Raw genomic sequence first — 72,089 nt, 5'->3', positions numbered from 1 at the left:
TGCAGACCCACTAGTAGCATTTAATTTATAGGCCCTGGCACACACAATGCACTTTAAAAGGGACGTATAAGTAAACTAAAAATGCCAGTTGTGGATAGGCCAATGTTACCACATTTAATGGATAGAGCACAGGCATTTTACCACTGGTTAGCAGTTTTAAAACAAACAAAAACACATATAGCAAAAAGGGGAGGCAGAAGGGAAAAGGTTTTGATGTGAATCTGCAGAAAGGGCTATTTCCAACACAACCCCCATCAAGCCTAAATCCAGGGTAGACCAATCAAAACCTTGATGGACTTCCCTGCTTAGGTGATAGAATGGGGGCAATGGCCCTCTACTGCAGGGGCACTTGTCAGATTTCATAACCTCTCTGAACTCAGTTGGATTCCTCTTTCTATACCCTCCTGTGTCACTGACCTGACTTATTGGGGAACCCTTTTCCTTATCCATGGACCCTATCTTTGCATCACCTCTCCTTGCCTTGCTCACAGATGCATCCCATTAGGCACACAGTACAAGTATGGACAACAAAGTAATGTGGCCCATTCCACCCCTTGGGTCTGACTCCTGTTACCAAACCAGGGAAAACTCCATCCACAAGGTCAATAACCAACAGAGGCCACTGGCAGCTGTTGGTGTCAATAACCAGGAGACAGGACATCCAGGGGCCTCTGTACACTGTGGTTCCTCAGAGTGAAGGGCAGTAGCCCCAGGTGTCTTGCACCCTTTTTCCAGACTATCTCCCACCAGTTTAGAGGTGGTATCTTGAAATGGGTCCTACAACCCAGGATCTCTACCCTGAGGCTGGACATGTGCCTGGCAAGCCAGGAATTACACAGGAGTACCACTGCCCCTTCAAACTTGGCACACAAGAGTTTGCCTGGTGCAGGTCCCCAGCCCTCTGTCCCTTTGACAGTGCATGCCCCTCCTGGCCAAAAGGGGCCTCACTAGGGTCAGTCTTTGGGTTCTCTGTTCTCAGAACTGGCAACCTCTGACCCACTGGTCCTCCCACTATGGACTGTTTCCACCTCTTGCTCCTCCATATGAACCTATGTGCCCTCTGCTGTGGAGTGGTAACCCCAAAAAGCAGAACTGGTAGGGCGCCTGTGTTGGCAACCCCACCCAGCATGCCTGATCTGGTGGAGGTCCCACCACTGGTTGTTCTCTTCCTACAGACCAGGTCCCTCTGTATTTGCCCACTTTGAGAGCAGCCCAAGCTCTGGGACTGGAAAAAGGGCCTCCAGGCCTCCGGCCACCCCAACCTTTCCACCTACTCATAAAAGCGGCATGAAAACCCTTTCCCCCTCACATTACTGGGACCTGTCTGGGTCACTGCGTACCTCCCCCTCACTCAGTTGAGGGGAACCTGAGCCATCCTGCGTAGGGTCACTTCCCATTGCCTTCTTAGACACCCACGTACTCACCCAGATGTCTTACTCATTTGCAAGCTCTCTGGAGTCAGCACCTCACAAAATCCTCCCAGGACTGATGGCACTGCACAAACATAAGTCCTATCCTCAACGCTGCTCACCAGCTTTAGAAATTAGGTTGTTGGTTGACTGGGGTGAGAACCTTAGTCAAGCAGAAACCACAAACCTAGTCAGGGTAAGTCACAAGCACACAGTAAATTAACTTGTGCTCACCCTCTGGCAGCTTGGGACAGAGCAGTCAGGCTTAGCTTTAGAAACAATGTATGGCGTATATGTGCAACACTTCAAACAGTTACACTGTGAAAACACCACAAAAAATACTCCAAACGAGGCTTGAAAAATAGAGTTTAAATTTATGAAGAAATCCAGATCAACACGACAAATATTTGAATAGTAGAACTTGGGTTGGACACATTGTTTAATTAAGGTGTTTGGCTGTTTCCTGTGCTACTGCATAGCTGCGAAGATCCTTTTCTCTTTTTTTAAAGTTTTTATATTACTCTTGGCAATTTACCTTAATTCTTCAGTCCAGGGACAGCTTGGCGTTTTCTTCCCCACGACCTGCAGTGCCTGTATGTAAGAGCAGGCCCGCCCATTGCAAGGTCAATGTGCTAGTTGTTCAAGCATGAGGAGGATAAAACCAGCATGCTGACGCAACGCGCAGCTTGGAAACATAGTTTAATTAAGGTGTTTGGCTGTTTGCTATGCTACTGCATAACTGCGAAGTGCATTTTCTCAAATTTTTAAGTTTTTTTATTGCACTTGCCACTTTACCTTCAAACTTCAGTCCACTGACTGCGTGGCATTTTCTTCCTCACGACCTGCGGTGCTCGTATGTAATCGCATGCAGCAGACACGCCAAAGGCAAGCCCATCTGCATCTGTCAGTGCCCGGAATGCGCCATGCGTCAGGAGCCCTGCCAGTTTTTCCCTCAAGATATACTCCACAACACAGTTACTGGCATATAACAAGGGTAGGTGCTGAAACTCAGCTAAGTGGGTTGGGGATAAGGGTACTCTTTCTTATCAGTGCACTTCTTGTCACTTCTCATTCATGGGCACAAACTCTCCCTGTACCATTTCAGTTCCCAGCCCTCTGATGAGGAATAACAACTCACCAGACCTAGCTAGTGAAGTATGCTTCATCTTTGCCTCTTCTACACAATCCCATGAAAAAGTTAAAATAATTATCTTGAATCGGTGTGAGCTCGTTAAATGCTATACTGCTAAAGACAATATCAGTGATTAGGCATAAATATTAATTTTGAATACCTTTTACAGACCTCAAACCCAGATATGGCTTTCCTGATGGAAACCTGGGCAAATGACACCTCTGAACCTGACTGGGTTATAGCCCTACCGGCTGGCTATGCACTTGCTAGTGTAGATAGGACAGGGCAAAAGGTGGGTGGTGTAGCAATCTTTATTCAGTCTATCTTCAAAGGCAGCTTTGAGACAATACATTTGCCAGGTTCTGAAGCTATGACCTTTAATATAAACATTTCTAATACCTCGTCCTTCCCTGGTATACTCCTATATCGGCCGCCAGGCCCAAAAACGTAGTTCATTCAAGGTCTACAGTCTTTCATGGAATCATGCCTGGACTCCCTGACTTTCCCAATATTGGGGGATTTCAATTTTCATCTAAACTCAGACAAGAATGCTGACACCTCCATTCTATTAGATAATTTAGAAGGCTTTGGTCTTACAAAACTAGTTTTGGAATCCACACACAAGACCTATCATATTCTTGATGATATCTTCACCAACAATCCAAATATCATAGTGGACAAAGTACTACCCCTAACCATAAAGCCATTCTCTGTAAACTCTCTCATCTGGAGAGTCATAGGTCTCTGCTGAAGAACTTGCCCCCTGCTAAATCCAGACCTTGGCACAAACTAAAGAGAGACGATCTAGTAGAATTGCTTGATAAAAGCCTTCCCCTGCTAGTGCCAGATCACTATGATCAGATCAGCTATGGATCAATTGGCCCCTGAAAGATTAAACAAACAACGGAGAAAGAATGCTTCAGCCCCCTGGTACAATCTAGATCTCAAATCTATAAAATCTAAGTGTAGACGCTTAGAGAGGGTCTGGATTTTAGTGAGCAAGGTAAACTTACCTACAAACTTGCTCCATTGGAGTATAAGGAAGCTATAAAAACTCTAAAATATAGTACTTTACAAGCAAAGTCGTGGGGACAGAAACTCCTCAAGAGAGCTTTTTAATACCGTTACTGCTTTGTTCAAATTGAACAAGGAAAATCAATTTGTACCAGACCAAGCTCTCTGTGATAAGGTGGCCAAACTCTTACAGACCAAAGTGTAATTGGATTATGATGAGCTTGCAGGGAAGGCCCCTACATCTATTAGCATCATATCACCCTTGTCGGGTGATTAAAACTTGGATATTACTGCTAGCCAACTTACCAGTTTCACCCCTAATCAGCAGACATAGTAAACGATCTGCTATTATCCGCAAAATGAGGGTCCCAGACAGACCATTGCTCCCCGCTATAAAACATCTGGCTTCAAATAAGATTAGTAATCATCTTGCCCCACTTTTGGTTAACATCATTAGATCAGGAATCTTCCCCACCTCCTGGAAGAAAGCTTGTATTAGGCTGATTCTAAAGAAACCATCCTTGGATCCCTCTGAGGTGGAAAATTATCAGCCTATATCCTGCTTAACGCTGACAGCTAAAACCTTAGGAAAATCGATTAACCAAGACCTAACTGGGTATCTCGAGACCAATAACCTCCTAGACCATGCCCAACATTGCTTCAGACCACAGCACTCTACCGAATCAGCTCTAATCATGGCCACAGAGCAAATACTTAGACAGCTGGATGGGGGAGGAAAAGCCATTTTGATCCTACTTGACCTATCAGTTGCGTTTGATGCCGTTAACCAAAGTGCATTTATACAGAGGCTCAAGGCGGTAGGAATCAAGGAATAGACTCTAATCCTTCTCACCTCATTCCACACTGCGAGGTAACAGAGGGTTTGTTGGAATAATTTCAAAACAGAGAGGATTTCCTCCCCTGTGGAGTTCCCCAAGGTTTATCACTGTTGCCAACGTTATTTAACATCTATGTTAAACCTCTGGTTGAGCTGACAAGGGATCATGGTTTCTCGCTTGTATCATACACCAATGACACTCAGATTGACATTTCCATATCTTTCAGTGGGAAAACCATGGCTGGGAGATTTCATGGATGTCTGAAGCATATTATGAGATGGATGCATCAGAACTACCTTAAACTAAACACAGGTAAAACTGAGGTCATGGAGTTTGGGAATGGTACTCTGCTTTGGAATCAATCCTGGTGGCCGGCAGTAACAGGTCAATGTCCACTACCCGCGCTAAAGGTTAGGAATCTGGGATTCTTGTTTGATAACCAACTAAATTATGGAGGTCAAGTCAACAAGCTAACGTCTTCATGCTTTTTCCTACTAAAAATCTTTTGCAAATTCTTGCCTTTTATTCCCCTGTACCTCAGAAAGTCTGTTGTAGTCACATTAATCCTTTTGCGGATTGGCTACTGTAACACCCTTTTCTTAGGCATAAACAAATGCCAATTGTCAAAACTTCAATCCTTCTAAAATGCTGCAGCTAGAATCCTGCTCAACATTCCAAAATACCACCACATTTCCAGCAGCCTTCGAAAACTCCATTGGTTTCCAGTTCAGCATCGCATTGTATTCAGAGCAGTATGCATGCCTGGTGCATAAAGCTCTGTATGTTGGTGGAGCAGCAGACCTACAACAACTCTTTCGCTGGTATTCCTCACTGTGTAATATTAGATCTGCCAATAAAGGTCAAGTTCAGGTACCCACAATACAAAAGGAGAGATGGGGAGGGAGACGCTTTATCTATTGAGCATCCAAGCTCTGGAATGAATTACCAGATGTCATCAGACTTCAACCTACCAGACCCCTGTTAAAATGCTTCAGACCTGGCTATTACCCTTACAGGAATGAGGCACCCACCCTTCTCTGACTCGTTTCCGGCTACAGCGCCAAAATGTCTTGGTATTCATGCACTTATAAGCTCATTACTTACTTAAAGAATTAACCGAAATATGGTGCCTCAAAGAATAAAGCAGCAACCTGGGATATCTAGTCACGCTAGACCGGGTCAAATCCAAAAGTTCAGGCCAACAGCGATGGAGCACGAGTCGGATACAGTTTGAGGGAAGTCCCGTCAAAGTTTCACTTTTTCAAGGATTGTACCAATTGTCCTGTTCACAGGGAGACATCCGCTGGGAGCAAGGATAGCATCACTGGGGATGGTTAGCGAGGTGCAAAGAGCTGGACGTGCATTGTGGGCAGACAGGCTAGAGCCTTGCTGTAGCACTCCATGTTGGAGTATGATGCTTGCTGTGCGAAGAGACAAAGTTGCGCTCACTCAAGCTGATCCTTTGTGTGAGCAACATGGTCCAGGAGGGAATGGCCCCATTTGCATTCATGAAAAATCCCAAAAGCTCACTCTCAAGAGCTGCAGAACCACCAAAGGGCCCAAGGATGTGAGGGGCTTCTCTTGGGGGTCGGGAACTCGCAAAATATGGGCCTAGAACCTGTGAGGAGCCTATCCCTGAGGCTCAGATGATGAGGTCAGCAGACTAACCCCTTGAGTCCCACTGGGGTCCTAGGTTCAAGATGAATTTCAGGTCCAGTTCTTCCCCTGCATGCAAGAGGACAGCAGGACAGTACTGCAAGGCATCAGCTTATTCAGAGTAGCAGTCCAACAGAGTGACAGTCCTTACACAGCAGCACGGAAGTCCTTCCTACTGGCAGAGTATCTTCAATTACAGAGGTGTACTAAAGTGGTGGTATCAGAGGTCCAGAACTTATATCCAGCAGTGCCTTTGGAGGGGTAAGACTTAAAAACATGCCTTTGAAGTGCACAGAGTCCCTGCCCTTCCAGCCCTGGCTCCAGGCACACTAAAGAGGGTATGCAGCCCTTTGTTGTGGACAGGACACAGCCTATTCAGGCTTAGGAGTGAGCCTGTGGCCAGCTCTTCCCTCCCATCGCCAAGGATGACCCTTCAAGCCACACCTAAGCTTCCTTTATGTGTGGATGCCAAGAAGGAATACACAAAGCCCAGCTTTCAGCCAGTCCAGACTCAACAGAAAAAGGCAGTTGGCACCAATGGATAAAGTAAGTAAATGCCAACTTTCTAAAAGTGCCATTTTCCTAATTGCAATTTAAAATCCAACTTCACCAAAAGTTAGGATTTTAAATTGGGATTCCATGGACACCAGACTTGGAGGTCTTATATTTTTCCAATTGGAAATTGCACTTATACAATGTAATAAGGTAATCCCAATGTTATCCTCTTGGAGAGATAGGTCTTGCAGTAGGGAAAAAAATAAGATTTTTACTATCAGGACATGTAAAACATTCATAGTACATGTCCACATTTTTAAACACACTGCACCCTACCTTTGGGCTCTCCAGGGCCTACCTTAGGGGTGTATTATATGTCTTAAACAGCACTTGAAAGGCAAGTACGGACCCAGTGGAAGAAGCCCTGGCCCAACAACTATCCAACTGAACAGCACAACTGCAGCTGTAGCTGCCACTGAAGCCAACGAACACTGTCACTACTCATCTTCCATCCTCTGTGACCTCAACAACACTCACCGGCAAACAAGCTGCTGCAGCGCATCCCCAGCACCACAGTAGGACCTTTCTCCTGCACCCATTGCAATTTAAACTGTGACTCCTCAGATGCTTACACCACCACCCCCAAACAACTGATACACGACACCACCACCCCACATCAACTGTCTGCCATGCTCCTCAATGTCTGATCCCTCTTGAATAATTCAACTGGAATCTGGAAGTTACTCAACAGCAACACACCCGACCTTCTCTTCCTGACTGAAACATGGCCCAATCCATCCTCCAACCTGGACATCGTCACAACCATCCTGCCCGCCTACAAATTCTTTTACCAGGACTGAACCCACAAACCAGGCAGAGGACTCACGATCATCTTCAAAAACAGGATTGACTGCACCACCTCCACAGACTCAGATTCCACCCTCATGGAATACCTCCACTTCAAAATATGAATGGACTACCATGCCATCTTTAAGGGAATCTCCCGAGCAGAATTCTGCAACCACCTCTCAGACTTCATCACTCCTTTCTCCATGAGCTCAAACAACTACATCCTCCTCGGTCACCTCAATTTCCACATGGAAGGCACTACAGGCCCCCACTCAAAGGACCTCCTCGACAGGCTCAGCAAACTCTGACTCGCCCAGCTCATCGAAGGACCAACCCACACAGCGGGCTACAACCTTGACCCTATTTTCTCCTCCAAAAACAGGATCACCAGCACTCAAAAAAAACACTGACATGGTTTGACTTCTACATCATACATTTCAAGATACACCCCCATCAACCTACCCCACCAGAAAAATCCCCCAAACCATCAACACACTGAGGCAAAATATCCAAAGCAAACTGGAGGAAGACCCTACCGGAATGCCCACTCAACCACACCGTGAACCTCGATGTCAACACCAATCTCATCAATACATGGCTCACCATCTGCACCAAACACACCATTCTCACCCGAAAGAAGACCTGCAAAAAGAAACAAATGAACCAGCTGGTACACAAATGATCTCAGAGATTCCAAGTGCCACTGCAAACAACTTGAGAGAAAATGGAGACTCGAAAAAAACATCACCACGAGATCCACATAAAAGCTGCCCTAACTCTCAGATTTGAAGCCAGCTCCAACAATGACACAAAACTCGTCAACATTGTCAAGGAGTTTTTCAATGCCGCTGATGCCAACAACAACATCATCCTATCCCGGGCACTCTGCAACAACCTCTAAAACTTCTTCCCACAAAAGATTGCCAAGATCTACATCTCAGTCGACCACATTATACCAATATGAAACTCCCTCGACCAGTCATACACCTCCTTCATTGCCAAACATCAGCTAAGCAACTAGAAGCCTCACTCAAACAAAGACACCACTACTTTGATGAACACCATCCACTCAGGAGCCCCTCAGGCCCATTTTTCCACTTCACATACAACCTTGGAAAAACCATCTTCTCCCCCACGCTCACAGCTATCATCAACACCTCCATAACCGCTGCCACCTTTCTTGAAAAAAATGCAGAAGTCAGCGTACTATTGAAGAAAACAACAACGGACCTCAATACCCTCAGTAGGTACAGACCAATTTTGCTCCTTCCGTTTCCAGCTTAAGTCATGGAGAAAGCCAACAATACCCAACTTAAAGACCACCTAGAACTCCATCAAGTCCTAGACAGCGTTCAATTAAACTTTTGCAAGAATCACAGCACAGAAACAGTCCTCATTGTGGCAACTGATGACATCAGAAGAATCCTCGACTGAAAGGAAATGGCCACACTCATCCCCCTCGACCTCTCTGCAGCTTTTGATACAGTCTCCCACAAGTCACTCTTCAGAAAGCTTCAGTACTTGGGTGTCTGCATACTGGCCCTCAAGTTGATATCCTCCTTCCTTATGGACAGAGCTCAAGGATAGCCATTCAGCCCAGAACTCTTCAACTTTTACATGAAACCCCTTACAGACATTGTCAGTGCCCACAATTTCAACATAGTATCCTATGCCAATGACACACAGCTCACCCTCACCCTTACCAACTCAATGAGCATCGCCAAAGCAAACCACCAACTTCATGACCAACATCGATGCTTGGATGAAAAACAACTGCCTCCAGCTCAACACAGACAAAACTGATTTCCTGATCTTCTGTACCATTCACTACTTAGTGCCCTCTAATATTGCCCCCACCCACCCCTGCATACCATGACAAGAGCCTTGGCATGATCCTGGAAAAACAAACTCTCCATGAGCACACTGATGAACGCTGCCTCCTCATCATGCTTCCACATCCTGCAAATGCTACGCAAGATTTTCAAGTAGATCCCATTGAACACCAGATGAATGGTCACCCAGGCTCTTATCACAAGTAGACTTGATAATGGAAATGCCCTCTACATCCCTTGCCCTACGGTGACTCTAAACCACCACAAAAGCTGCTGCCAGTCTCATCCTTAAAATCGCACAAAATAACAACATTTCTCCACACCTTAACAATGTTCACTGGCTCCCAGTCCAGGAAAGGTTTAAGCTACTCACCCATGTCTACAAATCTCTCCGCAACACGGGTCCCGCTTACCTCAACCACTGCCTCAACTATTACCAACCCACCAGACATCTTCAATCAGCATCCCAAACAAGAGCACTCCTACCTCACATGAAGAAGAACAGAAGAGGAGGACACTCCTTTTCCTAACTAGCAGCCGAGACCTAGAGTAACCTCCTGCAACACCTCAGAACCTCCCCCTCACTTATGGACTTCAGAAGGAACGTTAAGACATGGATCTTCCAGATGAAACAAACATGATCTCCCCCTCCACCTCAGAACAGCCCTACTCAGCATCTAATTACCTTCAGGGTGATTAGACATGCTCTACAAGTTCACATAATATAACATAACCACAATCTTTTCACATTAAATCTTTATGATCATTCTGCACATCTGCAGGGATCTCACAGTGATCAAATAACTTTAGAAAACTTGCATCATAATACATAAACATATTAAGAAGTAATTTAGCGTCTGGGGGAGTAGGAGCCACTGTTGTAACTTAGTGAGGCTCCTGCTGTAAATTAAATGTAAATTATCAGGGCTCCCAATGTAAATCAGTGAGGCTCCCGCTTTGCATGAACGTAATTTCACCATAAAGCCAGCAAAAGAGGAAGTGACATCACACTTCATTTAACCTATACTTTCACTCACACATGCATGAATACACATCCACACATGCACTTACTCAATCACAAATAAATGTATACCCACCCACAATGAAATACACAACATAAATTTAAAAGATTGTTTTTATTCACCTCAACTGCCAGAGAGGGTCACATTTTAGCTCATTGTAATCCATTCTGTATTATAAAAAAATTGATTAATAACACATTTTTCACTAGTGGCGTTATACAAAATTGGCAAAAAACAAGAAAAATGGAGCCCCCAACCGAGGCCGTAAAGACGAGCTGCGCTTCTGTTCCTGGCACTGATTTTGTCGCCTCTGAGGCCAGGGTATGCAAAGACACTGGCAGTAGTCGTAAGATGCAAGCTAGGGCTTACAGCTGCGACTCCTGGTGACTTCTACATGACTTCACAGCCACTTTGCCATCTCAGAGTTTCCCACTCCATCAGAGTCAGGGAGTACTCAGGCTCCTGACTAGGGAGCCTCAGCTGACTCTGCTGTCAAAGCATTTGTGTGGAGATCTATCCAACATAGGGCTACTGGTCTATGTGGAACTTGAGTCCTAATCTACTCATAGCAGGCAAGCCTTCTGACATGCAGTTTTCCTGAAAAAGAGGTCCATTTGAAGCATGGCAGTTTCAGCCACAAGAATGATTCAGACCCTATCACCCCTTGGAGTGACAGCGCTACCTGTATGGCAGGACCTTTCTTCATTGTGAGATGGAACATAATCCATAGGGTATTGAATGATATGTTGGCCAGCCCAACAGTGCATTTCTGAAAAAAAGTTCTCATTTTGTAGCGGAAGCAAGCTTATCGGAATCACCCTACTGATGCAACAGGAAGTTAATAACATGTTGGATTGTCTGCCTTGCTGAAAGGCAGAGCCTGGGCCTCTGCTGTAATGGCAGGATGGTACATCACTAACCATATTGTAAATGACCCCACTGTCCTAGTATAATAAAATGTTCTCATCATTTCTGTAGTTCTTATGTGGATAGTAGTTGGTAGGCAGGGATGATGATTTTCATCCTTTTTTATTTCCTTTTATATTTTAGTCGAGTTCCAAAGAGTGATCACCATGTAAAAGCTATCAATTAATGTATTTTGAATTATTTTAAATTCACGGATATTTCAGACAAGTGATTGAATCTATTGATCTACTCCGTAGATGAGAAGTTTGGACTATCACTAATGATTGTCTCTCCCCAGTCACCCATTGCTGGTTGAGAATGTAATTTTCCATCATAGATTCATCTTGCAAAAATTAAACAGTGTATTGTTGCTTAAAGGAAATGGTAGACTTTGCGGTCAAAGGAGCTATTAGGAGACCCTCTCCTAAGAAAACAGAACATGCAGAAAGCAGGAAAAGCAATTATATCACACTGGTGAACTGAGAAACCGTTATTATCAGGAAACACCATAAAGAACTCTAGATGGAGATTAAACATGCTTAGTAACAGTATGGCTACTTGGAAGAGATTTCATTTTGCTGGGTGTAAAGGAGATTCTCATCACCTACATTTGGCATGCAATGTACTTTGTCATAAAAGTGACTATTCTGCTAAACTCAAAGTTCCTTCTACTCTATTTAGAGTTGGGAGGCACCATCCTATTTATGATGTTAAAGTAGTTCTGTCTCTGGTGACAGAAACCGTTGACCAGTGACTTCAATGACAATGATCCTATTTAGGGAAAGCATTCTTCTGACATATTTTTTCCTGTTTGGGACCAGCAGGCAAAATCAAATAAATTATAACAATTTGTGAGGGATAACTCTCAGTATGTCAGGGCCTTTGTTTAGTTTTTCACAAATAAACTCCTAATTTAACATTTTATTTTTGAAAGAGCTAAAAGCTTTGCTGTGTGAATCCAAAAACGATGGATTTAGGCCCAGATCTCTGTACTGGGGTGAATGTAGGACATTGTTCTGCCTTCTGTCCATCAACTGTTGTTTTTGCATTTGTCACCCCGAGTGAGACGGGTATGCTCAGACGTGAGTCCCGTGCTCTCCATGCCACTGGAATCAAGCTATTATGGCTGAAGAGGGGTGAAACCCCAAAACCGGTCCTAGGATGCTTGTTTCCAGTCCAGGGAGGACCTGGCTTGGCAGTTCGGGCTGGACTTTTCCCATGAGGCACAGGGTCAAGACTGATTTGCATATGGCTGGGTTCAAACTGGAATGGCATGGTGAGCAAAAAAACAATGGATTTAGGCCCAAATCTCTGTACTGGGGTGAATGTATGACATTGTTCTGCATTCTGTCCATCAACTGTTGTTTTTGCATTTGTCACCCCGAGTGGGAAGGGTATGCTCAGACGTGAGTCCCGTGCTCTCCATGCCACTGGAATCAAGCTATCCTGGCTGAAAAGGGGTGAAACCCCGAAACCGGTCCTATGATGCTGGTTTCCAGTCCAGGGAGGACCTGGCGTGGCAGTTCGCGCTGGACTGTTACCATGAGGCACAGGGTCAAGACTGATTTGCATATGGCTGGGCTCGAACTGGAATGGCATGGTGAGCAAAAAAACGATGGATTTAGACCCAGATCTCTGTACTGGGGTGAATGTATGACACTGTTCTGCATTCTGTGCATCAACTGTTGTTTTTGCATTTGTCACCCCGAGTGGGACGGGTATGCTCAGATGTGAGTCCCGTGCTCTCCATGCCACTGGAATCAAGTTATCCTGGCTGAAGAGAGGTGAAACCCCGAAACCGATCCTAGGATGCTTGTTTCCAGTCCAGGGAGGACCTGGCTTGGCAGTTCGGGCTGCACTGTTCCCATGAGGCACAGGGTCAAGACTGATTTGCATATGGCTGGGTTCAAACTTGAATGGCATGGTGAGCAAAAAAACGATGGATTTAGGCCCAGATCTCTGTACTGGTGTGAATGTATGACATTGTTCTGCATTCTGTCCATCAACTGTTGTTTTTGCATTTGTCACCCCGAGTGGGACGGGTATGCTCAGATGTGAGTCCCGTGCTCTCCATGCCACTGGAATCAAGTTATCCTGGCTGAAGAGGGGTGAAACCCCGAAACCGGTCCTAGGATGCTTGTTTCCAGTCCAGGGAGTACCTGGCTTGGCAGTTTGGGCTGGACTGTTCCCATGAGGCACAGGGTCAAGATTGATTTGCATATGGCTGGGTTCAAACTGGAATGGCATGGTGAGCAAAAAAACGATGGATTTAGGCCCAGATCTCTGTACTTGGGTGAATGTATGACATTGTTCTGCATTCTGTCCATCAACTGTTGTTTTTGCGTGTGAAAGCATTGAACATGGTGCCCACACAAAATAAGCTGCAATACCTTCATCAGCGCTGCTGTGGTGACAGCTCTCCTGAATGTATACACTTGTCCTCCTGCCTGGTGGGCTGTACTCTACCAGGTTCCCCAGTGTCCATTGTGAACTTCTATTAAGATTTATTGTAGGCACATAGCTGTGCCTGCAATACATCTTACAAATAAAAGGACACTGAGTGTAGTGATTTTCGTTTGATTAAGATATATGTCTGATGTTACAACTCGTGCTCTAAGGTATCTATAACACACAACCCTACCATGCACAGTTTTCTTATCAATGATTTTATTGCAAGTGTTGCAGTGATATTATCAATGATGTCATAGAACATGTCATTAATGATTCAGCACTAAATGCCCCCAGAAGCGAATGATTCCCCAAACAAAGAGCTAGTAATCCTGATGATGCCACATTAAGGTTTTTATCCTGGAATAGTGATTGGGCAAACTGGGAAATGCAGGGTAATGCCCTCCCAACAAACTGGGACAAGTGAGATCATTGGGCTCCAAGAGACCTGGCTAATCAACCCGAAGCAAGTGGCGGGCTATACTCTTCACCATGTAAAGGCCACGACAACACATCGATATGGGAGGCCAAAAGGTGGTCTTGCAGTATAGGTATCTATGGCATTGAACATCATGTCAGAATAGCTGCCCAGGTCCACAACAGAACTACAAATAATCAAACTGGATGAGTGGCTCAGCGATCCAAAAACAACAGTAATACTGATACATGTTTATATGCATCAGAACACACAAAAATTAATTCACTTTCCATGGTAACAGAAATAAGGCATAAGAAGACAACATGGGAAATAATTGGAACAGCAGTCTTTAACTCCAACTTAATTCATACCCCAAGGAAAACGAGTATCTAGCAGCACAAAGCGACTTGGTCAGTATTATCACAATCACATTCAGTTTCAAAGTGAACTGGTTTTAATGGACAAAAGTTGGTCATGGCCTTAGAACACCTAGGCCTGAGTGTTATAAATTGTAGATCCTAGGATGATAGGCCACCGAGATACACTTGCCATATTGCAAACTCTCAGTCAACAATAGGCTGCACAATTATTGCATTATCTGTAATGGAGCACCTGAAGCAATGCATTATTAATTAAACCACCAGGAGTGTTCACTCATATCAACACTTGGAATTGAGCATAATCTCCCGAAGGCATGCATCCACTCCCGCTGAAATGGGGCAGTTAACAACAACTGATCTAAAACATATACGAAGGTCGGCTAACACTGAATAAGCAACGTTGGCCAAAAAGATCATTGAGAACAGTATCACTACAACTGCTAGTCACGCAGAGAGCTGGATGACTTTTACAATGAATCTGTTCTTACTTACTCTTAAAATCAATTTCGCCTAGAAATCTACATACAAGCAGCCTTTTGCCCTCACAAACAAGGCCTTTATTTTAAGAAAGGAACTAAGAAAGGAAATCAGAAACATTAGGTGCACCAATGTTTTAAATCATACATGGGATAAAATAAAAAATTTAAGGCAGCAACTTAAGACGCACATTTGGGAGAATCGGATAGTGCAAACAGATGCATTTTGGACAAAGCTCCTATTCAATGCAAAGCAAACGAGCACTAGAACTTTTTGGGAAACAATAAATGTGATTACAAGACCTCTATTAGTGATAAACAACTCAAGTGTAACTGAAGCAGGCTGGGCTATCCACTTAAGCAATACATTTACTAAAAGCTCACCCACAATTAATATAGTGTTGAGCAATAGCAATAAAGAACTAGATTATAAAACAGCAGCTGATTCAAGTCTTAGAACAACAGACACAAGTAATCTGTACATAACCCTGGATTGACCAGTAGGGCAGGTCACTCAATGCTATTCGGTGGAGAAGGTTTCAAAAGTAATAATGTCAGGACGAAAGGATGAGGCCCCCGGGCCGAATGACATTCCTCAGGCCATCTTTAAATGTGATCCAGACTACTGGACAAGCCTATTGTTGGTGATATACATTGAGGTGGGAAGATTGGGCACACTCTCCAGGAGCTGGAAAGGTTCAATAATAAACCCGGTATATAAGGGTGGTGAGCGGTTGGACCTGGCTAACTACAGGATAATTGACCCTGTATTCAAATATTATACATCACTAATCCTGGATGAATTGTTTGAATGGTCAAATAACAACAAGCTGATTCCTCTCAATCAGACAGGATTTCACAGAGGGTTCAGCACAACTACAACATTTTAGCCCTTATTCTTATAGCATATAAGTGTAAGCGCAGTTGGAAAAATCTACAACAATGCCTTATTGACTTTAAAGCAGCTTTTGACCATGTTGACTGGGGCTTGCTGTGGAGTAAGCTATGGATGTGGGTCCTTCTAGAGAGATTCCATCGTACCTTAATGCAGTTGTAGATGGACACGTGGATCAGAGACAAAATGTCTGATTGCACCAGACAGTACAGAGATAGGCCTTAAACAAGACTGTTTCTTAGCACATCACATATTTAACCTGTTTATGGGCAATCTTTCCCCAAGATTAGATCCGGTAAACTCCCATCCTTCCACGCGTGGATGCCGAATGCATAACGCATCTCTCTTATGCAGATGACATAGTCCTACTTAGGCTAAAGAGAGTCGGCATTCAAATGGCACTTAATAAGTAAGCAGTTTCTGTTAAGGCTAATGCACCTGAAATTAACACTACAAAAAATAAACAATGACATCACAGCTCCCACCAAGTCAGAGCAAACACTCTGTTGCTGCAAGCGGAAACTGTGTTGTTGATATCTTAGGTGTCCTATGTTTCCCTACACACAGACATGCAGCTCCCTGTGTGTCAAAGCAATGCCACCTCTCGCAGGAGGCAGGAAGCTGAGAAGGACCGCTGGGGCATTCAGGCTCCCCCCGCAGTTCCAACCGAAGGTGCCGGGCCTCATGAGATGGGGTCCCCTTGGCCAAAATCTGCTGCACTCCCCCCTCCTCTTTGAGAATTATTTTAAAAAGGCTGGGCCCCAGGTGATGGGGTCCCCAGGCTGAAATCGGCCCTGAGAGGGGGGCCCACTCTCCCTAATAAAACCAATAAATAAGAAAAAAGGAGACAGCCCAGCAAGTTGCCAAAAGCTCTGCTCCTTTTCACCACCACTCTGCAAATGCACCTTTAGGTGTACTACTGGTTTGGCTATGAAATCCCCTTGCCTCCTGAGGGTCCTTGGGGGCCAACTACCCCACCAGTAAGTCTCACACTATGGGATTGCTGAGAGGTCATTGAAGTCCCACCCTATTTCCCCACCACTCTGCAAATTCATCTCCTGGTGCACTAATGTTTAGGGGATGAAGTCCCCTTATATGCGGAGGGCCCATGGAGGGCAACAAGCCCTCCTGTTATCTCCAGTAAGTCCAAAACAGCGGGATTGCTGAGAGGTGGTTGGAGGCCACACACCCTTTCTCAACCACTCTATTAACGCGCCTCCTCATGCACTACTAGTTGGAGGATGAAGTCACCTTAGCTGCTGAGTGCCCTAGGGGGTCAACAAGTCTTCTTGTTACCTTCAGTAAGTCCCAAACAGAGGAATTGCTGAGAGGTGGTTGAAAGCCATGCCCCCTTTCTCCACCACTGTGCAAAAGTGCCTCCTGGCACACTGCTGGTTGGGGGAGGAAGGCCCTTTGGCTGCTGAGGGCTCTTGGGGGCCAACAAGTACTCCTGTTACCTCCAGTAAGTCCCAAACAGCAGGACTGCTGAGAGGTGGTTGGAGGCCATGCCCCCTTTCTCCACCACTCTGCAAACGAGCTTCCTGGTGCACGACTGGTTGGAGGATGAAGTCCTCTTGGATGCTGAGGGTCATTGGGGTCAAGATACCCCCCGTCACCTCCTGTAAGTTCCACACAGGGTGATTGCTGAGTGCTGGTCCGAGGCCCCGCCCACTTTCACCACCACTCTGCAAATGCACCTCCTGGTGCACTTCCGGTTAGGGGATGAAGTACCCATGGATGCTAAGGGTTCTTTGGGTCCAGGAAGCCCCCCTGTTACCTCCAGTGAGGCCAACACAGCAGGAGTCCTGAGACCTAGTCGGAGGGCCCACTTCTTTTCCTCATCACTCTGCAAATACGACTCCTAGTTAAAAATCCACAGAAATTAATTGAAAAAAACAAAGGTTACAGGGAAATTATAGTCAGGAAATATAATTTAAAAAACCTTGTAAATTCACTTAAGAAAACAAAGGTTACAGGGACGTTATGGTTAGGAAACTGAATTTTTATTTTTAACTTTGAAATTCACTGAAAAAGCAAAGGTTACAGGACAGTTATAGTTAGGCTCAGATTTCACTTGTAAAAAACCATAGCAATCCAGCAGTTAAAGTTACTTGAGCTAACTATATCTTACACCCCTGTGGTGCACTGCTTATGACCTCACATATTACATCACTCATGACATGGTCAGTGACATCACTCATGACATCTCAAATGACATCACTGATGACATCATCCACAGAACCACTCACACAACCACTCACACCCATACAACTTATTGTATGCTTACTCACATACCCACACAAACACTAACATATCCATTCACAGATCCATACCAGTAATCACACACAACTCACTCTTCCATAGAGGCACTCACACACACTCACTCACTTGTACAACCACTCACACAACTCTTCACTCACCCTTGCAACCACTCATACTGCTGTGTAGTTCCTATATCACCTATACAGAAACTGTGCGTTTGGATAACATAAACTGTGGGACTGGTGGCAGACTGATTCCGTGCACCCTCACTGGATACGTTAGCCTATCTATATCAGCTAGCTCACAGTGCCACTCTAATCTCCTCCCACCAAGGAGAGAATAGATTTTGGCAACCTCAGAACATGACAACCCTGATCCCTCAGAATTGTGGAAACAATATACTACCTTTCGCTCAGTCACTCGTGCTAACTTATTTTGTCTCAGAGAGATACACAGAATAAACAGGCTGGCGTTTTCAATAAGAATTTATTGAACAGTTGTTATTCTAGTGTATAATAGATGAGCTGCAACACCCATTAGACAGTAGCAGAGATATATGATTAGAAGCACTAAGAAAGTTAATGGATGGTATAGCTCTACCATCTTACAATAATCATGAATACATAAGAGTATATAAAACACATGATCAAAAGTGCATACTCCTACAATGCCTCCGTAACTAAATGTACATAAATGTGCCTAGCATCTGTGTAGGTGTTATGCCAAGAATCTTTCTAGGATCTAGTCACCCCCATTACCTGAGAATGAGAGAATATGGGACCCCGTCGTGGTCTCGAGTTGGACAACCTGTGATGGATGTTAGACCACTGTGAGCTGGAGTGTCTGCATGCAGGAACCTCAGCGTCTCAGGTCAGTGTGTCAGCTGGGAAGTCTCGGTCTCCTCTGTCCTTCTTAACAAGATGTGATGTATATATAACCATAGGTCTCCCCAGGGGTCCTACCTTACTGTGTTACCGTGTTGGCCTAAAGGATGACGTTAGGACTGAACTTCATACAGAGATATTATACAGGAGAAGTTAGTCCTGCTGTTAGTCCTGCTGTGCTTCCAAGAAGCCTCATGCATAATGTATGAGATTTGAACTAGGGAAAAACCCGCATTTTGAATGCAGTGTTGTATCTAGGTAAAAGGTCAGTCTCTAAGAACTGTTATGTGTGTAATGTAGGGGAGAATATAGGTAAAAGGTTGCAATGTTACCTGTGCCTATATAGGGTACTTATATGGAATATAACAATACAACCTGTCACTAACCCATACAGCCAGTCACATAGCCACACACTCCCCTATACAGCTACTCACACAGCCACGTATTTACCTACACAGCCACTCACACCCACACACTCACCCATACAGCCCCTCAATACAGCCACCCACTCACCCATACAAATACTCACACACCCACACAACAACTTATAATCCAATTCTCACATCCGCAGAAGCACTCACACATCCACAGACTCACCAATACAGCCATTCACACAAACACTCACTCTCCAATACAGCCACTCACACACCAACATACTTAACCAAACACCGACTCAAACAGCCATTCCCTCAACCATGCTGCTGCGTACACACCCAGACATTGATTCATACAGCCATTCAGACACCCACTCACTCACCCATACAGACACTGCACACCAACTTACCCACCCATAGAGCCACTCACACTGCCACTCACTCACCCATGCAGCCACTGGCACACCCACTCACTCACCAATACTGACACTCACACAGCAACTCACTCACCCACACAGCTGCTCACACACCCACTTATACACCCATCCAGCTACTCATACACACAAGGATACATACAGTATCACAGCCACTCACATAATATAAGTTAGAAACAGTATCAATCAGTGGCAGAGCACCTAATATACTAATTTAACTTTTGTAGTAGGTTAGTATGTATGTTTAACAATCAAAAACTCTTAGAAAATACTTACAATCACTAGATGATGTCATCAGTGATGTCATGAGTGATGTTATTTGAGATGTCATCAGTGATCCCATCACTGATGTCACAGACCATGTCATGAGTGATCTAATATGTGAGCTCATAAGCGGTGCATTTCGGGGCGTAAGTTATAGTTAGTCAGGTAACTATAACTGCTGAATTTCCATTGTTTCGTACCAGTGAAATCTGAACCTAACTATAATGTCACTGTAAACTTTGGGGCATATTTACAATAACTAACGCATCCCTGCATATCAGCAGGGATGCGCCAGTTATTGTGCGCCACAGCTCCGCCACCATGGATGCGCCGCATTTACAATGCGGCGCACCATGGGGCAAAAACGGCACAGATGCATGACGCATCTGTGCCATAAATGTGGCGCATTGCTGGAGTTGCGTCGCAAGCGCGACGCAGCTCCAGCAATGCTTTGGGGGGCCCTATCTTGTTAATGCTGCATCAATCCTTACGCCTGCTTCAGGCAGGCGCACGGTTTTGACGCAGCATGGGCCTAAAAGTGACTGAGTGAAATCTTGTAGATTTCACTCAGCCACTTTTAGGAGGCGTTCCTGCGTCGGAACGCCCCCCCCAGTGCAGAAACGCCTACATGTTGCGCAGGGCTTTACAACGTGACACATCTCCCAGATGCGTCACGTTGTAAATACCCTGCACCATAGCGCAGGATTTGCGCCCCTGCTGCGTCACAAAAGTGACGCAACGGCGGCGTAAATGAGGCGCAAGGGGCTTGTAAATCTGCCCCTTTGTTTTTTTTAGTGAATTTGTATGTTATTTTTATTCTATTTCTAACCATCATCGTGTTCACAATTACTCAAACACTTTTACCCAAAGCCTGAAAACCTATTCTGAATTCTGTGTAAACAATACTGTGACGTTTTTAAATCGGACATATTGGATTTCTTTACTTTACAGATGTGTTTTCAATTTTTTACCTAGCATGATCTCATCTATTAAATAGATTGCTCTGAAGGGGTTATTGATACTGGTGAGATTTCATAACATTAGTTGCTGGAATGTGAGTTATTTAGTTAATGATGGGGTTGTTTGCTGGGACATTGGTGTTAGAAAAATCAGATTGACTTTTTTGACAATTGAGCAGATGTGGCAGAAGGGGGTTAATATGGTGCAAAGGACATGTTATAAATGTATAATGGCAAGTTAGGATTGTCTTATGCCACTCATTTATTAAATTTACATAAAATATGCCCATCAGTGCTGCATTAAAATACTTGAGAAAAAACATTACCTTTTTTATAAATACGAGAACCGCCATCTCTGCAGAGCTATGGTCTGATGGGGGAGCCGGATTTAGAGAAGAATGGTAAATTGTTACTCTGTGAAATATAATATTTACTGTATTTTCCACTAGAATAATTTTTGCTAGATCACTTGTCATTTGCACTGTATAGCAAGAGTTAAAATTGTAAAAGAATAAACGCTGGTGCCTGAAGCTCTGCTCAGAAGCCCCAGCCAGTGCAATTAAAGGTCGGGGCACAGAATACCAAGTAAAACAGCCAGACACCCCTTCAGGGGTGGCTCTAGGCTCATGGTGGCCCTGTGCAGGGAGCGTAGGTAGGGGGCCCCGGAAGAGGGGGTCTGGGCGGGGCGGACTCGGAAGCCGGAGTCCGCCAAATCCCTGCCAGGGGCTGCCACGAATATGTATTGTATCCGATTCCTCGTGGCGGCCCCTGTGGTTTGGCTGCCCTGTGCAGGTGCACAGCTTGCACATGCCTAAGGCCGCCCCAGGCCTCTTTAATCCACTACCAGACACTCCCTGCCCCTTTATCTCACTCTTCTCCGTTTGTGACGGTCTCCCGTCCTTCTCTTCCTCTAACTTTCCGTTTTGTTTTTCTATCTCTTGCTCTAGTGAAATGTCCGGTCAGGAAAACTAAAGCACTGGTCCCCTAAAAATTAGCTCCGTTAACCCCCTCCGGCAACCACAGGTTCAATTTAAGCACCGCCTGTTGCATGAAAATAGCAATTCTTCTCTCGTAGAATATGTTGTGAAAAATGCACTTACGCAGGAAATTACATTACTGCTGCTGTTGAGGAAAGTGTGCATTGCCTCCCCTCTTTAAATACCTGGTCCTATTTTTTTTAGTTCAGTTATTTTTTATTGGTTAGAAATTAAAAAGGAGCATACATTCAGAAATACATGCGATACAGGCAAAATCAATACAAGATGCACATGGAAATACAGCTGATTACACAGAGCAAATTGGGACGCTAGAGTCAGAGAAGTTAAACTGATGAGCAAGGACACAACAGAGGGATGCGTCCACAATATTACGAATCAGAACAAATGTGATCAAGATCACGAAAATGGCCCTACTGCCAGTAAGACTAAATATGGTGTGAAGCAGTAGCAAGAAAATTGACAGTTTTTATATCCCCTATTTCGACTGAAATTTTTCACAAGAACTGCACCAAAAGCTTCAATTCAGACATGCTGAAGTAATGGCAGGACATCTGCTTGTTTCTGTATTCTATTAAAAATCGAGAGATAACCATTGAAAATCGATACCCCTAGGATGGAAGCATAGAACAAAAAGAGCCACAAGTTTACGTGGGATGGATTAACACATTTCCAGGCAATCCTCACCTCCTACTGATGGGAGTAAGCTTATAATTCCTCTTCAAACAGCAAGTTTTCACTTTGCCACGTCGTCAATGAAGGCAATTGGCTCAGTCAATACTTCCCTTCTTGGGCAGATGGGAGGAGCCTGAGGCTTGTGCACGTCCATTTTCGGTATAAATAGAAGTGTTGTGGGTGGAAGGAGCCACAAATCATCGAGTAGTTCATCTGTTCTGCAGAAGACTCCGAGCCCGACACTCCCGCAACCATGAAGGTCTCCATCGCCTTCATGCTCGTGGCTCTCAGCTACTGCCTGTGTAAGTGAACCGAATATGATACCCAGGGCCGGACTGGCCTTTTTTCTACTGGGCATTTCCCCGGTGGGTTGGAGCCATTGGAGGCCAGTTTTGAAAGCCCAGGGGCGCTGCTGGTGCCTCTGTCTCTTTCTCCAACTCGTCGATGTCAAAAGCAGAAGGCCCTGGCGGCTTCTAGAGAGAGAGTGGAAAGGAGGAGGAAGGTAGGAAGGGTGAAAGCTGTCAGAGAGAGAAAACAGAGTGAGGAGAGATAGAGAATACCTGGATGAACTGGAGAGATAGAGGAAAGAGAGGAAGGAAGCGGTGTTGGTTTGAGGAATTTTGCCAGGGATTGCCAGGGATTCTTTTAGTATTCCAGTTCCATCCTAATGATACCACAGTTAAGTTGACATCACCTGCCACAGTGAGAGATGCATCATTTTGGGAGTGTATTACCTCCTATAATCTTAGTACGTGTATGCATTGTGATGGGTTTATGTTATTGTTTTATTAGTATTAGCTCTATATTAACAGGAGGTATTTTCATATATTTAAGTGGCTTATTTGCATAACTATAGTACTAGGTAGCGAGCAAGTTCAAATTCTAAAACTGTGCCTGTCCGCAAATGTCTGTTACCTTCTTATGGATGGCAATTGAAGTGATACAGAGTAACACTTTGTATTCCCTCGCCTTTTAAAATGGCAGAGGCAACATGGTGTAAAAGTCAAAAATTAAAGTTAGGGTTAAGGAGGGACAACAGTAAGAAGTCAGGGTAAAACTGTCTATGTATGATTGTATGCAATTGAGAAACCTATTGGTAAAATGTTATTTTTTACCTCTACATTTTTGTATTTTCCACAGACATACATTTGAATTTACACCTCCACTTTTTTATCTCTTCATTTTTCTACTCCATTTTTTCCTTTGTGTAATGTCTTATGCACTTGACACTAAAAGCTCGAAATATTTGTGATTCATAGGTGCTATGGCTGCTGTGCTTAGGTTGAGCTGGTGGTTTCTGTTGCTTCCAGAGCCATTCTTATAGCTCGACGGGCCTGGAATAGTCTGGATTGTCACACTTTTATCGGTGTGCTGGTTAGTCCTTCTACTCCTAAAGTCATTGGCAGCGCTGGCAGGGGCAACGGGGGCAAGCCGCAGTGGCCTCTGGCAAGGGCCCCGGCACAAATTATTTTACAATCCAAGCACTTGTGTGGCAGTTGCTTAAAATGAACATTTCGCAACACTATGCTCATCTTTTGTTCCTTCTTTTTTTGCAGCAACGTCTTCATCTTTCTATCTTCCTCAGATGGATACCAAGATGTCGGTGAGTAGGGGCACCCTGTGGGAAGATGGCTTAGGTAGTCAGTACTCTTAGTAACCGACAGGTCTTTACGACCTTCAGCGCACTAATTCTGAGTAGTAGGCATGATTCCCCGGTGTCAGAGGCGAGGAAGCTATTGGACTATCCAAATCTCTGTTATTAGTAAACTGCACATCTCAGGGCTGAACATATTTTGAAAACACACTTCAGAAAGTTCACCTCAGTACAGAATGCAGTAAAAAATCAAACTACAAACCTAGAAGGTTTCAGTATGAATTAGAGTGCACTGAGCAACAAATCAAATGCCCCAGGGATAGTCCTGTACACAGCACAATTCACTGAATACTCAAGACACAGACCCTATAGATTACACTATTAACGTGTCATAGTGAATAAAAATGGCATGCATCTAGGGGAATACACTAAAAGACACACATAACTGATTAGTCAGCCAATGCAAGGAAGATATTGAACTGTATTATTAAAGCCTTGTGCCGATGGCTAAACTAGTCATTAAATGCTCTTTTGCCAGATTATTGGCTTGAGTCATAGACCAAGGGAAATAATGATGGACAAGGTATACAACAAATGAATTATCCAAGCCCGAAGGACGCTAAAGCTAATATCACTTCCCAAGACAGAAATTAAAAATCAAGCATAGACAAATACAAGGAAACATGTTGGACAACTTGAGGAAATTGCCTAAACCAGCCATCACAATTCTTGTGTCATTTCTTAATTGTTGCTCACAACATTCCAATGTGCTTAACTATATGTTATGGGGAAAAATAGCTCTTAGTAACCGATCCCTATCATTTTGGGGCACAGCCATAGGGAAAGAATCAATAAGATGAAGTGAACAATTTACAAAACTTAGATTCCCCGAGCTATGACAATAGTACTATTACCACACTGCCAGTCCCCTGTGAGATAAATGAATGTTTCACTGCACTGCAGGGGCCTTTCACAATTCCATGCATGAGCAGAGAGATGCCATGCATGGGATCACACAGGACTCCATTTTCCCCACGCCAGTGGTACACCTTCTGTTTCTCCTATTGGACGGGCAAGGTGCGGGTGAAAGCCCATCAGTCACTATTTCTTGATTAGTCTGATACAACACTTCAGGAGCTCGTCATAGATTAACTTACAAACTGATACCAACATAGTCTGCAGATGTAACTATCAACTAAATGGTCAACTTTGCTATTTGTGAGACTGCCTATCGCAAAAGATAGAAACCTTGACCCCCATTTCCATTAAGTACTACATGGGCAATTCCATGTTATGGTAAAATATGTTAGTATAGCGCAAACGTGTAAGGTTAACAAAGACTAACTAAAACAGGCACATTCTTCGGAGGTTTTTAAATTTTCTGTGCATAAACGGATTGGTGGGGGAAGTTTATTTCAGAAAAATGGGGTCAGGTAGGAAATAGACCTCCTACCAAATCTAGAGGAACAGATCAGTAGAATTTGAAGTAGGGTTTTGTTGGTGGATCTCAGCATTCTGGGTGGGAGATAGTATCTGAGTCTATTTTGTAGGTAGGTTGGGGCATTGCCATTCAATGATTTTGAGTAAGGCAGCACATCATAAAGATGAGTCTTTTCCTAATAGGTAGCCAATGCAGAGAGTGTAGTATTGGAGCAGAGGGAGTACCAAACTGAAGATTGCACACAAGTCTCACTGCAGTATTCTGCACCACCTGCAGTTTAGACAGTAAGCTCTCCTTGGTGCCAATAAGTAGGGCATTTCTATATTCGAGACGACTAGTGAAGACAGCTTGAACTAGGGGTTTCCTAGCGTTGGAGGGGAGCCAAGAAAATGCTTTTTTCAATAGTCACATGATGGCACAACAGGTTCCACATTAGGTTAAGACATGTTGTTTCATGGATAGAGAAAAGTTCAGCATGACACCAAGGTTTTTAACTACTTGTTTTGGGTACTGAGCAAGTCCCAGTTTGGATGACCACCAATCCAACTTCCACATATGTTAGACTTTCCCGAATGGAAGTATTTCAGTCTTTTCTTCATTTAATTGCAGGCAGTGATTGTACATTCAGGAAGTTATCCTCCTAATACAGTCAGAGAAGCAGGCTTTCACACCTTACAAATCAGGACCAAAGAAGACCAACTGTATGTCATCGGCACAAGATATTTCTCAAAACCACATGCCTCACCGTATTGTGCCAGAGGGGCAACGTGGATGTTAAATAATGTGAGGCTTAGCGTGGACCCCTGCTGTACCCTTTTTCTAACTGGCATGGTACCTGATTTGTAGGACTTCAGAGAGATGTTTTGAGTGTAGTCTTTCAAGAAATCAATGAATCATTGGAGAGCTTTGCCATATACCCCAATGTTGTGAAGCCTGCAAATTAAATGATCATGGCCGACTGAATTGAAGGCAGCCGTTAGGTCCAAGAACACAAGCATCAGTGGGGTCCCCTTATCCAAGGAAGATCTGATGGTATCAGTCAAGGAGACTATCGAAGTCACAGTACTGTGACAGATTCTGAAACCTGCCTGAGTTCGATCAAGGAGCCTGTGTTCTTCAAGGAATGTTGACAGCTGATTATTTATGATGCTCTCTAAACATTTGCTGAGGATGTCGCAGCGAGATAAAATGGTAATTAGAGAGATTATTAGGGTAAGGTTTAGACTTTTTTAGGATGGGGGAAACATAGGCACTTTTACAAACCATAGGGACTGAGGCTGAGTCCATGGAGAGATTAAAAAGGGACATAATGGTAAGAGCAATTGCTTTAGAGAGACTTGCCATATTATTGAGTGGGCACTGATTGAGTGGATATCCTGATTTGTCTCTAGCAGCCTTCAGGTCTGCTCCAAAGTACAAGGAACAGAACTTTCCAGATGAAAAACGGCTGTTGGAGAAGGAAGACATGTAGTGTGTAATGTGGAAGAGAACATCCCTAGTGGGTAACATGGAAAGAGGTGTGTCACACAATAACCACCCTTGCTATTGGGGCTATATACAAAGACTGAATGCAACATATTAACTTCATTATCAATCAAGCCTATTGGGAAAGTTTTGGATATATTGAATGCCTTCTCATTTTCCAAAATAGCCAGTTCAGCCAAACAATAGTCAACACAGCCAATAAAAACAAAGTAGTTGTGTGGTAATGGATCCTCTCAGGCCTTTGACATGAGCCCTGGCAAAGACCAATGTTCCAGTCCTTGCCAGGACTACGCTCCACCCTCATCTTGACTGTATAGATGTTTATAATGCTACCTGAAAACGAAAACACTATCTTCTGCTCCCTGAATCCAGTTCACCAGCCCAGTTTTTACAGCTGTGATACCGCTCTGCAAATTGTGTTCAATTATTTGAACAAACAGTACTCTTCCCAAGGTTAGCTTAGCTATAACCATATACCATTTATTATAAGGCCACATTTTTCAAATGGAATTTGAGGGTGTAGTTGGAACCACACCTTCTGTTTGTAACCTCTCCTACTCAGCAGTCCACAATTTTCACTGCTTTAGTGTGCAGGATTTGGAGCTCTAGTAATGTAATCTATGTTCTTTCAGGTTCCATACCTCCTCCTTTGCCCTCCTATGCCTAGCATGCAGCTACTATTACTGCTGTGAATGTATCCCATACAATATCCTAGGAGGCTAAACTACGCTGTAGAAATTTAACACTCCTGATCATGTAAATAGTTTTTTCCTAAAAAAAATGGGGTGAACAAACATCCGGTAGATCAGCTGATATTCTTGGTGACAAATTGTAACTAATTGACTTGGTTGTAGTTGACTATAACCAACAGATAAAAATCCAAATGTGCATGCAATAAAAGTATAAAAAGCGGAAAATGTCATATTGATGTGGCACAGAGCAATACGTGTGCTCCACTTGTACACCATACCAGAGTGACGAAATATCCAGTAACCAGAGATCCCCTTTTATATCCTCTGTCATGATTTGAAAATAACCATTCTAACTCTGAACCTTCAGTTAGCACCAAGAAGGAGGGGATCATAAATAAGTTGAAATTCCACAGATAATATGTGGCCTTGCCATTAACCAGCCCACCAACACGAGTATCTGATTCTGAAGCATCCAAGGACCATTCACAATTTCCCCATATTCTCAGCAAACCATCATCTGTACTGGCCCTTGTACTACCCTCACTATCAATCAGCCTCTCTGGTCATCCACTAAACTTGCCCAATTTTTCATGTGCTGCTTCTGACAAGTATAGTCACACTCTGTGTTGAATTTTACAGTAACGTGACCTTGTTGCTGACAAAATTCTTGAACTTTCTTCAAAATATGCATACAACTTCTAATAAATTGTTGTATAATATTTGATTGCTAATGATATCCTCCTGTGCTATATTTAACCCTTTTGTGTTCTAATTTAGATACCAGATCTATCCATTGAAACCATACATTTCAAATTGCAAATCCAATCCGAATCCACTGAAACCCCTGCCAAACTGTGTATTCCCAATTTTTCACCATCTTCTTTCCAATTCCCCCTTTATTGTCCCACAATGACTCCTCCAGGTCTCAGCCCTATGGATATCATCCTTATTTGGCTCTTGTTTGTTCTTATTTGGCTCTTATTTGTAAGAAAAAAAATAGGCTGAGTAGTCTGAAATTGGGTAGTCTGCCTTGACCAGCTTAGTATGTGTCTCTTGATCACTAATAGCATACTAAAAACATCAGTACATGTAGACATTTGTGTTTAGATCAGATGGAGACTATAAAACTGTGTTGGGCTTCCCTATCTTAACTCCAGGAATCAAGAGGATTTAAGAGCGCTAAATTTAGAGATGAAAAGAGGCCAAGCATGGATTATTTGGAAAAACTGACACCGTTTTTGGTGTGACTGAATAACACAAACTAATCTCTTGATAGACACAACACAAGCCTAGACAAAGACAGTGGCAAAGCCTCCTTATTGACTCCACGGTTACACCCTCCTAGTTTTCCTGCCAGTTTTTATTATGTCAAGAGTGAATCTTGCTATAGTAAAAATTGCCATCCAACAAGAATCTAAGACAGATTGTGATTCTGTCTGGTGTATGCTAATGAAGATGCATACACCAGCCATCAGAGAGATTATCTCTGTCTGGCACTGATGAAACGCCCAGCCCCATCCCCAGACTTTGGCACCCCTCAAACTCTTCCATCTGGTACTTGCTAAAGCGTCATGGCTAAAGGTAGACATGGGCACTTGCTCTGCCATATGAGAGAGACTCAGTGTACCTGATCCTGAATGCTATCTTGCCACCAAAGCCTATGTTGCATTTTAATACTTCCTCCTGTGACCTCTTATGGCACACATTATTGCCAAAACAGATCTGGACAATAAAGGATTCTATAGACAGCATTGTTCAAGTGTATACCATACACCAAATATCAAATATACACTGTAGACTCCATCTGTATGGCCTGGTACACCTTAAGAATGCCAGCTGGTCTCATGCAGCTATTTTATATTTGGGGCCAGGATTCTGGATATCCCCACATTCCCCCAAATTTCTGAACTAGTCGTTAAAAGTGAAAAATGGCCTGACCTGCATAGGACACATGTTTCAGAACAAGAAATGTATCTCCCCAGAGAATTTCAAATATGTAGGGACTACCGGCCCACTTGATATAGTCATGTATTTCAGAATGATGGACCGCCCAAATTTCTGGTGTTAACAAAAGTCGTGAGACTTCAATATAGCAATGGATGGATGGTCAAACTCCACAAGATGGAGACTGGTCATCAGAGGAAGAGGGCACTTGCCACCTGTTATTAGGAGACAGACCTGGAGGTTCAATTGTGAGGAAAAAAATGGGCATACTGTTGCTCCAGGCACAGTATCCATGAACACCAGCATTAAATGCAACACTTTAAATGTTTACAAAATACGTACTAAACACCAATGATACTGCCTGTATCATTACATTGGCTAAAATGCCCCTCTGACAGCAAAAAGGTTGCTAAAGAGTGTGATATAGTGCAACCTAAATGCTGGCACATATCCAGACCTGCGCTTGGAAGTGGCTAGACCAGGGATATCTGGGGCCCATTTGAAATGTACCTGACCCAGTGTACTCAATATCACCAAAAGACATGGGATTGCCTTTTCAGTGGGTAAGGAATGTCAATTATAGATGGAACCCATATGTGTGAATCCCTATAGACCTAAATGTGCACTCCTATTAATGCAGAGGGCAATTTGTAACTCTAGAACAGTTATTTTTTTCTGGTGAAATACATAATTATGTAACAGATTTACCATGACATGTTGTAATGTCTAACTCAAAAATAAAATAAAAAAGATTCTTGCAAATAATATTGCACATCTTGATCTGAGCCACTACCAGCATTCAATGAAAGCACAAAAGAAATTAGACTGGACAAAAGATGACCATATCAGTTGTCATTACCTTTGCCCCACAAGAACAGGACTAAACTAGCTCGCTTGGTAAACAACAACCTGCACCGATCAAAATGATGTTTGGCTAAGCTATAGTTTCACTGGACCTAAGAGCCTTAAATAGGAACCAGTTGGATATCTTAATATAGTTGTAACACTCCCACTCTACATGCTCTGAAATAGCCTACTGGGATAAGCACACCACAGAACCCCTCATGTTCATTTCTTTAAATCCTTCTGGAGCAACCTGAATCCGAAGAAAATAATAGTTCTGCCTGCTTTCCATAACCTCAAGCGATCAATGAATATGCCAGACATCTCTTGCTGCTCCAAACTTTGCATAGCAATTTGTGCTGTAACTTCCTCTGGAACCACTGGCCTCTTTTCATTTCCCTCCACCCATTCTTTCATATTGTGTAGGTATTTTAAAGTCACATGAACTTAAGCCAATGTCTTAAGAGTTGAGGTTTTGCCATCTCAGTGGATGTGTGGGACTACAACATCCTATCAATATGTGGTTCCAAAGAACCATACATAGCCATACTTTCCCAAACATCCAAGGATCGCTATTATTCACCAGAAAAGCCCAACACCCACTGAAAAAGAACCCACAGATAATGTCTCTAAGTGCCCACTCATAGGGCAAGGCGGAGTAAAAAGTGCTGGGGTTATAGTCATTTCCCAATATACAGCCATCTCGCAGAGACCAGGCACAAATGAGTAAAAGTGTGTAGCATAACAAAATAAATGCTCTAACACAAGATAATGCACATTATCCAAGAGAGAGACTGAGAACAGCTGCAGGAGCATCTATGTACTGACTGACAATTTCTCTCTGAAAAATAAGATTTTCACAATATTTTAACTTCAATTTTTCAACTTATGGTAAATATGTATTTATCCAACATAATATTCGTAAATGTTTAGCTCTTTTGCAATTCTCTTTTTGCCTTTGATCTGTGATTTACTCACTGACACTGTCCATGTGTCCGTGAAACTGAACATAACAGCAGCCTCCTAATTCTTGGGCTTAAAACGTTTTATACAAATTACTTGAAATGTATCTGAGAATCCTCGACTAGCTGCTTTCTACATAAGGGAAGAAAAGCAGAAATGTAGCAAGAAGATAGAGTTGCCTCATCAAGACAAATGGCATTATTTAGAGTTTGATGCACATGATACTCCATTGCAAACATGGTGGATGTCCTGTTAACCATATCATGAGTGTGTTATAGCCAATCAATCAATCAATCAGGATTTATAAAGTGCGGCTAATCACCTGATAGGGTATCCAGGCACTTGCAGGTCCCGGAGCCTTATTCAAACAGCCAGGACTTGAGGGCCATTCGGAAGTGAGGTGATGGTTCAGAGTTGCTTGGGGAGGCTGTTCCAGGTCTTTGCTGCATTGTGGGAGAAGGAGCGTCCTCCACTTCTGCTTCAGTAGAAGTGGGGTGTATGGGCAAGTAAAAGGGAGGCAGGCCTAGTTTTCTTGCCGGTTGGTGTTGAGGCAGTGGTTAATGTAGGCGGGTCCTTGGTTATGTAGGGCCTTGTACGTGTGGTTCAGCAGCTTGAATTGACATCTCTTCTGTATGGGGAACCAGTGGAGTTGCCTGAGGTGGGGTGTAATGTTGGTTCGTCGAGCAAGGCACAGGAGGAGTCTGGCTCTGGTGTTCTGTATGGCCTGAAGTTGCTGTAGAAGGTGTGCGGCAATTCCTACATAGAGGGCATTGTCATAGTCCAGTCCGTGTGGAGCTTGAAGTTGAGATGTTTCATGGAGGTGGTGGTGTTGTCGGTGGTGGTGCATTGTATTCTCTATGTGAATGATGGCTGTTCCTCCTCCTGGCTTGTTGGTGTGGTCTTGGTGAATGATTTTACATCTGTCTGGGATCGCTGTGACAATGTCTGGTGCGGATGTGGGTTGGGTTGAGCCTGGTCTCAGTGAAGAAGACGATGTCAGGTGTGAGGGTGGCAATGAGGTTCCATAATTTGGTGGAATGCATGCATAGTGAGCGTGTGTTGAGCAGGTGCTTTAAAAGTGGAGTTTTTGTTCAGGTGGTGTCTGTGGTCTTTTTGGGGTGGGGCTGGTCGTGGGCTGGGTGTGGTGTGGCAGGTGAAGTGGGACTTGTAATACTGCAGTATTAAAACTACCCTTTAAGGTCTTTCCTCCTTTAATGAGCACTGGTCTGCTTCTCCTCCTCTCTATCAGGAAGAAGACGTTTATTTCTACACACGTATGACAGATCACTTGATGTGCAGATATCAGGAGGCTACGGTAATGTTCAACAGACAATATGTTAGACTCTAAGCTCTGGATCAATGTGGAAATTCCTCATGCACCTACTATGTAGGTACAGTGAATAGCCCATGGTTGTAGTATTGGAAGTAGAGGGGGGGGGGGAGCATATTGTGTTCTAATGAATGGAATGGATCTTAGAGGTCTATCTGTAGTACCTGAAAATATCCAGAACTACATAATGTACAAACCTAATGAGCTGTTTTACAAATATATATGTACATCTGCACCCTCAGGTTTACATCCTTTCATTGGTGCATGCTTACCACTATAAGGTATTTGCAATGGTTTACAAAATGCATCAGGGAACAAGTGACAGATGCATGCATCCCTTAGTATTCCTGAACAATTGCTTTCTGTGTGATATACTGGTGACAGTCTCCAATTGCAACTTATGCAACTTATGCAATGCAGTCAGATTGTTTCAATTGCACCTTTTTACTTCACTGCGAAAATGTAATTCCTTGTGAAGACCTTTCCCCTTCACTCACTACAATTTTGCTGTATGTGCTTCCATTTGCCACTCTGGATAGGGATTTATTCCCGGCCTTGAAAGGAGCAAAGTTCCTGAGGTGGGAATAGCTGGTGAATAGTTACCCACAAACTCTATGGGCATTAACAATTATTCCAGTATATCCCGACCCTAGATTGACCACTCCAGAAACCTGAAGTATGACTTATCTATACATAATATTGTATGCAGATAAAAAAGATTTATAAATGTATTTTGTGAATTCCTTGCACTTTTAAACCACACCATTAGCTCTTATAAATGATAACTTAGAATTGAGAATAGCTTTGTGAATCAGGTTGTCTAAGCTCCACAGGCAGAAAGCACCATGCGAAGAAGGGTATCCAGGAATGGTAGTGAGATGCTAATTGCTTATTAATTTTCATGAGAGAAAGTTCCCAGTGTTAGCTATGCATTTAAGTAAATTTGGAAGGCATGAAAACAGTACATAGTAAAATTATTACTTGTTCTTAGAGTGACAATATACATTAAATGTCCTACATGTCATATCACCTCAGCAGCACCTAATTGCAAACAACTGACCCCAGGGCTTTAAGTGGGATGAAAAAACTGGGACGTCCCTCAAAGGGGGGTAGCCAATGTCATTAAGAGTGTGGCTTAGAAACAAGGAAGCTGAAAATCTGTGCTTAGCATTTTGTGCCCTCCGACTGGTATTTTTCTGCTTCTGTGAACACTTCCAGGTATATAATACAACAAGTGACAAACCAGGACTATTGGCTTTGTCAATGGTTGTTAATTGCATAAGATAAATAAGCAACAACCATGACTTCATTATTGAGTATATTAAAAATGCAACAGTTCTGAAATGAGGAGACTATGAAAGAAATAGAACGAGTCTCTTTGAAGTTTCATCAAAGGCAGTGAAAGGTGGTACTGCTGCAGAGTTGTGATTTTTTTTTTCATCCCGAGAATGAGAACAAAAATGGAAAGCCTGACAGGAACCCATCTCAGCACCTGCTTTTTAGAACTGCCGGTGCTGAGCACTGGCAGGACTCGTCCTACTTAAATCCTTGCCTGACCCCCATGTTCAGTGATCAGATTCCAAACATCCCCTTTAATTTCTTGCTGCACTGAAACACTTCCCGAAAGAATATCATTGGTCTCCTTCCTGCATTTGAAATGGCCATTGACCTTTGCTGCATAAATCAGAAAAACAATCAATAAAGTAGCACTTCTACCCCACCCCTGTCCCAAATAATACTGGGGAACAGCCACCAGTATGCACTCCCCCTGTCTCCTTCCTTCCAGTACTACCACTGCACACCTTCACATCTTCTCTGTCCATTAAACATCGGGGGTCATATTACACAATATGGCCTGGGGGCGCAACAGGCATGTACACTCACAAAAATGTATTTACTTATAAAGGTCCACTATCACTTGAACATTACACAGCAATGAGCACAAGTTCTTCAGGCATAATGTGATTAAGATGAAATAGTAACATACGCAGATAACAAAATGCCTTTTTTAAATTCATAATTCATCTGTAACAAAATCATAATCATGCAGCATAAATAATTTGTTATCACTTTGTATAAGCCCCTTGAACTGACATGTCAAAATTGAAGCACTTGAAAGTAAGCGTGTCTTTATGTTTAGAGATATATACGAAAATTCAGCTGAATATCAAGCACTTAACCCCATCGGTCCACTCCAAAGTGTGAATACACTTTTTATTTTTAAAGGCAACTTCACTTTGGTATTACATTATTTTTTTGTACTCTTTTGTCTTTTTCTTCCAGGAGTGTGAAGAAGGACCAGATAGAGATTTTAAAATGAAGTGCACTTTTAGTGACATCTTCCATATTGTGGTAAGAAGTGACTTTTATTCTGGATATATGTACAGAACATATTTGTGTGTGTGTGTGCATTATACAGTGGCAGTCATCACACCATAGTTATAGTTAGGACATAGTTACCATAGGAGGATTGTTTTCTGGTTTGCTAATAATTTGTGAATCGTTTGACAAATCTTCACTAAACTTTCCAAAAAGAAGTTGATCAATTTAAGCTCGTTCCTTAAAAGTTCTGGGGTGATCGGTCAAGCAGGGGCCAAGAACAGAGGGGCCCCACAAATGCAATTTCTACAGGCAATTGCCATAGAGATTATTGAGCAGCACTTTTTCCCAAAACATATAAAAGGAATGACATGAAATTTGGCAGAAAGCTAAATCTTTATGGAGAAAGTGTGCTTTTAGTGATTCAGTGTAAATGTGTTCAGTAGTTTTCAAAATTAACAATTAAATATATCTTTATCTGAACAGATGGGTTCGCTGGAATCTTGAAAGAGTCCTGCAAGCATGCAAATAATAGAGTAATCTGATTGGCCGAAGGATTCTCTTTTCCCATTGGCTGTTTCGCTCTCACTTTGCTGGCTGCAACAAGGAGAAACGACCATTATTTCAGGACATGAGGACTGGGTCCTAGTGTATTAAAAATTATTAAACAAATAATGTCTATGGGGCAGGGTAAGGGTACCCGCATGCGCTGGACCTTGTGGAAGGGTCCAAGGTGGACCCAGCTAGAGCCAAATTCTTAAAACAATGGTCTGAGTTACCGAGTTTCAAGGGAGTGCGGGGTCTGCACTAGTTCCCCAGAGAGTCCCAAAGGATCTGAAAAACATTTAGGGAAAAAAGGGGTCATGAATGTCTGTTGTAGGTTGACCATGGATGAATGGTTGGCACTGTGGCTAATCCAAAGGTCATGCAAGCCATGGCAGTGGCTGTCTGTAGGGGGTTGGGTGAAGGTCTTCACCAGAATAATTGAGATGATAGTACTTTGCATGCACACTTATCATCTCATTCATCCATTAGCACATGCAGACACATATTTCACCACAGACCTAGATGGCCTGTGTTTGATGAACCAAAAGTTGACGGACTTTATGATCCTGATGGAGCTTCGATGTGATATGGATATGCAATGCATTATCAAAGTCATAATCACTAACTAGCAGATGAGACTTCAGTGCATGTTTGACAAAGACCAGCAGCTGCCTTAAAATACAATTTTTGATGATATCTCTTTTAGGGTGAAATGGCTGAGAAGCTTGGCTGCTCCATGGAAGAAATCCTTTGTGAAATGGTAAGAAGATTTCCGATATGAGGCTGAGCACCAACCTGAACTTTGATACCAGTTGCACAATTTATAATTGAACTAGTAATGAGTAGGGATGTCAAGATGTTGCCTTTCGTAGATCACTAGAGCTATGCCTAACTTGTGACTGATTTCTACAACCCAACTAGCTAATCAGAGAGATTTGCATTAATAGAAACCTAGTCATAGGATCAAAGACCAGGCTTTAAGTTTAAGGTTGGGTTTTTGTGTAGTGCACAAAGTCCTCCCGAAGTGCACTGTAAGACACTCTTGGTTGCTTTCGCCTTTGAAAAGAAAACAATGCATGCAAAAGATCAGGCAACTCAGCAGAAAAAATAAGGAATTAATTATATACATTTTAAAATGTATTTTAGAAGTGTACACAATTAAAATTACAAATGCATAGTTGTGCGAAGTTCAAAGACGTTCACATTTCAAAGCTTACGAACTGTGAAAAAATGTATATGTTGGCAAATATTGTTGTTAGTGATATTATTCCCACAAAAACATTTCATCCTTCATGCAAATTGAGTTTTTTCAGCACTCTAAGAAGAATTATTCACAAAGGTCAATTTACACAAGTAAATCTACACATATTAATGTACTCTTAAACTTACTAGTATATACTTATATACTTTTGGTAATCACCATTTCCATCTGTAAATGTACTACAAAGAGAAGACTTACATGACAAAAAGAGTACAAATATTTCATGTTAAATATTAATGCAAAATCATTTTTATTTATTTATATTAAATGTAGGACAAAATAAAAATGTACATCTCTAGTAATTTATTTTTAACTTACATATTTACCACTTTGAAGTATATTAAATAACATTAAAACGTTTTTAAAGTTATATTTTAAAAAACACCCTCCTATAAAAAAGGTTTAAGTTTATTTATTGGGTATTGAAATTTTAAAAAGGTTATGCATAGAATGAATTTAGATTTTTTTTTAAATGTCTTCAAAATGAAAGTTACTCTTTTTAAATATAAAAAGTTAATGAAATAGTGTATCTGAAATTATATTTATTTTTCATTTAGATGTTTTTAACATTAATTATTTATTCATAAATGTATTTATTTAAATATTATTTCCTATTGGGTTCTATTTAAAGTCCCTGCCTCCAGTGTCTTCTATGGCAGGGTTTTATACTACCTGAGAGTGACCATGTGTGCTGCTGGACTTTCTCAAGGTCTGAGCTGGATACTGTTGTGCCATAGTAACTTTAGAAGTGCGCTTTCTGAAAAGGAGTGGCTGCTTATTTTGTGGGTGGGAATTGTTCCCTCCCTAAAAACCCTGTTTGCCCTTCCTAAACTCCTTCTTAATCCTCACTAAAATCCTTCCTTTTTAGAAGAAGGTATTCCCCATTTTCCAGCCACTTCCACACATTTGCTACTAAGTAGGTAACCTAAACGTATGAGCATCAACCCATTGAAAAGATAGGAGAGATTGTCACCCATAGCTTTGTAAATTACATTTCTTAGCAAGTAAGTAGTACTACTGTAGTACTAATGTATGCACTACTAGATGCAGTTTGAGAATCAAGTCAACAGTACATATTTTGGACATTTTCTAGTAAATGTCCTGAAATGACTGCAGTTGGTGGTTTTTCAATAAAACCATATCAGTACCTACCCTTTTCTAATACACACACTTGTGGCCTATTTAGAAAGCATACCAGAGCGGAATGTTGACATTACCATACATACTAATTACATGCCCTTTGCACCTGATTTAACAGAATTTATAAAGCACATTTTCTAAACCGCTTAACAAAAGAATAATTATGTTCTATTAGTAGCATAATTGTAAATTATCCATATAAATGTAAGAAGCAAAAAGAAACAAAGGAGTAAAATAAATACATTTACAATCAGAATAAATTAAAGCATTCACAAGATGACTGATTTAAATGAAAAAAAGTAAGTAGCATAGATTGGACAAAGACATAGACATTTCTAACTTTTAGGGTTATTTGTGTAAAACAAAGGAACTGGGAGTGTAAGGAATAAAAAGGAGGATCCAAGAGGCAGTACTCAGAAGAAGGGATAATAACAAATAATAAATCTATAGAAAAGAGGCAATAACATTACCACTCTTAAATAGCCTACTAGCAAATTACATTTAAAATGGAAGTCAAAAGGGACTCTATGGATAGAAATGAGGAGAGTTGAAATGTTTGCAGAAGGTAGGACTAAACTCAAGGGAAAATATAGCCACAGGAAATGTCAACTGGAGTTGTGATTGAGTATACACTGAAAAACCTTAGATAAGAAGGGAACAGTGATCAAGACTTGACAATACTACCATGTCAATTTGTTTTTGTAGCTTGAAAAATTATTTAATATTAGATGTCCAAGTGTTATATAACTTCCAATGACACGTGCTGGCATCACCACAAATAGAATTTGGATGGAGTGAATGAGAAGATGGTGGAAAAACAAATAAACCCGAGTCATATCGAAATTAGTGTGATGGAAGATGCTGAACGCAGTGCTGGCTTTTAGAGGTGACAAGGGTGTGGCAGATATATAGCCTTGGAAAATACCCCACAAAGAGATGAATACGAAAATGCCTCCAGCACGAGAAACAAAAAATAAATTCTGTCTTCTTCTGGAAAGGTGCTTTATTCACTGATATCTCAGGCTATAAGGTTAACTTTCAGAAATCCAAATTCCTTCTTTTAAATAAATATTGTTCAAAATTAATAATGGACTCTTTTGGTTTCTTTGGAATCCAACAAACATGTTCAGGTGTAGAGATACAGCTAAAATTAAATGTTACATACATCTGAAAACAAGAATCATTTATTTCTTTCATGATGGGGTTGTTTAAAAATAAAATTAAAATTATGTAGGCCTGACTGTCCTTCGTAGTATCTCTATGATACATGTGAGTATCCCTAGTTCAAATGATTGACTCTCTTTTTGCTATTTTTTATTGAATAAGATGAAACCTAGATTGTAACTGTCTAAACTTATTTTGGGAAACAAGATGGATGAGTTAAGTTCCCAAAATATTTAAATTAAAACCCAATTATTCCTTGGTTGGTTGCTGTCTCTTACATAAGTGTAGCAAAGGTATAGACTGAGTCGCAATGTTTTCAAATGTATCAGCCTTTTGGTAAAACATGAAGACTATGATGGCCCACTCCTTCACTCCAGGACATCAAAGTGCCAAAGTACGTTATTTAGTTAATGTGCTAGCATGGTTATGTGTGTTATATTTGAAGGTGTCTGAACTGTAAGAATATTGGCATGCTTCTAAAATGGCTGATTCCTCTTTAAGGGCAATTTGGATATGGCACAGTATATTTGCCTCAGTTCTCTTGCATTTTTAGAAGTAGCAGTCTATGGAGAATGTTCACATTTATCTACGGACAAGAACAACTCTGGTCATAATGGTGGCATGAAATGTAATTCAGAAATTTCTTAACTCTTTTACAGGGTGTATCTGATGTCACCATTGAAGAGATGCAAGACATTATTTCGGTAATGTGAACTTCTAAAATTTCTGCTGACAAAATGGATTTCCTCTTGTTCTGCTTTATCACTGAGTAAGGTGGCAATTTTGTGGGCTAGGGACGGATTTGAAGGTATGGAGTAAAAAGCAGCTAGCTGACCCTCAAATACTAAAAGTTAATGCATAACATGTTATGGAGTCTGTTGATAGATATTTTACACTGGCACAGGCCACTTTACATAGTTCTTGATCATTTGGTGAACCTTGTATATGTTTATGGAGTCATTTGTTTTTGTGGATCCTCTCCCATATTTGCAAAGCCTATGGGATTTCACTGCTTCACAAATCCTTCCCAGTTTACCTCGACAGTGAAGATATTGTAATGTCACTTACAACCCTCATTGTTCATAAAGGCGTTTCTGGTCCTGTCTAGGGCTATGTTTGGACGGAAACATGCGCCTAAAGCATATCTTTAACAACACTTTGAAATTTACACCTGTTTTTTTATGTGTTTGAAAAAATATATATTTTCAATTCTTTTAATGACTAAATCGAAACTAGTCCTAAATTTGTCTCCCATGAAGTTAGTTGTCAGTTAATTTTACTTTTGCAGGAATTTAGTCTCAGACCTCGGCCTTCTGGAACGACACTGGGCTAGTATCCTGGGTTCTCGATGTGAATTCACATTTGTTTAAAAGTTATATGTCTGGACAACATCAACCGGTGCATAGATCGCCAATCTGACCTGCGTGGCAGGCATAGGGAAGAGTGGTGGGGCGATGTGGAGGTAAGAGGTTTTATTAATTTGTTTGTTAAATGTTACCTATCCTGTCATCTGTCGACTTCACCCCCTACCCCGCCCCACCACTTTTACCTGTGCCAGCCGCGCCTGCATCTGAATTGCTAAAATGTGATTCTGGATGTGAAGATTAAGGAGATACAAAGTATGGTCAATTGGCAAGGTCGGGACTGCAACGCTCTACTGTGATTGTACCTTTACCTCTTTGCAGGAAAGCTAGACAATGAAATATTTAAAGAAAGAATTGTTTGCTCTAGCAGGTTCTTTCGTTAACTGATTTACTAGCTTCACGTGTCAGAGTTTGAAGTCCATAAATACTCAATACCCTTATTTGTGTTTAGGGGAGTCATGCTTGGAACAGTAGTCTCACATATTAACAGACAGGCTGCAAATAATAGGTGCAAATTGTGAACCAACCTGTCTGTAATTTGGCGGTGTGATCCATGTATCATAGGTTCACGTCACAAGATGTGCATTTCCAGGAGGTTGCAGAATGACATGTCTATTGATTTTAATTAACGAAATGAAAAAGAGATTTAGATAGCGTGATACAATTACCCGAAGGGGTCAAGGCGCTAGCTCATCAGGTAAAATAAGCCATAAGATCTTATTTCAGAGTGAGAGATTGAACAGCCATGTTTTTAACGCTTTCCTGAAAGCCAACAAGTGTGTTTTGTCTTTTAACCTCTGGGGTAGAGAGTTCCAGAGTCTGGTCGTACCGACCAGAAAGTTTCTGCCGCCGCAGGAGCTTTTCTTGAATCTGGGAATCACCAGATTGTGAGACTGAGCTAAGCGTAGATGGCATGTCGCTGTTTGCCGACTCCTGTGATTGGCTAATATCAAACATCTTTCAGGAGGCCACAGGGGAGACAAGAGCCACTGACTCCCAACTGCAGAGGTTGATTAGCAATGGTTTCCACAGGACCCTCATGCCATGGTTCAGCAAACTGCAAAGAGAACTCTTCTGCACTTAACTTTCAAGGTAACGAGAGAGACCTGTAATGGTCTTCTCAGGGAGATAGTATGAGGGCAAGCAATCAACAAACAAACACCATTGCCTAAATGTAGTAACACTTTGCACCATTGCAAAGTGAAGTAAGGTGATGAAAAGCGACAGCCACCAAACTGTTGGTATTTGCTTTTGCACCATAAAAAATAATTTGCACTTCTTTGTGTTGCATCACTGGGGTGTTACATTTGTGGATCAGCTTAAGCGCCCACTGGTTTTGATTATGATTCCCCTCATGGATTCTATACCCCCCTTTTCCAGTGCTCTCGGGTGACCCTAACAGTGAGAAACCCAAATAGCCTGTTGTAGAGGCATGATTTAGGCACAGGCGCAGGGTACATTTCCCATAGGTTCAAATGTGCCATCATTTTGCTTGTGCTTACCCTCAGTACTGAGGTGGGCAGAAGTTGTGTCAAGTCCTTTGTGCTTGAGTCAATACATTGAAGTTTCTCTATTCCAACCACATGTGGAGGCTTGCAGTACTAACATGCTGGTCTTAAAGTGGTTCAGTGGGTGCTGCCTGAGTCTTCGGGGTGCACAGTCTCAAGTCAGTACAGGATTACTGGGCAAATGCAGGTCCGCGGATCTTTTAGGAGGAAGCACAGTGTCTTCAGTAGTTGTGGCCCTCCACTGATTGATTTCCCAGGATTTTGCATGGAAATCAGCCTTCCAAGTTTATTTCAGGAAAATTCTGTGAATTCCAGTAAGTCATAAATCAGCACCCTTCGGAGATGGTAAACACGTGGGCAGACATTTACTACTTTCTCAGACCCTCAAAGGTAAGGCACGAGGTGCAGTTTGCACAGCTTGTAAACATGCAGCAGTCATTGTCTCTCCATGTATCCGAGCTGCGTTTTCTGTAGCTCATGCAAGCTCCAAGCTACTGAGGGTCTCTGAGTTAGTGAGTGTGAACTAGACAGCCCATTTGCTTTAAGAAAGAGGTGGACAGCGCTCTCCTGTGCCTGCTCAAATGTTCTGGTACCTAGCTGGATATTTTTGCTTAAATTAGAGTCCTCGTGTACAGATCATATTGAGCAGTTGTAGGCTCTAGGGATGATTTACTAATCAGTCACAGTCTAAGTTGTTGCACTGATTTGATTGAGAGGGAGAGAGGAAGACAGCACAACGTTTACTGGGCTAAAATGCTCCTTCTCTCTTTCCATGCGCTGCTGCACTTTCAGGCTGCCTTTTGCCTCGCAGGCACCTTTGCTCCATGGGACAAAGGAGTCCGCGTAAGTCTAGCATAGGTTTTGTACTGGAAGGCTAGCCTTTCTGTACACAATGCCATGATTGGATTTTGTTTGAAACGAATAACACCTTTGTTAGTGTATTGTATAGTACAGCACAAATGCAAAGTTAGACATTTTTGGAGAAAGTAAAACTTCTCATTTGCACCTATAAGGAGACATATTGCTTTGGTGTCTGGTCTACAGAAGTTAGTAGATGGGCTTTGCATCAAAAACCCATTGATGGTAGCCTTCGAATGACCATGGTCCACCCACGGACTGTCCCCATGATGTAAAGTAGCATATAATGCTACTTTCCATTACTTTTAGCAAACTTTCCAATGCGCAAGGCAGTAAAACCCAAGTCAACGCTTGCGTCGGTTTATGACACGTTTGGTAAATTTGCACCAGCGCAAATCCTTTGCGTGAAACCTCCACCAGGCCACTCATTGGTTGCCTGTGGATCTCAGCCGATCCCAGCAAAACGATAAATGTCAATAAAATGATCATACATCAAAAATCGAAATATGAACATTTATATCTGCAATCGCAGTGGTAAAGGCACTGCAAATCAAAATGTATAACATAGAAGCTGATTGGGGGACGAAAGTGATTTACCCTTTCCTTTTCTGCTGTAGGGCGAAAGATCAGTTGATGACCTTAGTTCTGAAGAATGCGAGAATTTCATCATGTCTATACTGAAGGGACTCATAAAAATGGTGGTAAGAGAGACCTGCTAATGTCATGAGCATTGTGCATGTGGCAAACAATGATGCTAGATGAATACTACGCGTTTCCGTGATTCCTGTGCATGAGTGGGGGGGCCAGTATCCCTCCCTGTACATCTCCGTATTTAATGGGTGTCTTTCTCTTTTCAGCTTGATCTCCTTAGACCATTTATCGGCATCGTGTCAGGACTTCTGGTAAAAGCAAATCTATAAAAAAATATATTCGTTTTTACAAAGATTCATCAAGTCATGACAAACTGCTTTGAGTGAAAATCTGAGTGAAAGTTTGAGTGAAAGTCTGAGTAAAGCGAAACATAATGTAGGTAGAAGGACATATTTACAAACAGCAGAATGTAGAAAATAATTGTCGCACAGTCAGTGGACAGGGCGTACGAATTCAACTGGCACTGTCTTGACTTATATTTTTCCGTTTGATAGCGCTGAACTGTACGTGCAATAGGTCCCAGTACAGTTGATCTTTCAGAAAAGGCTGCATTTCTGTCAATTTTCGCCTATAATGTAACCATCTCTCCCTTTCCCTCTATTTCTCTATTTTTTTTCTCTCTTTCACTTCCCCCTCCAGGCTGATGGGCCCCTGGGTGGGCTGCTTGCTTCTGCAACAGGAATTGTGGATGGTGTAATGGCGGCCGTACCTCTTGACTTGGTGACTGATGTTGTTGGAGGAGCTGTTGGAGCGGCGACCGGCGTACTGGGATCCTTACCTCTTGACATGGTGACTGATGCTGTTGGAGGAGCTGTTGGAGCGGCGACCGGCGTACTGGGATCCTTACCTCTTGACATGGTGACTGATGCTGTTGGAGGAGCTGTTGGAGCGGCGACCGGCGTACTGGGATCCTTACCTCTTGACATGGTGACTGATGTTGTTGGAGGAGCTGTTGGAGCAGCGACCGGCGCACTGGAAGGCTTACCTCTTGACATGGTGACTGATGTTGTTGGAGGAGCTGTTGGAGCGGCGACCGGCGCACTGGAAGGCTTACCTCTTCAAGTGGTGACTGATCTTGCTGGAGAAGTTGTTGATGTGGCGAGCAGCGCACTGGGAGACTTACCTATTGCTGGAGAAGCTCTTGCTGTGCCTTTTGAAATTGCGAATAGTCTAATGGGAAATGAAGCCGCTCTTGGAGCATTGGGTGATGTAGTCGGAGGAGGGACAGAAGTTCTTGGTTCTCTTAATATTCTGGGAGGAATAACAGGCCAACTTGATACTGAAGGACTCCTTGAAACACCAACAGGTGGTCTTGAAATTACACAAGGTCTAACAGGATCACTTGATATAGCTGGAGTAGGTGGATTGTTGCCAGGTACCGAAGTAGGAGGAATTACAAATGTATTATCTGCAGCAAATTTATCACCAGGAGGCCTTGTTCCATCTGTTGGAGGACTCCTTAGTGGCGGTGGATTAACTGGAAAGAGCCGTGGATTTGGCAATTTAGGGCTTGGAGCTAAAGGCCGTACTGGTGGTAAACAAAAAGCTTACAAGAATGGACTCTCTAAAAAAAGCCTCTTAGGTTAAATAACACAGCACCAATTGCTGGTAAGAACACTTTTTTTATTCATTTTATTCAATATTGTTCAGGTTTGCTTATGATTCCAACATGTTATCAGTTAATAGTGTTTAAACACATGTATGTCCATATACATGCATCTGACAAGTTTCTGGCAACTCGCATACCCATGCATCTCTTCTGCAACAAAATGTCCCTCATTTCAAACAGACCAGATTCTCATTGGGGGCAAAAAGAGGTTTGTGACCAGATCAGGAATGTGAAATTGCCACACACATCAATGTCCAGGTAAACCTTGCAAAATGAGTGCAGGAAAAAAACTATCATTTTCGAAATGTGCACTTTGCGGGTATCAGGTGGCGCATGCTGTAATAACACAATATCATTGTTTCCTAAGTGAGAAACTCTGAACAGAGAGTCTTTCCCACATCTACTAAATGCTGTGCCATGGCTATTGGTATTTACTAGGTGCCTTAATCCGAGATCAGGACCCATTTATTGCACCGGATAAATAACGATACCACGGGGTACGTTATTCCTCAGGTGCGATAAATAACACCCATTACGACTCTGTGGGGAATAACGTATGAATTTTAGGGTTTAACACAGCAAAATCCACATGATATAGTAAATATTGCATGCTTTTCCCTGATAACTTCCAGCAGGTTTGACCCACTAACATTTAATGAAGTTTGAGTTATTAAACACTTCCGATAATTGTCGGATGCGTTAAATACCTTCAAACTCGTAATTCCGACCTTTAGGTAAACAGGGGTTTACTCATTGGTTGCAATTAACCGACCCACTAATAAACAGGCCCCAAGTCTGGTAGCACCACCAGAAAGTAGGGGCCATTCAAAATATGGACTACTGTTTCACTTCTTTAGAGTTTGCTTTCCTTCAAATATAACAAGAACAAGCACTACACTAGGGCAACATGTTGGTGTGCTTTGGCAAACTAAATAGCTCTCATGTGCTATAACCATTAGAATAACTCATTGTTTTCCAAACTACTAATGCAACATAAAATGCTCCTCATTCCATTATGGCTGCGCCCATTAATGCGTACCCGAAAAAGTCTATGTGCCAGCACCCTGACAGCGTTTCCAAGCATTGCAGTCTGCCTGGGCACATTAATGTATGTTAACACCCTCACGAAGCATCAGCACCCTTACATTATGTCTGTGGCTTTACTGTCTGCCCTACTGTGGGCCAGACTATATCAGGCCTCGTTATGATTTTGACATCTTGCTATTCTAGTAACTTAGCTGGGGTGGTCTTACCGTAACCATGCCTGCCGTATTTAGAATTCGGCATCACGGCTATTGCCATTTTTCCTCCAAGGTGGCGTATAGCAAAGGCAATCAACTGGCCAACCTACATTTTGCAAATGGCTTGCGGCCATTTTACGTATTGCTATATTCGGCTAATTACATGGCTGGTTTACGGTTTACATGGCTGCCTTCTTCGACTATTAAAAACTGGAGGAATGAACAGTAAGGTGCATGAGTCTTCCTCACTTTATTGACAAAAGTCCCAATACCACCCTTCTCTAAATACCCCTGTGTAGTCTATCCCCACCCTTAGTGGGTGCCCTTGTTGTGTGCTAACAACCTTATTGCATGGCATTGCATTAAGCGTGTGCATTATCCTTTTGTGTCTCTATTTTCATGACTCAGTACCTCCATCACTTTTACTGTGTAACAGTGTCTTCAGTGTGTATAAACGTAGTTGCTGAGGGAAACCAATTCTGTGCCAGAACCAACTGTGTGTTAGAGCCCTTACTGCCTTCCAGTTTCATTACTGTGTTAAATCACTTTATTGTATGCCAGTACCTTTACTGTGTGTCAGTGTCCATCCAAGCAACAGCAGGCCCTGATTTGCAGGGGTGTGACAACGAAAAATCATTCGATTTGTAATTGGTGTGATAAATATACTAGAAATGGCCCTGAAAGTGTTGAAACTGCTAGCTGAATTGCCCCCACCTTAGAGTTAAGAACAGATAGGTAATTGCCCAAGCAAATTCTCCATTACATGAACATATTCAATAAATAATTTAGCAGTTTCTCTAGATGCTGGGTGACTTTCATTGTGAACAAGCCCTCTCAGTTCTAATACCCCTATTTTTGGCCTCAATTACATTTGGGGGGAGAGGAGTAATTTCCCTATTTTTGGAAGAAGTTTGTAATGTTGAATAGGAGCCGCTAGAGGAATTCCTCTATTTGTGGGTCAATTTGTGGGGGAACATTTCACTACTTGATTACCATCCGGAGTCAATTCACCAGTTAGTGTTTTCCTAATAAAGCTGCATTCAGTACAAAAAAATGCTTTTAACCTGTGATAACTATACACTATTGCTTTTGGGTGGTACCGACTTGAAGTTCTGGGGTAAAAATGTTTATTTCTGTAGAAAAACAAGATAATTATCAAGAAACATGAGATTCCAAGTACTGAAATTTCCCCATTTTCCTAGTGAGAGAGCACTAAACATTAACATAGGAATTAATTATAATCAGAAATCAAAACATCCTAGTGATAATAGATTACACGATTGCAATTTCCCGAAATTGTGTGCTTTCAAAATATATGCCCCTTTCCTTCTCAGAAAGCATCTTACTAAGTTTATCATATGACCTAAAGGCCGGAGGTGATGACATCAATGACATCTGCTATATACTGACATAAGTTGACTGACAAAGAGATACAAATACATTCAATTAAACGATCAGCCTTTTCCTATGAATGGTGAGCCATGAATTTAACAGGCATCAGTATGAAAGCTGCACAAGGACTCAGTGCGTGTTTAGTACACGTGTTGTTTTGTCACAATTTAAAACTTGCACTGAAATCTGCAAATGTTGGAAATTAAGTGCAAATTATGTTACAAATGTAGTGAAACCATAATTATGCGGTCAACACGGTCCAAGCTGTGCTATCTCATCGACTATCTCTTTTCAAATAGTGCAAATTCGTTTTTTTCAAAGGTGGGCACACCTCATGGTGTGGTCTCAACATTCCCTATTACTTATCATTGATATTTCCTCGTGGGAAAGAGATTCTTTGATCAGCTGCTCTCTCTCTGAAATATTAAAGACCAAATACCGTAGCATTGAAAGCAAAAATCAATGCAAAGGCATGAAACAAGGCCATTAACAAGTGTGTGAATTTGGATCAGTGATACTCAACACAGGGATCACATTGTTTGACTTTGGAAATGGACATATCACTAAACATTACCATATTAATTGAAAGAGTAGCTTGAAATCCTAGAGGAGTTCTTGAGGGGAGTACAATTCAACAAGTCCAGGTAACTACTTTTTATGAAACAGTGAAGCAGAAATTGAATTTGCTGCAATCCTTAGACTGGAGCAAATCAATAGTTCTAGGAGTGATGAAAGTTGAGTAGATTCATTGCAGTGCCTCCTTCTTTTCTGCCGTAACTTCATAAAAACTCAAGAAAACATTTATGCGCAGAATCATTACATGGATAACAAATTGTCAATGTGGGAGAAGACATGAGGTGCCTGCAGTGGAGCCGGCTAGTAGAAGAAAGAATTAGAGAAACCACCAGTGGTATTGCTTTATCCAGAGGAATAGTAGTGGCTGCGGTGACTGGAAAGGTGGATCTTTCAATATAAGCAATTCTATTTGATTGCCACCAATATCTGAATCTGGCCATCTGTCTGCTGAATTTGAAATCTGCAGGAGGAATCAAGCCATGTCTACCTGTTTGAGACAAACCGGAGTGAAAGTGGTAAGCTTCAGTAGGACAACTCCATCATACCTCATTAGTGAAGATAGATCACCTAAAGCAGTCAAGAAAAGAGGTGGAAAATGTGTCAACACCATTTGCAAACTGTGTTCCATACTTTAGGAAGGGCAACACATGCTCAAGCTAGAGACCCCTCGTTAACCTTTCCAAGCACCCAGGCCTTCATGAAGCTCCACTACAAAGAAAATGAAGAGTGCTTTCCAACATTAGTCTATAAACTCAATTTGCATTATAATTTTCCTTTCTGTGGTGTTTTCCATCTTCCTTTGATCTATTGCCTGCTCTTCCCCTGACCACTCTGAAACTGATGCATACCAATCCCTCTCCTCTGCATTTTTAATTGGCCAGCAATTGAGAATTAGGCATACAGTAGCCAGCAAACACATAACACAAAAAAATCCAGGTTTGAAAAAAAACATACATTTTCAGGGACCCTTGAAGACTAACATCTAATGAAAGGCTAGTCTACAAATGTGGGGTTTCTGTGGAAATAATTAATATTTACATTCTTACATTGAGCTAATTAATCTGTTCTTTTGTCATTCATTTCTATATTTGAACCAATAATGTTCAGATAATTCAGCTTCAACACTGTTCGGAACATTTTTCACTGGGTTCTTTCTCTCAATTTGAGTGCTGTATTTAGCTTTGACATCTCTCTGACTCCACAGAGAGCTGCAGCTATCAATGCTGTTTTATATGACGAAATTGAGACAAAACAGACTTTTTGTAAAATACATGATGTCCTGTCCCTCTTGCCATCAAGCACAGACTACAAGAACAGCCTGTATCTAGTCTTTCAAGACATTCTATAGACCACCTACACTAAATGAAGAAAGAAGTGCCTCATATCTACCTCAAACAGAGTGACCACATCACGCGGCATTAAGGTGCCTTCACTGATTATTTAGTTATCTATAAAACATAAGCCCTTCTAAAGACAGGTCCACTTTTTCTGATGGAGAAATCTATCCATAATTTTCTGGTCTGTACCTACCAGTTATAATTTATGGGGGAAATTAGTCCTTTTCAAGTAATAAGCCTAAAATCCTATCAGTTTAAACATACGGTTCAAATTTTTTAAACCTTGGCGCAACTCTGGTACCTATGGCACAGAACAGATAGGCTTAACTTAGGGAAAGTGTGTAAAGTATTTAGCAGTACCAAAATATTTAGAAAGTCAAAAGACAACACAGTAGAAATTGCACAACCATTTTTTATAAATTAAGAACATTGTAATGGGAAAAATGACACCAAACCAATTAAAATCTAATGGGCGGACTAGAGACATACATTTTTAAAGTTTCAAGGCAAAAAATGGCAAGAAAATGTAAAGCACAAATCAGAAATCACTGTTCACTGTTGAACCGGACCTCAGTGCAATTTCAGGCTAGCCACGATGGAGTAAAGTCAGATATCCCAAGCGTGTCATCCCAGTCCAAGTTATTACCTTCTGACTTTGTCAGTTTGTTATGGTGGTCAAAATCCTACAGCAAGCAAGGCTAAAGGCTGTCCCTGGGATAGGCCTCTGAAATTAAATAGGTCTTGCTAAAGCCATTGGCAGTAGTGAAAAAGCTAGAAGTGGCAAAAATGAAGACTTCAGGTCTGCCAAACAAAAACCATTGAGAATTTGATAATCCAACTTTTCAGTGCAAAAAAGCATCAGCATTCTGTGGGTCGAAGAATAACTCTGTCTCCAGGTCTATTGCCCAAAGAAGAGGAGAGGAAAACTGCACTTACTTGCGGGGACCAGGACTTTCTTTTATAATCAGACTTTGACTCAACGTTAGATAGGAAAAGGCAGAAGGGGAGACAGAAGGCGAAAGAGTGTACTGATAACATAGGGCAAAAACAGGGATGCAAAATAAACTACAAAAGTGACATAAAGAGACAGGAAGTGTAAGTTGGTAGAACAAAGAAGCAGAAAGTGGAAACAATACTGCACAGCCTTGATATCTGGCAACATCAACATTTGGCGACCCTGGCAGCAACTTCTTAACAATTTCTTTGGGCTGTTGTACATATTTCTTAGTTTACTAAGTTCCACTAACTATAACTGGAATTAATATGCCAAAGTTGGTAGGAGTGAGTGGAGTTTTATTAAGCAATGATGTATTTTTGTCAAATAAGCATGTATGACCTCAACTGATCACATCCTGTTGGTCCATGAAACAAGAGGGTGGGGCACTGAAGCACGCTGATCTATCTACAATGGTGACCACTCACTGCTTTAAGGAGCTCTAGGTCAGAGCTTTAGCTGAATGTTATCTTAAGTTTGTCATTTTCGTTTAATATTTAAGCAGGAGTAGACAATTCAGTTAATGTATTATTATGAGTAGTAACTTTAGCAGCAGCTGGAGCAGTGGTAGTTTTACAATTGTATTTGATATTTTCAGAATTTCTCTAGCTGTACAAAGACGGTGTTCATGATTTCCTCTTCTCGTTCTAGGGAGCACCATCTACGGTCTGCATCTCAGCTAATGGAGTCACTGGCGGGGCAAAGACTGCGTGCCAGCCCCTCACCCCTTCCTCTCTACACAAGGGATCCTCCTCCTTTTCTGTGCCAACACACCACTTGATATTGACTAGAAGTCTCTTAATTATTGTATCCCTTGTATCGCCTTCAAATAAAGTAGCAAAAGCATCTTGAATCTTGCCTCATCTTTGTTGCTCATCAATTTCACGGTGTCAGTGTTTCCTTGGCTGACTGAACTCCACCTCTTAATGTTAGGAATCCGATTGATGAAGAGCCATATTAATCACTCTTAGGCTGCAGAATTAAAATAATTAATACTTCAAAATAGAAACATTATCCCCAAAAAATATTTGCAGTGCATCTATTTCGTAATTGTTCCTAGATGATAAAAGGCCCAACTCTAGCTTGCTTAGATTAGGCATGCTAAAGGCTAAACCCTATAATGTGTTTTCATGTTTACATTTCTGCTGTCAATGTCGTGGCAGAACACTGCAAGCTTCTCTGTTTGTGTTGATTGGATGAAGCAGTTGTAGCTTGCTACTTGAGTCTGTACACGTTGCTGTGCATGTTGACCTAAGGAAGTCTAAGAAGATTGGGGGAGTCTTCGATGAAGTGAGGATAGTAAACCCTACTGATGCGTGAAGTGACTTCTTCATACCGCAGATTTCACTGTGTCCAGGTAATTAGATTCAAGACAACAGGAACGTAGGACAATAGGGCAGGAATTATGGGCAGACAATATAGTTGTGTGATGGGTCTGGACTGAATGCTGAACAGCTGTTTATTGCATTGTATTGTAATTGTATTTATACAGCACTTACTACATCTGACGAGGCGTCAAAGCACTTTTGCTGAGTAGTACGCTACTCCAGAACCCAAAGGGATTAGTGGTGGATTGGTATAAGGAAATAAGAGTTAATTGAAGGGGTGGACATGTGATTCTGTTTGTTGGATTGAATAGGAAAATGGAGGGATAGAAGAGGGAAGAGTCTGGAAAGTGTATTTGGAAGATCATGCTAGTAGGATGATGTTTGGGATGAGTAAAAAGGAGAGATGCAGGAGGGAAGAGTCTCTAGAAAGGGACTAGGTAGATCATAGTAGTAAAAGAGATTTGGAGGAGTCATAGGAGGGGTAAATGAGGGAAGAAGTTAGAAAGGGTTATAAAATGAGGGTTGGGGTGAGCCTGAAGGGATAGAGGAGGAAAGAGTCTAGAAAGGGTTATTTTGTGATGATACTAGTAGAATGAGATTTGGGATGAGTCAGAGTGGAGGTAGAGGATATATTGAGAGAGGTAAAGGGTGGTACAGAGTAGCACATTGGAGAGAGGGAAAGGTTTTTTTTCTTTGCATATGGGCACGCCTGTGTATAAGTACAGGGGCAGCAGGGAACAAGAGCTGGTAACACCAGCATCAATTAGAGATGGGCATAGATCAAACACATATACAATCACACCGCAAAATTGCAAAAACACAACTACAGCACCAGCGCACCACACATCTATTAGCACAGACTGCAAGGAAGATGCTCCAGGCTGGGACAAAAGCACCACAGTCACAGACAAAAATCCTAACATACCAGAACTGCCAACCATAACATGGAGTCAGACTCACCCGACAAAAATATTCAGTAGCAGATGTTGCGCTATGCCTCCCTTGACTAACACAACAATATGCCTTTTAATTGAAACGTTGTAGTAAGTGGTATATTTATAAGTTTATACGTCAAAAACACTAATTGAGTGCCAAATAATGTGTACAAAGTGTCTCCTCGAGCTCCACTTTGCTCTAGTCATACTGTATTTGTATTTATCTCAGAGCAGTCACACAACATAGGAGCTGCTATTCAATAAAAAATCAGTGAGACAACCATTCCCGCTCACTTCTGCAACAGTAAAGACCAGATAACAAACTTCACCTGCCCATAACAAAGTGTCACCATCTCCATCTGCCTCTGAGCGTCATGAGTTATTTTTTACACCACCTCATTTTGCCTCCGACCATTATGAATTCTGTAACCCACATATACTCCTAGCAGCCATGCCACTTTGTTTAAGAAGTATTTTCTCCATTTACTTCCTGGTCAAACTGCTTTCAACTTCTTATTGTGACTCATGATAAAGCCAATAGGACTAGCTTGTGTGTGGAGGGATGGATAAATGTCTGGGAATCGAAGCAAAAACAGATGAGTTCATGCGGAATATATGTAACTAGAATGGTGGATGGACATATAACGTTTGGTGGTGTGATGGATGTATAAGTGTGGGTAGAGGGGTGCATGGGTGTGGTTCCACCAAATGTACTTCTGTTTACAATGATGTACTACCTAACAATTTATATTTTAAGAGCTATTACAATATGTTTCACAAACACAAGCTTATCACGTGACTTTCCAAGCCTTGCCTGGTCATCATTCAGCACGCCAAGCCTTATTGCAGATGGACCGAGTTTTCAGACTGTCACCCATACTCTGTGGACCTGAACTGCTCCCACTATCCACAGACTGTAGTTACATATATTAAAAATGCTACAAAATGGCACTATAAGCAAACAAAACTCGAACAAGTTTACAAAGAATGATCATCGAAGATTCTTTGTCATCTTATGACTCTTTGGAAAATAAAATGCATATAATTTGGCAACGGACCCGGCCCACTGGAGAATGTGGCACTCAACGTATTCCTACCGAGAGGCGATACGATAAATACAATGTTTATTTAGACCTTGGTCTTTAAACAGTAATAACAAGTTAAAATTGACAGTTAAAAGTGACAGTTCAACAATACAGATGTATACCTTCTCAGCGTTAAGACTTAATACATTTTCGGAGTGGAGTGCAATAGTAACTTATCTATACAAATCAGCTGGAGCATTTATAAAAATTATACATAATTTAAAACTCAATTTAAATATTGTGCAATTCATCCATTTTTTAAAAGATTAATATTAGCCTTATTTAGATTTTAAAACAGTTTAAAATTTCTGGAATTTACAGCTACATCTCTTTTAGATAACTTTTAATTACATTCATATAGTTCCCTAATGCGATCGCGATCTCGAGGTTAGGCATTTCTGTGATTAGCTCCACCGCCTGTGTCCGTAACTTTATGCCATATTTTAGAAACAATGGGCGGAGACATAATTTACGCTGCTCTAGTAATGTTGCACAATCTAACAAAATATGTAATATATCACCTTTTGTTCCCAAAGTACATTTACAATACCCTTCATGGCCTAACATTTTTATTTTTAATTCTTCATTTATCAACCAGGGATTTATTCCAATTCTCAGTCTTAGGATTTCCTGTCTGTACCAATGGTTTGGTAGAATATCCAGGTAAGGGAACCAATTTTTATTTAACCATGAATCTCTCATAAATTGCACAGATTTTTTCTTTGCCAGATATTCCATATCTGCACATCGAGAGACTTCCTGTCCATACTTACTAAGATCACTTTTAATGAATTCTACATACAGGGATTCTTGAAAGATTTTCACTTTTAAGTTTTACAGGCCAATCGTATTTTCTTCCTGTTCTCTTTAGCCCATTTTAGATTACTATTTTGAATTTCTTTTCTACACCATTGGGATACTTTCTGGCCTATCTCTATATCCAGGCGTTTCCAGAATCTAATTAAAGCCATTTGTGCCTGTACCCTCCAAGCAGTTGTACCTAACTCGGTTCTTATTGCTTGGATCATTGCCGAATGTGGTAATGACATTAATGTTTTTAGGCATTTCCCTTCCTCTAAATCCCAATCACATTTACCACTCAGATGGAGAACTTCCGCTCCATAGAGTACTTGTGGGGGTATCATTGCGCTGAAGGCCTTTAGCAGCGGTCTGTGCGACATGTTTCCATAATCTCGGTTACATTTTTTCAAACCACAGATCGATGTAAAGGCCTTCGCCTTCTGGGCCTCTATATGAGTGTGCCACTTTAGAGACCTGTCAAACCACATCCCGAGGTAGCGGTATTCGTTCACCGTTTCTAGTTTCAGGTCTCCTAAAAACCAATTAAATCGAATATCCTTTTTCCCAAAACTTAACATTTTTGTCTTTTCCATATTTACCGTTAAAAATTTCCTTTCACAATATTCACTAAAGGCATTTAGCTTTCTTTGGAGACCTATTTCAGTCTGGTCCAAAATTACCAGATCATCTGCGTATAGTAAACAAGACACTTTATTTCCATCCATTCTCGGGCTAGCACTTCTTTCAACCTCTAGGGTTGCTGGTAGATCTGCTAGGAATATGGCAAATAGCATGGGGGCCAACACACAGCCCTGTCTAAGGCCATTCTCAATTGCTATTTTTGGCGTCAATGCCCCTTCTGTGTCTCTAATTACTTGTGCCCAATTTCCGCTATGTAGCTCTTTTATTATCGCAAGCAAGCTTTTAGGGATATTTTTATTTACAAGGGTTTCCCAGAGGCATTCTCGATCAACTCAGTAAAATGCTGCTCGAAAATCAACAAAACAGCAGCACAGCTTACCATTTTGTTCTATTGACTTGCGTGCTACTGCCCACAAGGCAAAGCAGTGATCAACCGTAGAGTGGCCTTCTTTAAAGCCACCCTGTTCAACTGGTACAATTGAAAACTCCTCTACCCAGTCCTTTAGTCTATTCAGAATTATTTTTGAAAATACTTTTTCTCCTATATCTAGTAGATTGATCAGCCTATAGTTTTGTGGTGCATTCATATTGCCTTTTTTATGGACTGGCCTTATTATTGCTCCCTTCCAATTCTTTGGTATTTTCGCTACCGCTAAAATTTCCAGGAACATATGAGAAAAAAATCTCGCCCACCACTTCATCTGAGACTTTATTATTATCACTGGAAGGTTGTCTGGACCTGCTGCTCTTGTTAATTTTAATTTCATTATTGTGTTTTCTACATTCTGTTCTGTGAAGTCTGGTTTTAATTCTTCCATTAAGTTATGCCATGGCTGGGGCACTTCCACTTCTAGATCTCTGCGAGGGCTATACAATTCCTTCAAGTACTTCTCCCATACAGCCTCGACTATGACACAGTTCATTCTCCCCACTGGGTGATTGGCAGCTGCATTCACCAGCTTCCAAAACTGTCTTATATTTTTTGATTCGATAGATTCCAGTAAATTTTCCCAGCATTTATCTTTATACACCCTTTTTGCATTTGTAATTAGCTTTTTATACTCACTTTTTAATTTGTTAAGATGATTTTGTCTCTTCAGATCATACTTTTTCCTAATGCTTCTTTTTACTTTCCTTATCTCTCTTTTTTTCTTTTGGCAATCTGCAGTGAACCATTTTGGTTGTCTAACAGAGATTAACTGCTGATTTGTTTTAACTTTTGCTAATTCAGTTCGAAGGCATTGCACCACTTGCTCTATTTTTCCCTCATACCAATCCAAATTTTGACCCCCTATATCTCCCAAGGCTACCTTTTGTTGGAATGATCTTAGTTTTTCTATGTACTCTTCCGTTAATCTAGTTGTTACTCTCTTGGGGTATTCAACTTGTTGTGAAATTACTTTATCTCGGGCTTTCGGGGCACCTCCTTGAATCTTCATCTGCAAGGGATAGTGATCGCTGCCTTCTTTCTGAACTATCTTAAATTCCCTTATAAGAGAGAAGTTCCAGGCAGACATAAAGGCATAATCTATTGGGCAATTTTGTGAGCCTATTTTGAATGTTTTCTCTGCTGGGCAATCTGTTTCAAATCTGCCATTCAAGCAGAAAAGGCCCTTCGCCCCTAGATAATTTCCCAAATCTTTATCCTGTTTTAAGAGTTCACATGCTGGAAAAATTGCTTGTTTTACTTCATATGCATCCAGTATATCCCTATGCCAAAGGTCTACCTCCTTTGGGTACAATTTATGATTAAAATCCCCCAAAATAAAGAATATGTCAGAGTCATACTTTTCACATAAAGAATCTATATCATCTTTAAAATATACCAGCTCAGTTCCATACTCAGTAGCATTCTTCCATTGCATATACACATTTATAATGATTATATTTTCATATTTTATGTCTACAATCAACAGAGATAGTCTACATGCCAGGAGCCATTTACATTTTACTTTTAGCGGGATCACGTTATTTGTTACTTTTGTAGACAATAAAGTCATGATCCCCCTGCCGGGCGGCCGAATCTTTTTTTCTTGGCCGGTCGATGGAGTTGGAGGAAACCATCGAAAGTTGGGGTTTCGTCGCATAGCCAAGTTTCTTGCAGGCAAACAATTTCCACTTCATTTGCTAGCTTAGTTATACATTCCTGTTTTATTATATCTCCAAGGCCATTTATATTCCATGATAAGAATTTAAGGCTATGCGACCCCCCTTCATCCTATTCCACCTCACTTAAACCTCCATCTTCATCCATTACATCCTTATATCTCTGAGAGGGTCCTGCAGGGCTGCTTCTTTGGCTCCAATTATCCCAGGAGTTATCCATTACTGAGTTATTGACTACTACATTCAGAGTACATCCTCCAGTCTCATTTTCCTCTAGTAACCTCACCTGTCTCTTTCCTAGTCCTGCATGACATTTTAGAAAACTACTTCCTAATTGTCTATTTCCCTTTAGTTCTTTCTCTGGGATTAGCCGTATACCTTCCTGGAGTATCTCACTAGCCGCTTTCCAAATTGCCATTTTTACTAGGTCGGAGTAGACTAGTACTCTTGTAATCTCCTTTCCACTTATATTTTTTATGAAACCCACTTGTCTCAAATCTTTTGTTCCTATTCCCCTCAGGCAGGGCATTTAGAGAATGAGAATAGGATTTGAGACCTATTCAGAGGTATAATCTTCCTTATTTTCTTTCCCTTTTTTTGGTTTTGCTCAGGTTCAAAGTACAGCCATTTGTCGCTTCCCGCCTCTTCCCCTATCTTTGGGGCTTCTGTACCTACCTGCTCAGTGTTTTCCCCCATTTTACCTTTTGCTTCTAAGTTACCTCGTTGTGGGACAGCTTTCTCTTTATTTTGGTTCTGATGATTTATATTGTGTCCCACATAGTTTGAATTTACTATGGGTTTTGTTTTTGTGGAGTTAGTTTTTAATTGATCCTTTCTAAGGCTTTTACTACTCTGTTTCTTTACCTGATTTTTGGGGCCCTTCCTCTTACTCTCAGCGTTTGGGGTCTTGGCAGATAACATTTCCAGTGTGGGAGTATTTAATTTGACCTCTTTCTCCTTTTCCTTTGTTTTTCGCATTGTTTCTACCTTTGTTTCTCTCTTTCTACGTAACTTCCTTTTATGATGACCCCTAAAGTTCGTGAAGCTATGTCTTGGGTTTTCCCATCTTCTTTTTATCAGCATCGGGCACTTAGATATATATACATTATGTAATGTTCCTACTGTTTCTGTGCTTTCTTTCTGTTCTATAGGCTGGGTATCTACTACTGGTCTCATCATATGTGGCATTTGACCTCTGATTACTTGCAACTCCTCCTCACTCTTTTTCAAATAAAGCTTTTGCGTTTTCAGAACCCCATTATTCAACATTGTAACTTCCAACAACCCCTGCAGGGTTTTTTGAAGCATCAGTAATAAATCCATCATTGAAGAGGGAGGGGTCGTAGAAATGTCTAGGTCTTGTAGGCTAGTTCTCTCGGGATCAGCTATTCTTTCAGTTCTCGATGTTTCCTGCTGAATTTGATTTCTTACATCTTTTGATTGTGATATCGATATATTTAGTGAGGCTCCCCAGTCAGTTCTTGACCTTTGGCAGTTGTTCTCCATTTGGACTGAGGTCTCTGATTCTTGTGCTTGCATCGAGAAAAGTTTAGGGGATGATGACAGACGCGGTGCTATTACAAGGTCGTTTTGACTCAGAAGGGAGTGATTTATTAGGAATGATACCGCCAAGAGTTCTTCAGGGGATTCTACCATGCCATTCCCATTCTGTAGCTCCGCATCTACATCTGTCGACTTTGTAGATAAATCTAATCTTTTGTAATGTTTACCTAAAAAGTCCTTTATGGATTTAATTTCTGACGTACTTCCATTAGTTTCTTGCAGGGTCTTCTTAATGGCTTTTTTATTTTTCTTCTTTTGAAACGCCCCCTTAGTTCCTTCTCTGGGGCTGGCCTGGCTCTCCTGACTCTCCTCTCGGGTTCTTACCTCCCCAGAGAGTTCTCCCCTCCCGGGGCTTTCCTCCATAGGCTCCTTACGGGTTTTTTGCTTCCTTTTTGGTGCCATTGTCCCTTAGATGAAGCGAGTCTGTATTTATTGCGCTCTTGTATACTCCAAATTTTACTATGCGTTATAACTTTAAAAATCTTCCTTGCACTTTCTTTACTTTTCCCCTTCCCTTGACTCTTAATCAGCCGAAACTGCCCGGTAATAAATACTAAAACAGGTATCGGGATACAGCGAACATTTGTGCAGTTATTCATACACTTACCTCTGTTGTGCCTTTATCCCGCCATACCTGCCAATTTGCTCTTTGGGGTTTTGTGCTTTTTCTTCCTTATTTCCCAAAACGGTGAACTGATTGCCCCCCTATGCCTCTTTCCTACCACAGTGGGGGGCACTTCTGAAAATCTTTTTCTGGGCAATCTATCCGCCTACTCCTGCGCGTTGGCTTCCTCTGGCCGTCTGGGCGTGATTGGCGTAAGGTTAGCCCCACGTAGGTGCAATAACCACACCTTTCCTTTCCTTATGGGGACCTTTTTTTACTACACCCGCGGCTCCTCTTCTCCCGCCATGTCTTTATTTGCAGTTTCCGGCAAGACCCGATATTTCTCCTTGGGTCTGCCGAAATCAAACTCGGGTGCCTCGGCGCGTCTATTCTCCTCGTGTTTACGTCCCGCGTCCCGTAGGTCAGCTCGCGGCTTCCAGAGGGCGTCCGGAGTTCTGTGCCGTCGACGTCCTCTGCGTCCCGTGCGGCGTGTAGCGTGAGGTCAGCGAAGGCAGGTAGGGGGTGGCAACAACAGAGTTGTCAGTCAAGAGGCCTATGATGTAGCAATGAAACTAAAGAAAGAGTGTCACGTAAAGCAAAGCACCCTTGGAATTCAACTATAAAAAGACAAACACTCAGAATCCAAACACCCACAGAGTCAAATCAGGCCTAAGACTTCTTTTTCATGGAGTTCGAGAGTGAATGCACTATCATTCAATTATTATCCACTACTCCCTCATTCCATTGCCTCTGGCACCACAGCGGCAAACTCTGATTTGACTCCAGGTTTGTGGTCTCACAGCCTCAGCCACCATGTGTCTCACTGGCCAAAGTCTGGGGGCCACAAGATATACATATCCATTTAAGTCTAGATAAATCTTCTACAATTAAAGTCTGGATAAAATGGTACAGGGCCATCTAGCGACCATGAATTAGGAAATATAATGGATAAAAACTGTGATCCATACAAACGAACATAGATTCCAAACAGGACGCACTACTGCATTTTTCGGGACATGCTTCAACCAGGAAAGTCGATTTCAGACAACTCTCTTTATATCCACAAAAGGTCAACCTCAACAAGCATGCATGCCACAAACAAACAATTCCAGCAGAAAATGCTAAATCACCAGTGGTAACATGGCTGAGGAAAAAAGCTGACTGTAAGAGACGACTCTCACTCCAGACGAGGCTGCAAGTGGATTTACATTAGAGTGAAAGTTCACACCCATTTAGAGTACACAGGGGACTGATCTACAAAGAATCCTGGGGTTTATTTAAAAGCCCCTTGTTACACTTTTGCGCTACCGTTGAGTCACTTTTTGTGACGCAGTGGTGGCGTAAACAATGTGCCAGCTTTCGCTCTATTTACCCTTCCCACTTAGGGTGACAAATGCAAAAGGAACAAATGATGGACAAAATGCTGAACAAATCAAACATTCACCCCCTGTAAGAGATCTGGGTGTAATCCAAATTTTTTTTGCTCACCACGCCACCTCAGTTTTGACCCAACCATGTACAACTCAGTCTTGACCAGGCTCCCCATGGGAGAAGTCCAGCCGTAACTGCCATGCCAGGTCCTCCCTGGACTGGAAACAAGCATCTTGGGACTGGTTTCAGGGTATCACCCCTCATCAGCTAGGCTAGCATAAATCCAGTGGCACAGTGAGCACGGGACATCCCACTTAGGGCAACATAAGCTTAAAGAACAAATGATGGATGGAATGCTGAACAAATCAAACATTCAAATCCAATGCATACAAACGTTGCATCACCGTGAAGCAGATGGCTCTTGGGGGCCGATTAAGATGGCTGAAGGACCACCACCGCCGGGCCGGCGGTGGCGGTCGTTCCACCATCACACAGTGATATTCCCACCGCCGAATTAGGATGGTGGTGGGAATCCCAAATGTGTCCGCGGCGGACAGAAAGTCCGTCCGCCACCGGTCTGCCAGAAGCAATCAGTCTGATTGATTGGCGGACGGACAAGGGGGCATAAAATGGCAGTGGTGCCTAGCAGGCACCGCTCGCCAGATTACAATGCTGGCATCAGCCAGGCTTTCCATTGCGGTGGAACAGATCTGTGACTGGGGGTGAATGTTTTATTTGTTCAGCATTCCGTCCATCATCTGTTCTTTTTGCAATTGTCATCCCAAGTGGAAGAGTATGCCCAGACATGGGTCCTGTGCTTGCTATGCCATTGGATTCAAGCCAGCCAGGCTGAGAAGGGGTGATACTCTGAAACCGGTCGTGGGATGCTTGTTTATGATCCATGTAGAACCTGGCCTGGCAATTCGGGCTGGACTGTTCTCATGGAGAGCAGGGTCAAGAGTGATTTGCATATGGCTGGGTTCAAACTGGAATGGCATGCCAAAACACTATGGATTTAACCCAGATGTGTGAATGTTTGATGTGTTCAGTATTCCGTCCCTCATCTGTTCTTTTTGCAATTGTCAAAGGGTATGCCCAGACGTGGGTCCCGTATTCGCTATGCCATTGGTTTCAAGCTAGCTTGGCTGATATAGGGTGATACTCTGAAACCGGTCCCAGGATGCTTGCTTCTGGTCCAGCGAGGACCTAAACTGACAGTTCGTGTTAGACTGTTCACATGGGGAGCAGGGGAGAAACCTTGCATATTCGGAGCAGGGTCAAACTGATTTGCATATGGCTGGGTTCAAACTGGAATAGCATGGCAAGCAAAAAACAATGGATTCCACCCAGATCTTTGACATGGATAAATATTTGATTTGCTTAGCATTCTGTCCATCATCATTACTTTTTGCAATTGTCACCTGAAGTGGGAAGGGTATACCATGACTTGGGTCCTGTGCTTGCTCTGCTATTGAATTCAAGCTAGACTAGCTGATGAGGGCTGATGCCCTTAAACCGGTCCCAAGATGCTTGTTTTTAGTCTAGGAAGGTTGTGCCCTGGCAGGCCGGGCTGGGCTGTTCCCATTGGGAGCAGGGTCTAGACTGATTTGCATATGGCTGGGTTCAAACTAGAATGGCATAACAAGCAAAAAAAAGATGGATTTAACCCAGATCTGTGATTGGGGTGAATGTTTGATTTGTTCAGCATTCCATTTATCATCTGTTATTTTTCCAAACAGGTCATATAAATTCCTGAACTAATCTCCACCTATGATCCAGGGCAAATGAGACCACCGCACCAGCAGGGTGGAGAGGCACGCTAGGAAATCCTAATGTGCCACGTTTGAGCATTAATACAACCTAGTAGGAAGTACATTTCTGCTATGCAACTGACCCTCCTCAAAAACATAACATCCCTCTGGTTCTACTTCTAACCGTGTGCTCCTGAAAGTTACTAAGGGCCTAATCCACATGAGCGTTCCTCTAGCATTTCCCAAATAGATAGTGCTATACCATTGGCCACACCAGCTTTTCTGAAGCCGGTTGGTATTCCCTTTAGCAATATGCATATCCTGCAGGAATACAATGCAGGACCCTCTGCATTTAACATATTGATGTACTGCATTCTGTTTGCATGCTGTACCCATCCCCCAGACATTCCAGGTTAGAATTGTTTTACATACCATGGTTTTTGGTCAGTCAAGGCCGTATGAATTGTGTAGGGGGCCATGGAAATGTAGGGTTCTAGTGTAGGAGCAGGGCATTTGTGCAGACGTAGCGTTGCATGTCATACAATGGAACTAAAAGAAAGAACAAATTTCCCAACTCCCATACTCAGAACAGCAGAGTAATGTCCACGTACCAAAGCAAAGAACATAGTACCTCATCAGAGAAGAGCTCCAGGCATTTCACCGTGTCACAACCAGAGTCCCGTGGGGAGTCAGCACAAAGAAGAAAAAGGGAGATGATGATAAAAAGGGGTTGGAGACCTGGTCTAAAAATGCAAAATATTAGGTGACAGTGCTACACTGGGCACAGTGATGTTATGGTCCATAGTTTCAACATCAAAGCTGTAAGTGGTTAATCATCTGGGTGTGTTTTACTGAGCCACCTGCACACATATAACTAAACAATGTTATCAGCAGTCTGCGGCATGACCAGTGGGAGTAGAGTTGGGGCTGTACTGTGTTCAGAGGAACTGGACTCAGACTCTGATGGCACATTGTCTGCAGCAGATGCAGTATTAGTATGCAGACCGAAACCAGGAAGACGGTCACCCAGGCCCTCGTCACCAGCAGACTGGACTACGTAAATACCCTCTACGCCGGAACAACAGCCAAGCTTCAGAAAAGACTTCAGCGTATCCAGAACGCCTCGGCCCGACTCATCCTGGACGTCCCCCGACGCAGCCACATCTCGGGCCACCTGAGAGACCTGCACTGGCTCCCTGTCGACAAGAGGATCACGTTCAGACTCCTCACCCACGCTCACAAATCCCTCCATGACCTGGGCCCAAGGTACCTCAACGACCGCCTGACCTTCTACATGCCCACCCGCCAGCTACGATCCGCGTGCCTCGCCCTCGCCGCCGTTCCTCGCATCCAGAGAGCCACCGCCGGTGGAAGATCCTTCTCCTACCTGGCGGCTAAGACATGGAACTCCCTGTCCATCCACCTGCGGCTGACCCAGGACCACCTCGCCTTCAGGAAACAGCTCAAGACCTGGCTGTTCGAGCAGTGGCAGACCCCCTCCCCCCAGAGCCTTGAGACCCTTCCGGGTGAGTAGTGCGCGATATAAACGATTGATTGATTGATTGATTGAGTATTACAAGAGTTCTCTGCCCACATATTTGAAGCTGTTGTGATTGCCTATTGTTGCTCCTCTTGGGCCTGCACCAGGAATGGCGCTGGAATGCCATCGTTAAATCTGGGATGATGAATCTGCATGTGTTATCAAACGTCAGAGGCCCGTTTCCCTAGCCGCCTTTAGGATAGCCTCCTTGTCGCAGAAATTCATGGCTGTGGCCACCACCGATCTTTGTGGGGCCCCTGGGAGCAAAATGTCTGGCCTGTACTCTGTGTACTCTCTCCAGCAGGAAGAAGAGTGACAGACCTGTGGCAACCACTGTTGTGGATATCCAGTTTTCAAAGAATGAGACCCAGCTCAGGCCCTCATCGCCTCCAAGAAGCCCATGATCTGAATGTGGCTGTCCGTGGTGCACATAGTGTGCCCGCTTAAGAGGGCAGACACATTAGGGCCACAATCTGGCACCTCCCCACGCTCCACTCACTGGGACCCCCTACGGGAATCCTTTGCCAGGTCACGCCAGGGGTGGGGGTCACGTATTTATACCTGTCACCACCCACTGGCCGTCCTCTTGGTGCCCCTGCTAGACCTCTCCGGGGGGTCCATATTTCACTTGCTGGTGCGGCACATGGTTATCAGTTTGAACTCTCAAATTTGAGACTTGCCAAGTGGGGGGTTAAACAAGGGCTTAGTCAACCCCAAATGTAAAGGCACAAACTTGCAAACAGTGCACAATGGATTATACCACACAGAACTGTGGTTATGAAGAGAGAAGTAGTTTTAAATTGGTCCTGGTAAAGTAACTGATTTTGCTGATGTTAAGCAACAACTTATTAGCAAATAAACGTTTGACATGTTGAAGCACTTCCCCTCACTCTGACAGCAGGGTTGGGTCACCCTGCATGTACCGGTGCAGTTTGGTCACAAAGTGGCAGCAAGGACCAGCGGGGAGTGGGCCCCAGCTCTGAAGAAGGGCCTGATTAAATGGGGCATGGCCTCATTAGTGGCCTCAATAATGCTAACACCGCAGGGTACTCCGATAGGGACGGGGTACACCAAAGGTGAATAGGGACTTGGTCCGGCAAGCAGGACTGGTAACTGGAGGTTTCAGGAAGATATTGAGCCTGCCATGGTGGGGGGTTCCGGATATGATGGCAGCCACATCCAGTGCTTTGGCAGAGTTACAGGGCGATCCAGAGGCTGATTGGTCCCAAGTGGTACCCACTCAATGAGCACAGCAAGGGTGCTCTAAACCAAACCCCAGGGGCCTTTACCGCAGGACCCTGGATGAAAACATCAGTGCCCCACTAGTCCTTCAGGCGGTTGTAAACCTGATCAACCGAGGGCTTGCCTTGCAACGCTCCGCCCCTAAAAATGCGTGAGTAAACTCATGGACTGGTGGTCCACGGGATAATCCCCATATAAATAGTAGCACCAATTAGATTGGTCACTGTGCCATTTGGGTCATCAGGCGGGTTGTCAGCTCAGGTTTCTCATCTCTGCCTGCCCTTGGATCGCCCATAAGTAGACCCACCACATTGGCATGCTTCAGGTATGAAATAAACCTGCAGCAGACTGTTTTCGAACAAAATTTGTGCGGTGTTTTGTTTTATTGCAATGTGTACTATTTACCTTACTATGCTTCTGGGTAGGGCTGCTGAGAGACCCTGGCCTGGTATATGATGTCCACCAATGTAGGTGTGCACCTTGCAGTACAGACAACCCTTATTGTGATTTAAGAGGTCTTAGACAAGCTTAGAAGCTCTCTAGGTGGTAGCTGTGGAGAACAGCCTTCAGGCTTATTCCAGAAGGAGTATAAAGCAGCTTGTTTTACCAGAATGCAATCTTATGGTATAGATTAGGTGAAAAAGAACCACACAAGGTATTTAGAAAAATATGTATTTATTATATAATACTCTCTAACACGTTTAGATATCTCCTACCTGGAGATAATCATAATGCACACAATATTTTTCAAAGAAACACAGTAAATAGCGCAGAACACGCAGTGGACCCCAGGAGGTGACCAAACCATATACTAAGAAAGTGGAATAAGAACCACAACTCGGGTCAAGACAGTGTCAAGAGGACGTGGAAGTGCTGGGAACCCAAGGAACTACCCAAGGTGAGTAGATAGGGACCCCACGGAGAGCATGTACAGAGTGCTCCGTACAATTCTACGGGTAAGACGTGGTTGGATTTCTTAAAGATTAAGGACCCTTCCCAGTGGACCCTGAAGAAACCCTGTGGAAGAGTGAAGGTTGGAGAGCCACTCCACCTGTGGATAAACTAGTACCCACATTACCTACACCTGCGAAGCCAGGTGCATAGGTGTGAAGTGGTGTCGGAAACCGCCATCAAACCCAATGGAAGACTTAAGGAAAGTGTCGCTGCTGAAGAAGGAGAAGGTGTCCAGTGGAATCCGAAGGTGGATTTGAGATGAGTGGTACCTGCAAGCAGAGGGAACAGAGTCTATGTCACTCTGGAGTGACCATGAGACTGGGAAGACGAATGCCCTCCAATGTTTAGTGTTGAAGGATGGATGACGATGAACTTGACTCTGCAGCTGTGAGGACCAGGCAATGCTGAGGAAGACCAGGTACTGTGCACGAGCTGTACCACATCGGCTGTTGAGTGCTGAGGGGTCCCTGTCTGGCAGGAGCACCAAGAAGCCTTGGCAAATGCAACCAATGCAGAAGTCGAAGAAGGTGCAATGTTGGGACCAGCCAGGTCCAGGGGACTCACCACAAGCAGGGGAGTCAGGGCAGGCCCTGAGCAATCAGGAGAGCCCAAAAGTAACAAAGATGACCCTCCAGTGGATCCACAGGCCAGATGCACTGGAGTTGCAAGAGGACCCGAAGCAGCTCACCAAAAGATGCAGGCCAAAATGCACACAATGCAGTGTGGCTGAAGATTCTGGTCACTGGCGGTGCTCAAAGTTGGGTCTACTTGGTGCCCAAAGATCTTCTTGGAAGGAAGCCAACAAGCCTTTGTAACTGCAAGTTGACGTGGAGCATAGGGGTTCGATTATTACAACCCCCACGCGGGATACTGGCCTCACACTTGATGAGAGGGCAGGGCAGGTCAGGCCTCGGGAGCCATGGAAAATCACCACCTGTGTTGCAGGATCCTTACAGAGTCCGGAGGAGCTCAGGATCAGCAGACCCGTCAACTTAGTTGCGGTGCCTGCGAATGCAGGGGGAGATTCCTTCACTCCAAGGGAGATTCCTTCGGGTGTCTTTGATGCCCACAGGCCCTGGAAGGTTCCTGTATGATGCATGGGCACTGACAATGCAGCAGACTGGAAGTGAGACGAAGTCAAGCCGAAACGAAGTCCAGTGAAGTCCAGAGTGCCCAGATGGTAGAAGAAGAAGTGGTGTCTAATCCCACGACAAATCTAGGGACCCACCCACACATAAGCCCTTAAGTACCCTCAGGAAAGGGTTGGGACGATTCAGGGAACACTCCCAGGGGAGATTCTGGACAGGGGCAGGTTACTCCCATGCCCTTTGTCCAGTTTGGTGCCAGAGAGGGAGCCGAGGGCTCCCAAAAGCTGGTTTGAACTGGAATATGCATGGGGACACCAAATGTACCCCTCATGCAGACTGAGTGGCACTGTCAAGCGTACCCACCCTGCCCCAATACACAACATCCTGTCTGGGAGGAGGTCACACCTCCCTGTGACAGGATGCCTATTGTTCTGCCTTCCCCTGCTCGAGCTTGGCTCAGCAGCAAGAGGGCAGAATCATGTCTCTGGTCAGCAGCAAACATTTTGTGCTGTCCGGGTCAAGAAGGCTGGTACCGGGAACACTGAGAGCCTAACGGAGGGCTCTTCCAGTGCTTGGAATCATACCTCCCACACGTTTATGGTATGGGGGTAGGATTCCAACATGCTTGATACCAAACATGATAGGATTCATTTCAGCCTTTTTCAAGATGGTCATCGCGTAATTACGCGGTGCCCCTCTATATAGTATATGGCTGCTTCACTTACAACCCGGGAGAATGGACTCCATAGGCTGTAGGAGTGTCCTTCTCATGCAGGTGCACCCTCACATGTAGAACCACACACCCTGTCTTCAGGATTCATAAGGCCTGATATAAGGGTGCCTTATAGGTTTTAAGTGCAGTGACCCTAGATGTAGGAAACCTATATCTTTAGCAAGTGGTGAAGCACCATCTTACACAGGCTGCAATGGCAGGCCTGTAGTTCCATTTTAAATGGTCTCCCATGGGTGGCATAATGCATGCTTCAGCCCATGGGGTACCTATGCCCTGGGTACCTTAGCACCACATACTAGGGACTGATAAGGTTACTCCAGTATCCAAACTGGGATGGACCTAAGTACTGAACATAACAATTTAAGGGAGAAAGCAGATAGTCTGGGGACCTGATTAACAGGATCCTAGTCAGACTAGTCAGTAACAGCTTAGTACTAGGCAAAAAGTGGGGGTAACCATAGAAGCAAATCCTACTTTCCTATAGTTGCCGATATTGGCACCAAGTTACTTCAAAGGAATCGTCCTTTCACGCCCTGCTCTATTTTCGAGAGCCTGTAATCTTGCATCAGGTCTCGGACCGTTCCTTCCAGGTCTGTCGAGGCTGGTTGCAGAGTTTGGAGAGAGCCTTCTGGGTGCGTGACTCGGTCAGCAAGTTTCCGCTTGTCATCACGCAGTAGACTTAGGGGGATATTTACAAGAACTGCTGCTAACTAACGCTAATGCTAGTTACCAGCAGTTTTCTTAACGTGGCCTATCACGAAAAACTATCACCCTGTTAGCGCTGTATTGACAATACGTCGAAACATGGCAATAGTTCCAGGTAGCTGCGGTGAAAACTGCTGTTAACACTAGCGTGAAGGCAATACAAATTCTGGCGTTAGCAGGAGAAAACTGACAAAAGGCCAATTTGCGGGCAAAAAACTCATGTTAGTCAGCCTAACGTGAGTTTTTTTGCCTCTAGAGGCAAAAATAGCCTATAAGTCCACCTCTAATGAAAAATGGCCAAAAAACCAATGGAATGCAGATTGGAGCAGCCATGGCCAATTGCAGCACAGATCAACAACCCCCCCAGGCCTCCCAACAGCCACAATGCCCAGCCAGAGTCCCGGGGGAAGAGGAAATCCAGGGCTACAATCATGAAAAGATGTGCATCGCTGGGCAAAACCAGTGATGCATCACTTATCATTAAGCACTCCTTGCAACACCATGGTATCCAAAACTCTGAAAGCGGGGACAGTCCCTGGGGTCCAAAGGCCTCACTGGGCCTGCATCTAGGCCCTGGAGTGGGATGCGGGGGTGCTGTGGAATTGCAGGTACCTGGTGGTACACATTGAGGCGTTGGCAATCACCCTTACCTGGTGGTGAAGTCTGCCAGGTCACATGGAGAGACGTTGCTGACCTGTGTGAGAAGTTTGCCTGGTGCCCCTTGTAGCAGTGAACAGTTGAGGCACTCCTGCACCACCAATGATGGGAGGTCTGCATCAAATACCATGCACCACCACTACACCGGGGTGCAGGGAGGAGATTGCCAATGGTGGGCCACGCCTCTCTGCATCACAGGCTGGAGGATGTTGTGCTGGTCAGACGCTGTGGAGGGTGAGGCCCCTGATCTGCTCGGAACTTGTGTGGCGGGAGCACTGCAACTTCATGCTAAGGGGGCCCTGTTGCATCACCTGCAATCCCTGTTGCATCACCTGCATCACATACATTGTGAAATCCTGTTGGCTATGACCCCTGCTGGCTGAGTCACAGATTTGGAGAGAGTGTAGCAGATTGCACAACGGTGGCAATTCCCAGGTGAGGAGAAGGTGGGACGCGTAGCGGAAGAGGCCGGGGGGTTGAGGCGGGCACAGGCCTAGTCCAGTGGCGGCTCATCTGCTGTGGCAGAGAAGCGTCGCCCCACTGCTTTCATGCAGTGCAAGAAGAGGAAAAATAACATGATGATAACTTACTGATGTACTAATGCTATCTTTCCTTTGCGGGTGGCTGAACTACCCACGGAACAGGGCAGGGGCGGAGTGATATGCTCACTCAAGTGTGAAATGACTGTGTAGGAGAGTAGGATCTGCTTCACATGGGTACCCCCATGTTTTGCTGGTGTTTCACGGTTTTTCGACCTTAGTCTGGATGTGGCCCTGCTAATCAGGACCCCAGCCTAGCTGCTTCCTCTCTAAAATGGTTTCCATGTACATTAGGTACATTTCTAATTGGATACTGGAGTGCCTTATAAGCCCCTAATATATGGTATACTATGTACCTAGAGCATAGGTACCTCAGAGGCCTACCAGGGGCTGAAGCATGTATTATGCCACCCCTGGGAAGCACTCCAAAATGACACCACAGGTCTGCTACTGCAGCCTGGGTAAGGTGGTGCTTGCACCCCTCACTGTGGTATAGGCTACCTATATCACTACCATTGCACACACATATAAAACCTATAAGTCACTCCTATGGCAGGCCTTAACAATCCTGAAGGCAGAGTGCTTGGTTTTTATGTGAGACAGTGCCCCTGCATGAGCAGAGCCCCTCTGCAGCGTTCAGAGTACCTCCTCTGATGCTGTTTGTGGTGCAGCCTGACCATATACTCTTAAGTGCATTATAACCTTGCGGTAAATGCTAACTTCGGACTGGCTGCACGGAAACATGTTGTGTTTGGTGTCAAACACTTTGGAATACTACCCCCCTGCCAGTTCTGGCGGTGGAGGTAGCATTCCACCCTTCTAGAGGGAGAGACATGTTCACACTGGTCCAGGGACGGCTGGTGACATTTGAAATTGGTGTGACGTAAAAGTTGAGAATAAGTGTTATGTCGATAGCGAGCGAGCCGACTATCGTAGGAGGGACTTGAGGGGAGAGGGACTTTCAAAGTGTGTGCAAATGGAGCATTTTACAGCAAATTTGAGAGGGCAAGAATGTTTATAAAGCAATTCTGAAGGTGTAGACTTGAAATATGCAAATACATTACAAAATACCCCATATCTTACAGCACTAAACATATCCACCTTTGACTGTAGTGTACACATAGTAGTGCAACATGTAAGCTTTTAATTATCTTACCAGGTAAATACTACGCCCTTACCACATTCCTGATGAACAAGTGTAGTGCATTTGTGACACTTGTCTTCTGCTACCTTTGGATTTTACACAATCCCTATGATTGCAGTCACAGCACTGATGGCAGCACCCCCACTCTGAAAATTGTTCCAGCACCCCTGCAGCCTTCAATCATCGCAGACCAGATCAATAGACCTTGAGCCGATGCACTTTCATTGTGGGCCAGACTGCCACCAGCAACGTGTGCGTTCTTTTAACCATAGATGGTTTCGTTTGATTCAGACAAAACTTACAAATACTTACAAAACTTACAAGTACTTACCAAAGAAAACCACATGATGTCAGTATTGCATGCTCTTCGTAATTTAAAAAATGTGATAAGGTGTTCAGCAGCATCACGAGTGGCTATCAGAGGGTGGAAA

The sequence above is a fragment of the Triturus cristatus genome, chromosome 7 (assembly GCF_964204655.1).
Source record: "Triturus cristatus chromosome 7, aTriCri1.1, whole genome shotgun sequence".
NCBI classification, from domain to species: Eukaryota; Metazoa; Chordata; class Amphibia; order Caudata; family Salamandridae; genus Triturus; species Triturus cristatus.
The sequence above is the reverse complement of the archived record's forward strand: the minus strand, read 5'-3'. Positions refer to the sequence as shown.